The sequence below is a fragment of the Scyliorhinus canicula genome, unplaced genomic scaffold (assembly GCF_902713615.1).
Source record: "Scyliorhinus canicula unplaced genomic scaffold, sScyCan1.1, whole genome shotgun sequence".
Lineage (NCBI taxonomy): Eukaryota > Metazoa > Chordata > Chondrichthyes > Carcharhiniformes > Scyliorhinidae > Scyliorhinus > Scyliorhinus canicula.
The window spans coordinates 7,689-78,361 of record NW_024055947.1 but is presented as its reverse complement, the minus strand read 5'-3'; the positions used below and the strand labels follow the sequence as shown (position 1 = coordinate 78,361).

The window sequence follows — 70,673 nt, the reverse complement described above, 5'->3', positions numbered from 1 at the left end:
TTTTACCCAAAACTTACCCAAAAATCTGTATCCCGACTGCTTGTACGATCAGTGAATGGAAACAGAGTTTCTTTGTCCACCAGATGAAATCTGGCATAATCTTGTATCCCTGAATCAAATCTCCCCTCAACCTCCTTTGCTGGAACCATTCTGGTAAATCTCCTCTGCACCTTCTCCAAGAACCTTCCCATTCTTCCTGAAGAGTGGTGACCAGAGCTTTATAAAGATTCATAGAATAGAATTAGAACCATAGAATTCCTACAGTTCAGAAGGAGGCCATTCGGCCCATCAAGTCGGTACTGATTCTCTGAAAGGGCACCCTGCTCAGCCCACACTCCTACCCTGTCCCATAACCCCACCTAACCTGCACATCCCTGGACACTATGGGACAATTTATCAAGGCCAATTCACCTAACATTTCCTTCTTTAGACTGTGGGAGGAAACATCAGCACCGGGTGGAAACCCACGTAGACACGGGGAGAAAGTGCAAACTCCACATAGACAGTCACCAAGGCCGGAATTGAACCCGAGTCCCTGGCGCTGTGAGGCAGCAGTGCTAACTACCGTTCCACCAAAAGCATAGTTTTGGTATCAATATTACTGTTTATGAAGCTCAAGGTCGAATTTGCTTTGCCATCTATTCTCTTTAATATGACTCGTAGATATACAAAATCTCTCTTCACATCTTTCTGTCTCCTCCCAAAGAGCCCAGGTGGGTTTTTCTGCCAATCCAGCAGTTTCATGGTCACTTTTTCCCAGTGTCGACCCCACAAATGACCAGATTCATTCAGCTCAATTTCACAACCTGCTTTTTGAGTTTTTCTGGGTTCTGTCTCACTCCCTATTTTCTGTTTTAAATCAGTTTCACAGGGGGTTCGAAGAGGAGGCTTCAAAGTCCAGAAACTCAAACCAAACATCACATCAGGATCTGACAAAAGTCCTCAATTCATCATATCCTGAATATCAGCGGATTTTGAACATGGAAGGAAAAAGCATCGTTCTCAGTGGGGAGAAACCGTACACGTGTTGTGTGTGTGGACGAGGATTCAGTCAATCATCAGGCCTCACAAGCCACAAATGCAGTCACACTGAGGAGAAACCGTGGAAATGTGCGGACTGTGGGAAAGGATTCACTTCCCCATCAAAGCTGGAAACTCATCGACGCAGTCACACTGGGGAGACCATTCGCCTGCTCCAAGTGTGGGAAGGGATTCACTCAGTTATCGGCTCTGCGGAGTCACCAGCGAGTTCACACTGGGGAGAGACCATTTACCTGCTCCAAGTGTGGGAAGGGATTCACGCAGTCATCTGCTCTGTCTGCACACCAGCGAGTTCACACTGGGGAGAGACCATTCACCTGCTCAGAATGTGGGAAGGGATTCACTAAGTCATCCCACCTGCTGAGACACCAGCGAATTCACACTGGGGAGAGGCCATTCGCCTGCACCAAGTGTGGGAAGGGATTCACTCAGTCATCCAACTTACAGAAGCACCAGCGGGTTCACACTGATGAGAGACCATTTCAATGTCCAGACTGCGGGAATTGCTATAAAAGTTCTGGGGAACTGATGTGCCATCAACGTTTTCACATTGACGAGAGACCGTTTAGGTGCTCTCACTGCGGGACTGGGTTCAGACACTCATCTGCCCTCACTGTACATCAGCGAGTTCACACTGGGGAGAGACCATTCGTCTGCGCCAATTGTGGGAAGGGATTCACCACTTCATCCCACCTGCTGACACACCAACGAGGACACAAGTAACTACGGTGATTGGATTTTGCTGTTCTTCACGTTCAGGACTGAACCATCTTCATTTGGGTCTCTTTCTGCTGATAACAAACTCCAGCCCATTTACAGGGGCTAATATTCTGGCGAAAAGTCAAATAAATTAGATTTGTGTTAAACACGTAGTGTGCTGAAACTTTTTAATATCTCTGACACAAGTTTGTTCCTTTTGAAGTACTCTCGCTCTCCCCTGTCTCTTCCATCCTCACCTCCAACAAGAAGTGTGAGGAGCTTGTGGAGCTTCTTTGTGACATGAGATTGAGTCAATCCGATCAGCTGCCTCTGCTGCTTCCCTCCCTTCCACGAGCCCACCGGACCAAACTGTCTCTAAATTTCACCCTTGCCCGAGCCCAGAACCCACATCATTCTCTAGTTTCTCTTCCATCTCCCCTCATGCCCTCTCAGAGCTTATCTTGTCCATGAGACCCAGCTCCTGCTCCATCGACCCTATTCCCGCTGAGCTACTGATCAGCCAACTACGCTGTGTCCATGGATATTGTCAACATTTCTCTCTCTTCAGGTACTGTCTCTCTGTCCTTCAAATCTGCCATCATCACCCCCTCCTCAATAAAACAAACCCTTGACCCTGCCATCCTTACAAATTACTGCCACATCTTCAACCTCCCTCTCCTCTCCAAACTATTTGAACATGTCACCTCCCAAATCCTTACCCATCTTTCCCAGAACTCCCATGTTTGAATCCCTTGAATCAGGTCTCTGCCCTGTCACAGTTGTGAAATACAAGAGACAAACAGTGGTTAGCACAGTGAAGCAACATTGCTGATGTCAGGGAAATACCACCAGACAGACCCATCGGAGGAGACTGTGAGAGAGAAAATCCTACAGCATCATAGAATTTACAGTGCAGACGGAGGCCATTCGGCATTCGAGCCTGCACCGGCCGTTGGAAAGAGTTCCCTACTTAGGCTCATGCCTCCACCCTATCCCCGTAACCCAGTAACTCCACCTAAACATTTTTGGTAGCACAGTGGTTAGCACAATTGTTTCACAGCTCATGGGTCCCAGATTCGATTCCCAGCTTGGGTCATTGTTTGTGTTGGATCTGCACATTCTCCGTGTCTGCGTGTGTTTCCGCCGGGTGCTCCGGTTTCCTCCCAGAAGTCCCAAATGACATGCTGTTAGGTAATTTGGAAATTCTGAATTCTCCCTCTGTGTATCCGAACAGGTGCCGGTATGTGGCAACTCGGGGCTTTTCACAGTAACTTCATTGCAGTGTTCATGTAAGCCGACTTGTGACAATAAAGATTATATTATAAAGGACCAATTTAGCATGGTCAATCCACCTAACTTGCATATCTCTGGACGGTGGGAGAAAACTGGAGCACCCGATGGGAACTCACACAGAGGCGCGGAGAATGTGCAAACTCAAATAGCTGCAGTGATATTAGAGTGTGGGTGGAGCTGGGCTGTCTGTCTTCACTGCAGCTATTTGATAAACACCCAGTTCTTAAAGGTACTCTCACATGACAATTCTGAATTCTCCCTCTGTGTACCTGAACAGGCTCCGGGATGTGCTGACTGGGGGCTTTTCACTGTAAATTAATTGCAGTGTTAATGTAAGACTACTTGTGACAATAAAGATTAGTATTATTAATAAAAATGTTCTGGCAAATTTGCATTTAGCCCACAATGATTAGCACAGTCTGAAATATGACCCCAACAAATGGGATGAAGCCAAATCTTTAAAATTCAAAGTCTTTATTTCAAATCATTGCCGTGCTGTCAGGGGAAAGGGTTAATTTCTTTGCTTGTTTACAAAAGGGAAGAGGAAACATTCACAAAGATTCCCACAGCTTGTGATCTCTGAAACATAACTGCAAGGCTGAAGTTTATCTTCAGAGATTGAAACATTTTGGTGCCTTTTCCAATTGTCCCAGTAAATTGTGATTCACACTGAAAGGTTTACTTTCACTCAGTAATTAGAACATTTCACTTTCTCAGCACTGACACTTTAGATCAAATATCAATTGTTCTCTTCCCTTGTAGCTGGTGTGTGGAGAAGATCATGTTCACTGTAGATCTGTCAGCACAGAAACCGCACTGTGCTTCTGGATAAACTCAGTCTGCAACTAGATGAATCTTTTAAATATCACCCAAGTGAAGGTCTTCCCCTGACTCTAAGGAGTGAGATGTCCCTGTAGTTGATGCTGTCTCCTCTGTCACTGCTGTTTTTATTGCATCACACATGTTCCATGGACCAGTCTCACAGCCCAAAAGGGGAGGGCAGGAAGGTGTGACAGTCGATGGGACTTTCTGTGTGTGAGCAGGTCAGCTGGAATTCCATCCTTGCCGGGCACCTTTCTGCTTGCTCAGCAATCAATGGCCTTTTCCAGCTCAAATGATGAGAGTTTCTTGTCCAAATCAACCATGACAGGAATCTGCAGGAGAGTCAAACAGAGACTGGGAGATGCCCGTCTCACAGGGGTACAGCTCACTGTTGTGTTCAACCCAGCTCCTCCTCACTCTCTCACCATGACTGACACTGAGCATGCTCAGAGCACACACCCACACTGCACCTGCGCACTGGCCTCGTACACTCACTGACTGGGACTTCCTGCAGCGCGGGGGATTCTGGGTAACACAGCCGCCATAGAGCAATTAGTAAACAGGAAGATTTGTTTTCCCAGTCAGCAAAACAGAAGATCCAGAGTTAGTCAAGATGCTGGGCATGAAGCACAATGAGAGGTTTGGATACTTTATTTAATACAGAAGCACATTATTCTGATATCACTTAGACATGGACAGCAAGCAGGCTGATCTACAGTATGTACAGTATTTACAACACCTGGGACACGGTAAATCATCTCATCAAACCAGTGATAGGTTTGTTTACTGTTCATAATTGTGACTGGCTCACACTCACGATTCATGCAAAATGCAACTCCCCAGGTTCACTGACCCACTCCCTCCAGACCTGTTTTCGCTCTAAGGGTCTTGACATCTGCCTTAGTCTTTATCCAGCCATGTATGTTCAGCTCACACTGCCCAACAACCAGCCTCTCCTGCACTGGGCCACAGGGTTTCCATCACCAAAAATCTGTCCTGGTCCACGCACATCGACGCTACCACCTAGAAAGCACAACAGTGCCTATATTTCTTCAGGAAACTAAGGAAATTTGACATGTCCACACTGACTCTTACCAACTTTTACAGATGCACCACAGAAAGCATCCTATCTGGCTGCATCACAGCCTGGTATGGCAACTGCTCAGCCCAAGACCGCAAGAAACTTCAGAGAGTAGTGAACACAGCCTAGTCCATCACACAAAGCTACCTCTCATCCATTGACTCTATCCACACCTCCCGCTGCTTTGGGAAAGCGGGCAGCATAATCAAAGACCCCTCCCACCCAGCTTACTCACTCTTCCAACTGTTTCCATCAGGCAGGAGATACTACTCTGAGAACACGCACGATCTGATGCAAACAGCTTCTTCCCCGCTATTACCAGACTCCTAAACAACCCTCTTATGGACTGACCTGATTAATACTACGCTCCTGTATGCTTCACTCAATGCCTTTGTCTATATATTTACATTGTGTACCTTGTTGTACCTATTATGTATTTTCTTTTTAGTTTATTCTTTTCATGTAGGAAATGATCTGTTTGAGCGACTCGCAGAATAATACTTTTCACTGTACCTCGGTGCACGTGACAATAAACAAATCCAATCCCATTCGAGGGAGCAATCTGCCTCTCTTGCATTGATGCACTGCATTTCCCTCATAACACAGAGGCATAGAAAGGTGACAGCACAAAACAAAGGCACTCAACAAATTGTATCTGTGCCAACTTTCTGCAACAGTCACAATCCCCTGTCATTGGCCCTGAAATCTGTAGATATTTTTCTCCTCAAAAGATACGAACAGATGAGCAAGGAGCTGGAGTTGGCTATTCAGCCCAGTCTGCTCCACCATTTAATAAGCTCATGGCTGATCTGATAGTAACAGATAGTTGTCCAATTCTCTTTTCAAGGAATCAATTGAATCTGCCTCCACCACATTTTCGAGCAGTGCATTCATGATCCCACATGCAGCACAGAATGTTTTTCTTCACACCATAAGACATAGGAACAGAATTAGGCCACTCGGCCCATTGAATCTGCTCCGCCATTCAATCAAGGCTGATATTTTTATCATGTCCATTCTCCTGCCTTCTCTCCATAAACCCTGATCCCCTGATTAATCAAGAAGCTATCGATCTCTATCTTAAAGACACTCAGTGATTTGGCCTCCACGGCATTCTGTGGCAAAGACTTCCACAGATTCACCACCCTCCGGCTGAAGAAATTGCTCCTCATCTGTTTTTTAAAAAAAATAAATTTAGATTACCCAATTATTTTTTCCAATTAAGGGGCAATTTAGCGTGGCCAATCCACCTACTCTGCACATTTTTGGGTTGTAGGGGCGAAACCCACGCAGACACGGGGAGAATGTGCAAACTCCACACGGACAGTGACCCAGAGCCGGGATCGAACCTGGGACCTCAGCGCCGTGAGGCGGTTGTGCTAACCACTAGGCCACCGTGCTGCCCTCTCCTCATCTGTTTTAATTCCTCCTCATCATCTGAGGAAGGAACTGTGCCCCGAAAGCTAGTGAGTCGAAACAAACCTGTTGGACTTTAACTTGGTGTTGTAAGACTTCTTACTCTGTTTTGAAGGATCGCCCATCTAGTCTGAGATTGTGTCCTCTGCTTCTAGTTTTTCCTACAAGTGGAAACATCTTCTCCATGTCCACTCTACCCAGGCCTCGCTTTATCCTGTACGTTTTAATAAGATCCCCCCATATCCTTCTAAACTCCAACGAGAACAGACCCAGAGTCCTCAACCGTTCCTCATACGACAAGCTCTTCATTCCAGGGATCATTCTTGTAAACCTCCTCTGGACCCTTTCCAAGGCCAACACATCCTTCCTTAGATACGGGGCCCAAAACGGCTCATAATACTCCAAATGGGGTATGATCAGGGCCTTATGTAGCCTCAGATGTACATCCCTGGTCTTGTATTCTAGCCCTCAAGACATGAAGACATTGCATTTGCCTTCCTTTTTTTTTGTAATATTTTTTTTTAATTTAGCGTACCCAATTATTTTTTCCAATTAAGGGGCATTTAGTGTGGCCAATCCACCTATCCTGCACATCTTTTTGGGTTGTGGGGGCGAAACCCACGCAAACACGGGGAGAATGTGCGAACTCCACAGTGACCCAGAGCCGGGATCGAACCTGGGACCTCGGCGCCGTGAGGCTACAGTGCACCTGCACGTTAACCTGAAGAGAATCTTGAACAAGGTCTCCCAAGTCCCTTTGTGCTTGTGATTTCCTCAGCATTTTCCCATTTAGAAAATAGTCTAGCCTCCATTTCTCCTTCCAAAGTGCATAACTTCACACTTTTCCACATTGTATTCTTTGCCCACTCTCCTCACTTTGCTCAGCATTGCTTATTTTTCTAATCACTTGAAATGAATGCCCTCTGTTTATAACTTTGCCCTAAATATGACTTGCTAGATCAAATGTCGATCACAGATCCTTAGTTTCCGTGTGGTCAAGTGCCTTTCCATTTGAGAACTGTTCAATAAAGTTGTTTGAATTATTTGTAGCTCGTGCAGCACGTGGAGCAGTGGTTAGCAGTGGGACTACAGCGCTGAGGACCCGGGTTTGAATCCCGGCCCTGGGTCACTGTCCGTGTGGAGTTTGCACATTCTCCACGTGTCTGCATGGGTTTCACCCCCACAGCCCAAAGATGTGCAGGTTAGGTGGATTGGCCAGGCTAAATGGCCCCGTAATTGGAAAAATAAATAACAATAATTGGGTACTCTGAACATTTAAAAAAAAAAAGGATTATTTGTAGCTTCCTCACCAATCAGTTTTTTCCATTATCCTGAAGTGACCTTATTTCTATCGGGAGTTAACTGAAATGCGTTCCTAACCTCTAATTATCTAAATTTCCATTCACCACTTTTCTGTCCACCTGACCCAGTTCATGGCTTTCTCCCTCATTATCTAAAACACATCAGCAACTTTTGTATAATCCTGGTGCATACATTTCAGTCTAAATCATTGATATATACCGGCAAACTGTGGAGCCCCACTGGAAACAGACGTCCAGGCATCATTCAGTCCTGGATGTGACTAACAGCAGCAACAGCTGAATCCAAACCCTGCTGTTGCCTGTGAACTTGCTGATGTCTGTGCAGGTTGTTTGACTGAGTGAATCTCCTCCCACGCACGGAGCAGTTAAACAGCCTCTCCCCAGTACCACTCCCACGTGTGGGCCACACGGTATACAGTGGTTAGCACTGTTGCTTCAAATCTCCAGGGTCCCAGAATTCCCGGCTTGGCTCACTGTCTGTGTGGAGTTTGCACGTTCGCCCCATGTCTGCGTGGGTTTCCTCCGGGTGCTCCAGTTTCCTCCCACAGTCCAAAAATGTGTAGATTAGGTGGATTGGCCATGCTAAATTGCTCTTAGTGTCCAAAAAGGTGAGTTGGGGTTATGGGTTAGGTTGGAGATATGGGCTTAAGTAAGGTGCTCTTTACAAGGGCCGGTGCACTCGATGGGCCGAATGCCGTCCTTCTGCACTGTATATTCTATGATTCTGTTTCAGTGTGAACTCGCTGGTGTTTCTGCAAATTTGGTTTACTTTTAAAGCTCTTTTCTCAGTCAGAACATTTAAAAGGTTTCTGATCAATGTGAACAAGTTGGTGTGTCATCAGGTGGGATGACTGAGTAAATTTCTTGTCAAACACAGGGCAAGAGTACGTCCTCTGCCCAGTGTCAACTAGCTGGTGCTGCAGAAGCTGGGATTAACATGTGAATCTCTTCTCACACACGGAGCAGGTGAATGGCCTTTCCCAGTGTGAGTGCGTTGATGTGTCAGTAAATCCTTTCTGCGTTTAAAGCTCTTCTCACAGTCAGCACATTTAAACGGTCTCTCATCATTATGAACAAGTTGGTGTTCCAGGAGGTGGTTTGACTGAGTGAATCCCTTCCCACACACGGAGCAGGTGAATGGCCTCTCCCCAGTGTGATTGCGCTGGTGTCTCAGTAAATTCATTTTACTTTTAAAGCTCTTCTCACAGTCAGCACATTTAAACGGTCTCTGATCATTATGAACAAGTTGGTGTGCCAGGAGGATTGATGACTGAGTGAATCCCTTCCCACACATGGAGCAGATAAATGGCCTCTCCCCAGTGTGAGTACGTTGGTGTCTCAGTAAATCCATTTTACTTTTAAAGCTCTTCTCACAGTCAGCACATTTAAACGGTCTCTTATCATTATGAACAAGTTGGTGTGCCAGGAGGATTGATGACTTAGTGAATCCCTTCCCACACATGGAGCAGGTGAATGGCCTCTCCCCAGTGTGGGTGCGTTGGTGTCTCAGTAAATCCCTTTTAGTTTTAAAACTCTTCCCGCAGTCAGCACATTTAAACGGTCTCTGATCAGTATGAACAAGTTGGTGTGTCAGGAGGACTGATGACTGAGTGAATCCCTTCCCACACACGGAGCAGGTGAACGGCCTCTCCCCAGTGTGAGTGCGTTGGTGTCTCAGTAAATACTTTTTACTTTTAAAGCTCTTTTCACAGTCAGCACATTTAAACGGTCTCTGATCTGTATGAACAAGTTGGTGTTCCAGGAGGTGGGATGACAGAGTGAATCCCTTCCCACACACCGAGCAGGTGAATGGGGTTACCCCAGTGTGAATACGTTGATGAGTTTCCAATTCAGATGGGTAATTCAATCCCATCCCACAGTCCCCACATGTCCACAGTTTCTCCATGGTTATCGACAAGTTATCAGGTGTAGGTGGGATGCAGATTTGAGGTCACTATCAGATCAGCCGTGATGTTATTAAATGGTGGAACAGGTTCACGGGGCTGAATGTCCTATTGCTGCTTCTTGATTCCTTTGGTGCGAATGTCCTTATGTCTCTCCAACTTGGATCATCAGTTGAAGCCTGAGTACGGGGTCTCCCTGATGTAAATGCTGCAATTTAATTTCATGCTTTGTGATTGGTTAAAACTCAGTTCCAGCTAACTGTGGAAAATTACTTCGATGTCTGTGTCTCGGTGCTTTTCCAATCACAGTGATTTTTGACATTTTTTCCGAAAGACAAAACAGACAAACATTTCTCCTTCCACGTTGAAAGGTCGGTCCTGATGAATCAAGTGACTTTGTCAGATCTCGACATGATGTTTGCATCTGCAAATATTCTGTAAAAGGAGATTACATTGAAATACTGTGAATATATAAGACACAAACAGGCCATTCTGTCACAGATTCTGCTGCTGTCAATACTCGGCACACATCTCCGACTGTCACACCTATCAAATCTCAGCCTTTCAGCAGATTTTTGATTCCATTTTCGCTCATGTGCTTGTCCCGTTTCCTTTTGAAAACAGCTCAGCACTTTCCACAACTCCTTTCCATGGTAATGAGTTGCACATTCTGAACCCGTGATAAATAAAATTGTCCATATTGTCCCCTTGGATTTATTCATAACTATCTTGTATTTATGACTTGTTGTTTATTGATGGTCACTCTCTCACTTTGCCCCTCTACAAACTACTGATAATTTAAAAGCTTTATAGCAGGACACTGCTTAATTTATTGTTGTGGATAGAAAAAGGGCCCCACCTGGGCAGTACGGTGGCGCAGTGGTTAGCATTGGTGCCTCACGGCGCTGAGGTCCCGGGTTCGATCCCAGCACTGGGTCACTGTCCGTGTGGAGTTTGCACATTCTCCCCGTGTTTGCATGGGTTTCGCCCACACAACACAAAGATGTGCAGGGTAGGTGGATTGCCCATACTAAAATGCCCCTTAATTGGAAAAATGAATTGGGCACACAAAATTTATAAGAAAAAAAGAAAAAGTGCCCCACTTCATTGAATCTTTCCTGAGAGCTGTAATCTCTCATGTTACAAAAGTCATCACTGTCAACGCAGGATAGAATTCGCAAAGAGACAAACCTTTCTGTTGAGTTCAGTTCGTTGTGTGCAAATTCTCGAATTACAACCCCCTATAAAAGGAGTTTACAAAAGCCATCACTGTCAGTCCAGGATAGGAATTCTGAATAGGCAATTCTAGTTTTTCTGGAACATTGTTTCCTCTCTGGTTCCCCCAAAGCTGTAAATCCCCATCCCACACACTCTCCCTCCTCCCTGGGCTGAAATCCAAACCCATCTCACCATCTCTTTCCTCCACTCCCAGTTTTCTCCCTCCCTCTCCTCTGCCTGGGTCCAGTTCTCCAGATCATGTCTGCAGACTGACAATAAAATCAATGGGTCTTATTGGGGGTTTGGGGCCTCCAGCGGGTGTTTGTGAATCCTCCCCACCCACCTGCCAGGGTTTCCTTCCTTGCCAGAGATCAGAGTCCTCATTGATTTGAGTGCAAAGTGTCAGCTCTTATTTATTATCCCCCCCCCTCCCCCATCCTGTGATGTGAACCACCCTCCAGTGTGTGAAGCAGGATGGTGCCCGTTAACCTGGGCCTGTTCCCGGGAGGGAGGGAGAAGCTCCGCAGCTGCAAACCAGGGAGCTGACAATGATGGTGAGCACAGTAAGAAGTCTTACAACACCAGGTTAAAGTCCAACAGGTTTAATTCAAACGCGAGCTTTCGGAGCGCAGCTCCTTCCTCAGGATTCACTCGAGGAAGGAGCTGCGCTCCGAAAGCTCGTGTTTGAATCAAACCTATTGGACATTAACCTGGTGTCAGACTTCTTACTGAGCTCACCTCAGTCCAACGCCGGCATCTCCACATAATGATGGTGAAGGGTTTGTTCCAGCTCACAATGCCCAGGACTGATTGACGGCGGGTTCGGTCCAATAGGAAGAGGGGGCGGGGCTGGAGGACAGAACAAGAGCATCTGGTCCTCCAGCCAATCCGAGTGAATGGGAGGCGGAGCAAATCCGGGCCTCTCGTTCTCTCCGCATGCACCCGGCCCTGTCTCGAGGAAAAGCCTGAGCAGCTTTCGCTGGTTCAACTGCCGTATCCGAGCTTCGTATTCGGGGCTTGGGCTGCACGGAGTTTTTATGAAGCCGGCCGACCCATCCGCCGGCTCCCTCATGACTTACCCGGCGGTATCAGATCGACTGGCAATTTCCGAACAACCGCCTCAACAGGAGCTACTCCAGGCACTGCGCATGCTCCAGCCCGCCGTGTCCGGGGAGTGATTGGATTAGGGGGCGGGACTGCAGACCGAGCGGGAGTGGCTGGTCCTCCAACCAATCAGAGTGAATGAGGGGCGGGGCTGAGCCAGGATCTCTCTCATTGGCTGAAACTCTGTATCATTTTGAAGCTGATTTGTCTCAAACTCCAGGAGAAAACTGGACCTTTCTGTTTGTGGCTTTAAACAGATGAGAGGAAATGAAGGGATCTGGAAAGCAGCAGATTTTTCATGTTGTTCCAGGAAAATGGGGCCTGTGGAATGTTAGGTTTTACACAGCAAAAGGTCAGCCTGTGGTTTCACACTGGGTAATGAAACTGTAAACAAGGCAAGGGAATAAATCATCAATGGTAGGACCCGAGGAAGTGCAGAGGATCAGAGGGGCCTTGGTGTGCATGTCCATTGGTGGACAGGTAGATAGGGTGGTTAAAACTGATATAATACTTGAATAAAAGAGGCCTGGACAATTCCCATCCACCACCACTCTCCAGTTTCCACCCCTTCATCACTTTCACCTGGTCCATCTCAGACTCCTCCCCTCCCTTCCCTTCCTTGACCTTGCTGGCTCCATTTCCGGCAATAGACTATCTACTATTACAATCCCACTGACACCCACAGCTATCTTCGCACCCGACACCCTTTAAGGACTCCCTCACTTTCTCTCAGCTTCTCCGCCTCTGTCGCATTTGTTCCGATGATGCCACTTACCAAAGTGGTGCTTCAAATGTGTTTCTTCTTCCTCAACCATGATTCATCACCTACAGCTGCTGACAGCGCCCTCAACAGTACGCTGTCATTCTCCCACACCACTACCTTCGCCCCGTCCCTTCCCTCCAAGAGCAAGGATAGAATCCCTCTCATTCTCACATTTCACCCCAATAGCCTCCGTATGCAAAGCATATCCTCTGCCATTTTTGCCAACTTCAACGTGATGTCACCACCAAACACATTTTCCCTTCACTCCCTCTGTCAGCATTCCACAAAGACCGTTCTTCATAAACACCTGGTGCAGGCTGCAAGCCCCGACAGAAGCTTGCCAGTCCCCTGCTTTCTGCTCCAGGGCTTTTTCCCGGAAACAGGCCCGGGTTAACGGCCGCCATCTTGTTTGGGCAGGCAGCGGAGCGCATTTGCAGATTCGGCCAGACGTGTGGGCTGGGCCTCAGGGTCCCAGTGACCCGGATGGTGACAACAATCCAAACAAAACAGCTGGAGGACATTCCACTGAGCTGACTGGGTGGGAGGAGGTCTGAAGGTTCAAATTAGAGCAAAATACTGCGGATGCTGGAAATCGGAAGTAAAGACATAAAATGTGGATAAATGTTCAGGTCTGTCGGGTGACGGTGGGCGGGAGGCAGCTGCGCAATGGACGGCTCCCGTTCGGAACGGCATTTTCGGGGCTTTAAGCCCGGTGCCAGGGTCTACGGAGGCATCAAAGACACGGAGAAGGCGCAGAGGAGGCACAGCAGAAGAAGATGTCAAGGGTCAGTAATAAAACGGCCGTTAAAAAATCAGCTGAAGGCCCGTCGGGGAGTGGAGAGGTCACCAGGGAAAAAGGAGGATGGAGCAGCAGGGGAGGCCGCATTGCTTAAGGCTGAAGAAATAACCAAGGTGATCGCTGCAGAATTCAAAAGGCAGTTTACAAAACACTTGGAGGCGATGAGAAAGGAGATGAGGGAGTTTTTGAGTTGAGTGCTGGTGGAGGAGACGATTTCCCCGGTGACAACAGCGGTGGCGAGCGCAGTGACGGAGGTGCGGGCGCAAGGGGAGGCACTGAAGGAAGTGGAGGAGATGGTGTTTCAACAGGGTGATCAACTTACCTCGATGGGGAAGGAGATGCGGAAGGTGATGGAGGTGAACTGTGAGGAAAATTGGAAGACCTGGAAAACAGATCCAGGCGACAGAATTTGAGGATTGTGGTGCTGCCCGAAGGAGTTGAAGGGCCGAGGCCGACTGAGTATTTTGCCGGTGAAGCTATTGGGGCAGGGGAGGATCCCTCCCGATATGAACTGGATCAGGTTCATCGGTCGTGGAGGCCTGTACCTAAGGCGGGTGAGTTGCCAAGGGTAGTGACTCTGCTTCCGTAGGTACAGTGTGAAGGAGCAGGTCCTGTGCTGGGCCAAGCAGAAGCGGGTGGTGCAGTGGGCTGGAGCCGGTATATGTGTAACCAGGACTTTACGGTGGAGCTGGGGCGGAGGCGGGCTGCTTTCAACCGGGTGAAGAGGGCACTGTACATTAGCAAGGTGCAGTGCGGCATTGTATATCCAGCGAAGCTGAGGGTGACTTACAAGCTCAAGGACTTTTGTTTTGGAATGGCGGAAGCAGCGGAGGAGTTTGCGAAGGCAGAAGGACTGTGGCAGAATTGAGAAATGGCCATGTGCCGATGTAACCTCAGGACTGTATTTTCTTCTTTTTTGTCTCTTCTTTTTTGTTTCACTGCGTGCGGGTGTACAATCTAAAGAAGCCAATGGTGTGTATATTTGGACAAGGGAAGTGGTGGGACTTGCACTAGAAGTGAGGGCTCTTTGGGGTGTAGGTGGATATGTGGGGTATGTGTGCTAAAACGGGATTTCTGGGATTTCCTTGGGCCGGGCAAGGGGGAAAGGGACCCAGGCGGTTTAAATTGGCCAGTGAATGGGAGTGAGGTGTGGGGAGAGGCTGTGGCCATCGGAGCCAGGCAGAACAGGGTCCGAGTGGTCTAGCCGGGGTGGAAAGTTGGGGGGAAGGAACCGAGGTTGGGGGGGGAGGAGTTTTGCAAGAGGCAGCGGGCGGTAAGAGTTGGAGAGGGCGGATGTTTACAACTCTTGAGTATCACATACGGTACTCTTTCAGAGGTTGGACGGCGTTGAATGTGTTGGGGGGGGGAGTGGACTCGATGGTGACCATGGGCATTCCGACTCCTTTCTGTTTTTCTCTTTTTGTTTTTTGTTTCCACCGTGGGAGGGTTTGTTTTATTGGATGCATATATTGACAGGTGGGCTGTTGTTTGGGGTGGTGGGATGATGGGATTGTTGTTATTGTTAAGGGGATTGACTTTGTCTTTGTTACCATTTACTATTTGGGGGTGGGGTGTAAATTTTGGAGGAAAATGGCGAATAAAAACATTTGTAAAAAAATGTTCAGGTCTGTCAGCTGCTGTGGAGAGAAACAATTAATGTTTCGGATCTAAATGATCACAGCTGCAGGGAATGAGCATGGGGAGGGGAGGTTGGGGAAAGTAGATTGATCGTGAGCAGGGGTAGTTGGAGTGAGTGGGGAAGGAGGTCTGAAGAGAGGAACCTGAGTGAGATGGGGGAGATTGAGAGAAGGGCTTCTGACTGAGTTGGGGGAGGAGGTTTGATGAAAGTGACCTGAGTGGGCAATGGTAGTTAGGCTTCTGTCTGTCAAGGGATGGGATATTGACAACATTTTTGTGTTTATATGTTGAGGACCAGCATGGAGTGTCTGGGAGCAGCCTAAGGTCCAAGAGAGCTCTGTGCACACTGTTGGTGGGGGGAACAGGCAGAGTGTAAGTCAAATATTTTATATCTGGAATGTTACAAGGGCATATTTTTGGTTTTGGACAACTCTTGGGCCTCCTCCACCATGTAAATTGTCTGCACTTAATACCCCTGATAAACCCACATGTCTCCAGTTTCCACAATCTTCATGCTCAACATGTTTTACCCTTCCCCCATCAATGGTGTTGTCATCAACATCTCCCACCATACCCTCCCCCACCCACCATACCCTCCCCCACCATACCCTCCCCCCCACCATACCCTCCCCCCACCATACCCTCCCCCCACCATACCCTCCCCCCACCATACCCTCGCCCCACCATACCCTCCCCACTATACCCTCCCCCCACCATACCCAACCCCCACCATACCCTCCCCCCACCATACCCTCCCCCACCATACCTCCCCCCCACCATACCCTCCCCCCACCATACCCTCCCCCCACCATACCTCCCCACCATACCCTCTCCCCACCATACCCTCCCCCCACCATACCCTCCCCCCCACCATACCCTCCCCCCACCATTCCCCCCCGCCCACCATACCTTCCCCCACCATACCCTCCCCTCCCCCCACCATACCCTCCCCCACCATACCCTCCCCCCACCATACCCTCCCCTCCCCCCACCATACCCTCCCCCACCATACCCTCCCCTCCCCCCACCATACCCTCCCCCACCATACCCTCCCCCCACCATACCCTCACCCCCACCATACCCTCCCCCACCATACCCTCCCCCACCATACCCTCCCCCCCCCCACCATACCCTCTCCCCACCATACCCTCCCCCCACCAGACCCTCCCCCCACCATACCCTCCCCCCACCATTCCCCCCGCCCACCATACCTTCCCCACCATACCCTCCCCTCCCCCCCCATAACCCTCCCCCACCATACCCTCCCCCCACCATACCCTCCCCTCCCCCCACCATATACCCTCCCCACCGAGACCCTCCCTCCCCCACCATAACCCTCCCCCACCATAAACCCTCCCCCCACCATACCCTCACCCCCACCATAGGGACCCCTCCCCCACCATACCCTCCCCCCACCATAACCTCCCCCACCATAACCCGCCCCCACATACCCTCCCTCCCCACACCATACCCTCCCCACCATAATACCCTCACCCCACCATAAACCCGCCCCTAACATACCTCGCCCCCAAAGACTCCCATACCCCTCCCCCACACCAATACCTCCCCCCACCATACCCTCCCCCCACCATACCCGACCTCCCCCACCAGACTCCTCCCCCACCATACCCTCCCCCCACCATCCCCTCCCCCCCACCATACCCTCCCCCCACCATACCCCTCCCCCCACCATACCCCCTCCCCACCATACCCCTCCCCCCACCATACCCTCCCCCACCATTCCCTCCCCCCACCATACCCTTCCCCCCATACCCTCCCCCCCATACCCTCCCCCCCACCATACCCTCCCACCCACCATACCCCCCGCCCACCATACCCCCCGCCCACCATACCCCCCGCCCACCATACCCTCCCCCCACCATACCCCCCGCCCACCATACCCCCGCCCACCATACCCTCCCCCCCCACCATCCCCTCCCCCCCACCATACCATCCCCCCAGCATACCCTTCCCCACCATACCCTCCCCCCACCATACCCTTCCCCACCATACCCTTCCCCCACCATACCCTTCCCCCACCATACCCTCCCCCACCATACCCTCCCCCCACCATACCCTCCCCCCACCTTACCCTCCCCCCACCATACCCTCCCCCCACCATACCCTCCCCTGACCATACCCTCCCCCGACCATACCCTCCCCCATACCCCTCCCCCCACCATACCCTCCCCCACCATACCCTCCCCCCACCATACCCTCCCCCCACCATCCCTCCCGCCCACCATCCCCCCCGCCCACCATACCCCCCGCCCACCATACCCCCCGCCCACCATACCCCCCCGCCCACCATACCCCCCCCCGCCCACCATACCCCCCGCCCACCATACCCCCGCCCACCATACCCCCCGCCCACCATACCCCCCGCCCACCATACCCTCCCCCGCCCACCATACCCTCCCCGCCCACCATACCCTCCCCCGCCCACCATACCCTCCCCCCACCATACCCTCTCCCCCCACCATACCCTCCCCCCCCACCATACCCCCCCACCATACCCTCCCCCCCCCAACCATATCCTCCCCCCTCACAAGATGTCCCCTTTTCTCCAGTGGATTTGGTCACTCCTGGTGTTGGGTGAAGAGGTATTAGTGTGAATCTGCATACAAGCAGCAGATTTTGACATGACCTTGTGTGGAGTTGAATCTGAGAGGCCGGCAAGGGGATAATTCGAGTTGTTAAGGTTTGAGATGAGAAAGGACTGAATGAATTTCAGTAGCATATGAGATGAAGCAGCAGCAACTCTGGACAAGGTTACTGAGGTGGAAATAGACAGTCTTAGTGATGTGTCATCAAAAAAACAGTTTGGGATGAAATTTGACAACTAGATTATGAACTGATTGGGTTAGCCTCAAAGAGTTGCAATAGAGAGAGTAGCTAGGGAGTGGGATATGTAACAGAAACTGAAGATGATTGCTTTCCTCGTCCTGATATTTAAATGGAGGACATTTCTGCTTATCCAGTACTGAGTCAGACAATTCGGGACGTTTTCTGACTTGGAGGGACACTTGGAGATGAAAGTGGAGGTTAAGGGTTTTGGACGTCACATGAAAGCTCTGGTTGAGTTTTTGATAAAATCCTCTCCTTCGAGCCTTCCCACTCCCACCTCCCTCTTCCTCTCTCCCCCAGACCGGGAGTGTAGGCCCAGATCAGGTGGCAGCTTCCCTTCCTAGAAGGACATTGGTGAACCAGTTGTTTTTTATGACAATTCAGCAGTTTTCATGGTCACTTTTTTCTATTGTCAGTCCCACAAATGACCAGATTTATCCAACTCCATTTCACAAGCTGCCTTTGCGTTTATCACTCTCTTTTTCTCCTCTTTGAATTCATTTTTCAGGATATTGGAAAGGTGATTTGTAAATATCACATCAGGATGTAACAGTCACTCGACTCATCAGAGCCAAAACATTATCAGCTTTTGAACATGGAATCAAAAAAAAACGCTCACAAGAGGGAGAAAGTGTTTCCGTGTTCTGTGTTTGGACGAAGCTTCAGCCAATTATCAAACCTGTCAAAACACAAGTGCTGTCCCATGGGGGAGAAACCGTGGAAATGTGGAGATTGTGGGAAGGGATTCAATTATCCGTCTGAGCTGCATATTCATCAATAAGGTCACACCGGGAAGAAACCATTCCCCTGCTCTGTGTGTGGGAAAGGATTCACTAAATCATCTGACCTTCTGAGACACCAGCGAGTTCACACTGGGGAGAGACCGTTCACCTGCTCTGTGTGTCGGAAAGGCTTCACAACTTCGTACCACCTCCTGAAACACTATCGTTCCCACAGTGAGGGGAGAAATGGGGAGAACGTGTTTCCGTGTTCTGTGTGTGGACGATGCTTCAGCCGAAAATTAAGCCTGTCAAATCACAAGTGCTGTCCCAGCGAGGAGAAACCATGGAAATGTGGAGACTGTGGGAAGGGATTCAATTACCCGTCTGAGCTGCATATTCATCAACACAGTCACACCGGGAAGAAACCATTCCCCTGCTCTGTGTGTGGGAAAGGATTCACTAAACCATCTGACCTTCTGAGACACCAGCGGGTTCACACTGGGGAGAGACCGTTCACCTGCTCTGTGTGTGGGAAAGGCTTCACAACCTCATATGGCCTCCTGTCACACCATCGTATCCACAGTGAGGAGAGACCTTTCCAATGTTCTGACTGTGAGAAAAACTATAAAAGGAAAAGAGATCTGTTGAGCCATAAACTCACTCACACCGGGGAGAAACCGTTCACCTGCTCTGTTTGTGGGAAAGGATTTGCCCGTTCATCCGAGCTCCTGACACACCAACTTGTTCATACTGATCGGAGGCCGTTTAAATATCCTGACTGTGAGAAGAGCTTTAAAAGCCGAAAGGATCAGCTGACACATGAACACACTCACACCAGGGAGAGACCTTTCATCTGTTCTTTCTGTGGGAAAGGTTTTACTTGGAAGTCCAACCTACTTAAGCACCAGCGGATTCACACTGGGGAGAGGCCATTCATCTGCTCAGTGTGTGGGAAGGCATTCATTCAGTCATCCCACAGGCTGAGACACCAGCTATTTCACAAGTGACTGAAGGGATTGGATTTGGATTCTGCTGTTAATCACATCCAGACTGAACCATCTTCACTCTGACAGCTGGAGTTTGTTGCTGCTGATATTAATAAGCCTGAAAACTGGGGTGTGTATTGATGTTCTGTATAAATATTGATTAAATCAGCTTTGATTCAGACACTGTTTTGAATATTTGGTTTCCTCAATGATAAGAGGAGACTGATTGATCTGCTGACTGGGACATTATTTTGATCTTTTCGTACTCTGAATTATTTCTGTTCTCTGGTTCACCTTCTTCCAGATTAAACACTGAGCTTTCATCAATCCTATCAATCTGTTGGAGACATTGGGCGGTTGGTGAGTTTCACCTGATTTTGGTGTCAGTTGCCTTCGGAAGATTTCCCAGTTTTCTGAAATTCCAGTGTGGTTGTGTGTTAATGTAATGATCGGAGTTTCAGTTCCAATGCTGATGATGGAGGGCCTGTGCTGACAGAACCACAGAATTGTTACAGTTCAGGAGGAGGCCATTCAGCCCATCGAGCCTGCTCTGCTCACTGAAAGAACATTCTACCTAATCCCACTCCCCTGTCTTATCCCTTAACCTTGCACATTCTTTCTTTGCAGATAATAATCCAATTCCCTTTTAAATACATTGATTGAAGCTCCATCTCCATCTTAATATGTTCATTCCAGACTCCATCCACCCTCTGGGTGGAAACATTTGGCCTCGCATCACCTCTGCTCCTTTTGCTAATTATTTTGAATCTGTGCTCTCTCGTTCTTGATGTACTCCTGAGGGGAAATAGCTTTTCATTATTTACCCTGTCCAAACCCCTCAGGATCTTGATTACCTCTACAAGTCTCCAAACAGCCTTCTTTTCTCCAAGGAAAACAGACTCAACCTCTCCTCATAGCTCCAGTTATTTCTCCCTGGGATCATTCTTGGGAAGCTTCTCTGGACTCTGTACTCCAATTCCTTTACATCCTTCCTCAAGTTTAATAAAATAATTTCATGGGGATGTGGTGTCGCTGGCATTTACTGCCCATCATTAATTGCCCTTGAAACAGGCATGCGCGTGCGGACATGGCGGCGGCAGCGAGGGTTGTGTGGGGCCAGGCTTCAGGCCTGTTGCAGGGAGCTGGACGGCAGCTGTTGTCGTGGATCCCAGGAGGGAATGGGGGACCAACTCGAAATTACTACGTGGACTGGCGGATGCTTCGGGATGTGAAAAGGAGGAAATGGCCTTTGAGTTTGCCGATGAGAGGCGGCGACTTAACGCTATCCGGAAAAATACCATCTTGCCGAAGGAGCTGCAGGAAGTAGCTGACCAGGAGATTGCAAGCCTGCCGAGAGACAGCTGCCCTGTTCGGATTTGTAATCGCTGTGTCCTGACCTCTCGGCCGCGGGGTGTCAAACGTAGGTGGCGTCTCAGCCGGATTGTGTTCCGCCACCTTGCTGACCACAACCAGATGTCTGGGATCCAGCGTGCCTTGTGGTAGCACCACACCTGTTTGTGGGAAAGTGGATTTTAGGCTTGAGTGACCCACTCCCACTGTGGGACTAGTGTGAAGGGACATTTGCAACAAGTACTGGATCACATAGAACATAGAACAGTACAGCACAGAACAGGCCCTTCGGCCCTCAATGTTGTGCCGAGCCATGATCACCCTACTCAAACCCACGTATCCACCCTATACCCGTAACCCAACAACCCCCCCCCCTTAACCTTACTTTTATTAGAACACTACGGGCAATTTAGCATGGCCAATCCACCTAACCCGCACATCTTTGGACTGTGGGAGGAAACCGGAGCACCCGGAGGAAACCCACGCACACAGGGGGAGGACGTGCAGACTCCACACAGACAGTGACCCAGCCGGGAATCGAACCTGGGACCCTGGAGCTGTGAAGCATTTATGCTAACCACCATGCTACCCTAAAGCATGGTGCTACCCACATCTGAAATAAAATGAGAAAATGCTAAATAGCGGGTAGCAGGATATTCCCTGTATTTCCTGGATTTAATTCAGTTACAAGTGTCCATCTACAGCACGGGCAACGAAGCACCTTCTGTAATGAAGCACCAGGAGTCTATTGCCACAGGAGGCTGCCCACAGAGCAACCTTTCTCGATATGAATGTTTTCTTTCGGGGGGGCAGGGGGTTGGGAATACATTACTACAGCACCTACACATCAGAAGTAGTTCATTGACTGAAGAGTGGTTTGAGATACACTAAGGTTGTGAAAAAGACTATTTAAATGCTGCAATGAGGGAGATGCTTGCCCCCGTTTATTCTGCCTAACCTCCCTTCTCTTTAAGAAACTGACTCTCACAAAGGTGCAGTTCCATGGGCATGGACAGTACCAGCTTACCTTCCTGGCTACTCTCTATGAGTCTGGGCAGTGAGCACTGGCAAAGGGAGCTAGCAGCAGGCACAGTAAGATGGGCTGTGTGAAACCAACAGCATTGGGAAGCTGTTTCTCTGAGGGGCATTGCAGTTGTGCCTCTACCCGAGTTAGTTCTGATGCTTCATTCCAGCTTGCCCGTGCTGTAGATGGACACTTGTAACTGAATTAAATCCAGGAAATACAGGGAATATCCTGCTACCCGCTATTTAGCATTTTCTCATTTTATTTCAGATATCCGCAACAGTATGTTTGGTGTGAGCTTCTTTTATTTTTAATTTCCCCATTTTCAAAGAAGTTTTGCTCTGTAACGAAGCACCAGGAGTCTATTGCCACAATCAGATGTGTTTTATGGTGACACAGTGGTTAGCACTTCTGCCCCACAGCGGCAGGGACCCCGGATCAATTCCGGCCTTGTGTGGCTGAATATCTGTGGAGTTTGCACGTTCTCCCCGTGTCTGCATGGGTTTCCTGTGGGTGCTCCGGGGTTCCTCCCTCAGCCCAAATATGTGCACGTTAGGTGCAATGGCCATGCCTAAATTGCCCCTTGGTGTCCAAAGATGTGCATGTTAGGCGGGATTATGGGATTACAGGACGCCCTGGGTAGGGATGCTCTTTCAGCAGCTGGGTGCAGACTTAATGCCAAATGGCCTCCTTCTGCACTGTAGGAATCTATGATTCTATGTGTGTCAATACATGAATGTGGCTGTAATGAGGTTTCAAGGAGCTGAGTTCAAATGATCAAAGGGCAATATGCAGTCTGCTGTACAGCATTAAAATCTGCAAAACTACGAGTTAAAAGGCAAGCTATTTGGTACAGTTTTTGGGGGAGTGTGGGAAGGCGAGATGAGCAGTATTGTTAACCAGAACATCATGTGCGTTTGATGCAATATGTTTGAGTGTACTCTAAATCATGTTTGGTAGGTAATATTTTGTTTGTACAAGAACACTTCCAACCTTCTTAAAATAAAATTAACCTGGTGTGCCCATTTAATGATCTACCTTGAATATCCTGGGGTTGGCTGGGGTGCATTGTACTCAACCATCTCCCTTGGCTGCATGGTGAAGTGTGTAACAGGGCGAGTTGCTACATTTAAATTGCAAATATTTGCTCTTTGCCTTTGTCCAAAGATCAATTTTGTGTAATGCTCTGAAGAATAGTAATGATGTGACTTTGAAACCACTTGTCTCAATTGCACTCAATAAAGCTCATTTGAAGGACAAAAAAAAAAATTAATTGCCCTTGAACTGAGCGGTTTGCTCAGCCATTTCAGAGGGCATTTTAAGAGTCGACCACTTTGCTGTGGGTCTGGTGTCACATGTCGGCCACACCAGGTAAGGGCAGGAGATTTCCTTCCCTAAAGGACATGAGAGATCCAGATGGGGTTTTATGACAAACAACGATGGTTTCATGGTCATCATTAGACTTTTAATTCCAGATTTTTAAAAATTGAATTCACATTCCACCATTTCATATACTAACTAAGAAGTTAATTTCTGGACTAAAGAATTGTGAGTTCTTCAAAGATGCAACAAGCAAAGTGGATAAAGGGGACCCTGTAGATGTAATGTATTTGGACTTCTGGAAGGTGTTTGATAAATTGCCACACAGGTTAATTGACAAGGCGAATTCACATGGGATTAGGAGTAATTTATTAGTTTAGATAGAAGACTGGCTGACAGACAGGAAACAGAGAGTCAGGATAAATGGTTCTTTTTTGGATGGCAAGATGTAACTAATGGGCTGCCACAGAGTTCAGTCCTTCGGCCCCAGCTATTTATAATCTATATTAACAACTTGGATACAGGGATAGAAGGTTCCATAGCCAAATTAGTAGATGACACAAAAATAGTTGGGACAGGAAGCTGCAATGAGAAAATAAGAACCTTACAAATGGATATAGTAGGTTCGGAGAGTGGTCCAAAATGTGGCTGATGGAGCTTATTGTGGATAAGTGTGAGGTCATGCATTTTGGTCAAGTAGGCTGCAAATGAAGTTACTGTGAAAAGCCCCACATTCCGGCGCCTGTTCAGGGAGGCTGGTCCGGGAATTGAACCGTGCTGCTGGCCTGCCTCGGTATGCTTTAAAAACCAGCGATTTAGCCCAGTGTGCTAAACCAGCCCCTCTGAGTTGCTGATGATACAAAGTCCGGTGGCATCATAGACAGCATAGATGATTGCATTAAATTGCAAGGAGATATTGACTGACAGACAAGGTGAATGGGCAAGATTGTGGCATTATAAACAAGTGTGAGGTTATCTGTTTTGAACCAAAAAAGGATAGAACTGAGTACTTTCTAAATGGAAAGAGGTTCAGTACAGTGGGTGTCCAAAGAGACTTGGGGTTCATAGAATCTATGGTATGGAGACAGGCCCTTCGGCCCAAACTGGTCCATGCCAACCAAAAAGCTCATCTAAGCCAATTCCATTGGCCTGTATTTGGCCCATATCCCTCTGAACCTTTCCTATCCATGTATCTGTCCAAATGCCTTTTCAGTGTTGTCAATGTCCCTGCCGCAACTCCTTCCTCCGGCAGTTCATTCCGTACCATCCTCTATGGAAAACCATTGCTCCTTAGGTTCCCATTAATTCTTTCCCGTCTCAACCTAAACCTATGCCCTTTAGTTCTCGATTCCCCAACCCTGAGAAAAAGACTGAGTGCATTCACCCTATCCATGCCTCCCATGATCTTATACACCTCTATAAGATCACCCCTCAGTCCCCTACGCTCCAAAGATAAAGGTCCTGGCCTGTCCAATCTTTCCCTTTCACTCAGTCTCTTGAGTCCCGGCAACATACTTGTAAATCTCTTTTGCGCTCTCTCCAGTTTAATAACATCTTTCCTTTAGCAAGGCGACCAAAACTGAACACAATACTCCAAGTGCGACTTCACCAACGTCCTGTACAACTGTAACATAACTTTCCAACTTGTATACTAAATGCCCTGACTGATGAAGGCCAGCATGCCAAAAGCCTTCTTCATCAGAGAATTTGCAGTGCAGAAGGAGGTTATTCGGCCCATCGAGTCTTCCAGAGCTGGATAGCCCTCAGAAAGAGCACCCCACCCACTTATCTACTCTATCCCAGTAACCCCCACTTAACCTTTTTTTTGGACACTAAGGGCAATTTAGCATGCCCAGTCCACCTATCCCGCACATCTTTAGACTGTGGGAGGAAACCAGAGAACACACGCAGTCACGGGGCGAATGTGCAGACTCCACACAGACAGTGACCCAGCTGGGAATCGAACCTGGGACCCTGGAGCTGTGAAGCAACTGTGGTAACCACTATTCTACCGTGCTGCCCTATCTATCTGTGACTCCACCTTTAAAGAACCGTGCACATGAACTCCAAGATCCCTCTGTTCCATGATACACCCTAAGGCCCTACCATTCATTGTGAAAGTCCGACCCTGGATTTGACTTTCTGAAATGCAACTCCTCACACTTATCTGTATTATCATAGAGTATCATAGAATGTACAGTGCAGAAGGAGGCCATTCAGCCCATCGAGTCTGCACCGGCTCTTGGAAAGAGCACCCTACCCAAGGTCAACACCTCCACCCTATCCCCATAACACAGTAACCCCACCCAACACTAAGGGCAATTTTGGACACTAAGGGCAATTTATCATGGCCAATCCACCTAACCTGCACATCTTTGGACTGTGGGAGGAAACCGAAGCACCCGGAGGAAACCCACGCAGACACGGGGAGGATGTACAGACTCCGCACAGACAGTGACCCAAGCCGGAATCGAACCTGGGACCTTGGAGCTGTGAAGCAATTGTGCTATCCACAATGCTACCGTGCTGCCCATGATGGTATTGAACAACATTTGCCATTTCTCAGCCTACTTCCCCAGCTGACAAGATCCTGCTGCAATTTTTGACAACCTTCCTCACTGTCTACAATACCACCTATTTTACTGTCATCTGCAAACTTACTGATCATGCCTTGTACATTCTCATCCAAATCGTTGATATAGATACAAATAGCAATCTCCGTGTTACTAATCTCCTAGTTACTGATCTCCGAGTTACTCCCTACTTAGTTAATTACTCCAGTTTCTCAAATTTAGAACAGATTTCCAACCAGCCAATCAGCTTTACTCTGAGGTACGTTATTTATATTTATTGTGGGGCAGCATGGTGGCACAGTGGATAGCATTGCTGCCTGTGGTGCTGAGGACCCGGGTTCAAATCCTGGCTCTGGGTCACTGTCCATGAGGAGTTTGCACATTTTCCCTGTGTCTGCGTGGGTTTCGCCCCCACAACCCAAAGATGTCCATGCTAAATTGCCCCTTAATTGGAAAAATAATTGGGTGCCAATATTTATTGTTCCGAATTTGCACCAACTCCTCTCCCTGCTGTCTAGACCATGAATCCCCGAGGTACGTTATTTATATTCACTGTTCCGAAGCTCCTCCTGCCTGGGTTCACACCAACCCCTCTCCCTACTGTCTAGGCCGTGAATCCCCGAGGTGCATTATTTATATTTACTGTTCCGAAGCTCCTCCTGCCTGGATTTGCGCAAACTCCGCTCCCTGCTATCTAGGCCGTGAATCCCCGAGGTACATTATTTATATTTACTGTGTTGACCGATTAATGGCTGGAGGATAGGGGCAGGTCATGTGATCAAACCTCCAGGAATACATTTAATCAAAGTTGGCGAAGAGAGAATGTTGTGAATTTCTATCCTAAACTGACAGTGAGGTTTCTGTAAATTTACAGGATACTGGAAGTGGAGGTTTAACAGACGGGAAACACAAACCAAACGTCACATCGCGATCTGACAGATCACTCGGTTCATCAGAACCTGAATTTCAGCAGCATCTGGGTGTGGAAGGTAAAAGGTTTGTCTGTTCTGTCTGTGAGGGAAGATTTGCCATGCTAAATTGCCCGTAGTGTAAGGTTAATGGGGGGATTGTTGGGTTACGGGTTACGTGGGGTTTAAGTGGGGTGATCATTGCTCGGCACAACATCGAGGGCCGAAGGGACTGTTCTGTGCTGTACTATTCTATTTCAGATCTCAGTGTGACTGGAAAAGCCCCGAGATTCACAAACCCTGGTTAGACCAAACCAGGAGAACTGTGTTCAGTTCTGGGCATCAAACCTGAGGAAGGATAGAATGGCCTCGGAGGGAGTGTAGCACAGATTTACCTGAGTGATATCTGAACCCCCCCCCCAGGGTTAAATTACAAAACTAGATTATACAAGAGAGTCAGAGATATGATGACACAGAGAATGGCATTCGGCCCATTGAGTCCATGCTATCTCTCTGGAGCAATCCAGTCAGTGCCATTCTCCTGCTCTATCCCTGTATCTTCGCAGGTTTATTTCCCTCAAATCCAATTTCCTTTTGAAATCAAATGATTCATTGTGTCCATTTCCAAACTCCCTCCTCGGCAGCAAGTTTCAGGTCATTGCCGCTCGCTGTGTAAAAACATATATCTCATATCACCTCATATCTCCTGTACCTTTTACATACAAACTTGGATCAGGCCACTCGGCCCCTCGAGCCTGCTCAGCATTCAATTAGACTGCTGCTGATCTCATTCTAACCTCAACTCCACATTCTTGCCTACCCCGATGACCTTTCACCCCCTTGCCCATCAAGAATGTATCCAGCTCTGCGTTAAAAATATTCAATGACTCTGCTTCCACTGCCTTTTAACGACGTGAGTTCCAAAGTCTTACAACCCTCAAGAGAATAAAAAATCCTCATCTCCATCTGAAATGGGTGACCCCTTATTTTGCAACAGTGACCCCTTGTTCCAGATTCTCCCACAAGAGGAAACATCCTCTCTGCATCCACCCTGTCAAGACCCCTCAGGATCTGATATAGTTCAATCCAGGTTTTACCCAAAACTTTCAATCTGTGTCCTGACAGATTAACTTAATTCCACCCTATCTACGTATCTGCTTGTACGATCAGTGAATGGAAAGAGTTTCTTTGTCTACCCGATGGAAATCTGGCAAAATCTTTTGGACCAGAATCAAATCTCCCCTCAACCTCCTTTGCTGGAACCATACTGGTAAATCTCCTCAGCACCTTCTCAAGAACCTTCACATCCTCCCTGAAGAGTGGTGACCAGAGCTTTATAAAGATGCATAGAATAGAAATAGAATCATAGAATTCCGAAGGTGCAGAATGAGGCCAATCGGCCCATCAAGTCTGCACTGATCCTCTGAAAGGGCACTTGTTTGGGCCCACATTCCTACCCTGTCCCTGTGACCCCCATAGCCCCACATAACCTGCACATCCCAGGACACTAATGGGTAATTTATCAAGGCCAATCCACCTAACGTTCCCTTTAGACTGTTGGAGGAAACCTGAGCACTGGCTGGAAATCCACACAGACACGGGGAGAAAGTGCAAACTCCACACAGTCACCAAGGCCGGAATTGAACCCGAGTCCCTGGCGCCGTGAGGCAGCAGTGCTAATCACCGTGCCACCAGAAGCATAGTTTTGGGATCAATATTACTGTTTATGAATAAAAGCAAATTACTGCGGATGCTGGAATCTGAAGCCAAAGAGAAAATGCTGGAACATCTCAGCAGGTCTGGCAGCATCTGTAGGGAAGGAAAAGAGTTAACAAAGGACCATGAAATGAAAATGAAATGAAAATGGCTTATTGTCACGAGTAGGCTTCAATGAAGTTACTGTGAAAAGCCCCTAGTCGCCACATTCCGGCGCCTGTTCGGGGAGGCTGGTACGGGAATCGAACCGTGCTGCTGGCCTGCTTGGTCTGCTAAAAGCCAGCGATTTAGCTGAGTGAGCTAAACCAGCCCCTCTGGACTCAACATGAGATCTTTTCTCTCCCTACAGATGCTGCCAGACCTGCTGAGATGTTCCAGCATTTTCTCTTTGGTTACTGTTTATGAAGCTCAAGATTGAATTTGCTTTGCCAACTATTCTCTTTAATATGACTTGTAGATATACAAAATCCCTCTTCACCTCTTTCTCACTCCTCCCAAAGAGGCCAGTTGGGTTTTTGTGACAATCCAGCAGTTTTTATGGTCACTTTTTCCCAGTGCCAGCCCCACAAATGACCAGAATCATTCAGCTCAATTTCACAACCTGCCTTTGTGTTTTTGTGGGTTCTCTCTCACTCCCTATTTTCTGTTTTAAATCACTTTCACAGGGTGTTCGAAGGGGAGGCTTCAAAGTCCGGAAACTCAAACCAAGCATCACATTAGGATCTGACAAGAGCCCTCAATTTATCATATCCTGAATATCAGCGGATATTGAACATGGAAGGAAAAAGCATCGTTCACAGTGGGGAGAAACCGTACACGTCATCGGGCCCCATGAGACAGAAATGCAGTCACACTGAGGAGAAACTGTGGAAATGTGCGGACTGTGGGAAAGGATTCACTTCCCCATCCAAGCTGGAAACTCATCGACGTAGTCACACTGGGGAGAGACCGTTCACCTGCTCCACGTGTGGGAAGGGATTCACTGATTCATCCACACTGCGGCAACACCAGCGAATTCACACTGGGGAGAGACCATTCACCTGCTCCAAGTGCGGGAAGGGATTCACTAACTCATCAACACTGCAGAAACACCAGCGAGTTCACACTGGGGAGAGACCATTCACCTGCTCCACGTGTGGGAAGGGATTCACTCAGTCATCCCACCTGTTGCGTCACCAGCGAATTCACACTGGGGAGAGACCGTTCACCTGCTCCACGTGTGGGAAGGGATTCACTAATTCATCCAACCTGCTGAGTCACCAGCGAGTTCACACAGGGGAGAGACCATTCAGCTGCACCAAGTGTGGGAAGGGATTCACTCAGTCATCCAACCTGCTGAGTCACCAGCGTGTTCACACAGGGGAGAGACCGTTCACCTGCTCCAAGTGCGGGAAGGGATTCACTGATTCATCCCACCTGTTGCGTCACCAGCAAGTTCACACTCGGGAGAGACCGTTCACCTGCTCCACGTGTGGGAAGGGATTCACTGATTCATCCACACTGCGGGAACACCAGCGAGTTCACACTGGGGAGAGACCGTTCACCTGCTCCACGTGTGGGAAGGGATTCACTCTGTCAGCCAACCTGCTGAGTCACCAGCGAGTTCACACTGGGGAGAGACCGTTCACCTGCTCCACGTGTGGGAAGGGATTCACTCTGTCAGCCAACCTGCTGAGTCACCAGCGAGTTCACACTGGGGAGAGACCGTTCACCTGCTCCACGTGTGGGAAGGGATTCACTCAGTCATCCCACCTGTTGCGTCACCAGCGAGTTCACACTGGGGAGAGACCGTTCACCTGCTCCACGTGTGGGAAGGGATTCACTCAGTCATCCGACCTGCTGAGTCACCAGCGTGTTCACACTGGGGAGAGACCGTTCACCTGCTCCACGTGTGGGAAGGGATTCACTGAATCATCCACACTGCGGAAACACCAGCGAATTCACACTGGGGAGAGACCGTTCACCTGCTCCACGTGTGGGAAGGAATTCACTGAATCATCCACACTGCGGAAACACCAGCGAATTCACACTGGGGAGAGACCATTCACCTGCTCCGCCTGTGGGAAGGGATTCACTCGGTCATCCCACCTGCTGATTCACCAGCGAGTTCACACTGGGGAGAGACCGTTCACCTGCTCCACGTGTGGGAAGGGATTCACTCAGTCAGCCAACCTGCTGAGTCACCAACGAGTTCACACTGGGGAGAGACCATTCACCTGCTCCACGTGTGGGAAGGGATTCACTGAATCATCCACACTGCGGAAACACCAGCGAGTTCATACTGGGGAGAGACCGTTCACCTGCTCCACGTGTGGGAAGGGATTCACTCTGTCATCCCACCTGCTGAGACACCAGCGAGTTCACACTGATTAGAGACCGTTTCAATGTCCAGACTGTGGGAAGAGCTATAAAAGTTCTGGGGAATTGATGTGTCATCAACGTGTTCACACTGATGAGAGACCGTTCAGGTGCTCTCACTGTGGGACTGGGTTCAGACAATCCTCTTGCCTCACTGTACATCAGCGAATTCACAATGGGGAGAGGCCATTGACCTGCTCCGAGTGTGGGAAGGGATTCACTCAGTCATCCCACCTGCTGAGACACCAGCGAGGCCACAAGTAACCACAGTGATTGGATTTTCCTGTTCCTCACATTCAGGACTGAACCATGTTCATTTGGGTCTCTTTCTCCTAATAATAAACTCCAGCCCATTTACAGGGGCTAATATTCTGGCTGAAAGTTAAATAAATTAGAATTATGTTAAATATGCAGTGTTGAAATTTTTTAATATCTCTGACACAAGTTAGTTCCTTTTTTTTTATAAATTTAGATTATCCAATTATTTTTTCCAATTAAGGGGGCAATTTAGCTTGGCCAATCCACCTACTCTGCACATTTTTGGGTTGTGGGGGCGAAACCCACGCAGACACGGGGAGAATGTGCAAACTCCACACGGACAGTGACCCAGAGCCGGGATCAAACCTGGGACCTCAGCGCTGTGAGGCGGTTGTGCTAACCACTAGGCCACCGTGCTGCCCTAGTTAGTTCCTTTTGAAGTACTCTCGCTCTCCCCTGTCTCTTCCATCCTCACCTCCAACAAGAGTCTGAGGAGCTTGTGAAGCTTCTTTGTGACATGAGATTGAGTCAATCCGATCAGCTGCCTCGGCTGCTTCCCTCCCTTCCACGAGCCCACCGGACCAAACTGTCTGTAAATTTCATCCTTTTGACTTCTGGTGGCGGCCATGGAGTAGGAGGTCGAGCTCCCACTCGTGACGGACCGTTTGAACCTATTCTCCCGATTTGTTTCGGAATTCTATTAGAAACATTGGCGGAGAGTGAGACAGTGAGGAGAAATCCCCCACCAGTATGTGGTGCCGTGGACCAGAAATGGTCGTCCAAGAAGAATTAGTTGAGCAGCGAAGCTGACTGTAGAACCTGCAGGAGAGCTTCGCCAAGCAAATGAAGGCAACCTAATTAATTTTCTTTTTTTCTCCCATGTGCACAAAGCGTACTGCCGGATCGACTTCTTTATTGTGAGCATGGTTCTACTGGTGGGGGTGGTTGATACTGAATATTCGGCAATTGCTGTGTTGGACCATGCCCCACATTGGGTGGATTTACGGGCGAATAAGGAGAGAGGGCAGCGCCCGCAATGGAGGTTGGGTGTGGGAATGTTAGCGGATGAGGGGGTGTGCGGGTGGGTGAGGGAATCTATCCAGAACTATTTGGAAATAAATGACACGGGGGATGTCTCGGCAGCAACGGTTTGGGAAGCGCTGAAGGCAGTGGTTAGGGGGGAGTTAATGTCGATACAGACCCATAGGGAAAAGGTGGAGCGAGCAGAGAGGGATAGGGTAGTTGGGGAAATACTCCAGGTGGACAGGACATAGTCGGAGGCCACGGAGGTGGGGTTATTGAAGGAGTGGCAGGGGCTACAAATGGAGTTTGAGCTGTTATCTGGAGGGAAGGCGGAGGAGTAACTGAGGAAGGCGAGGGGGGAGCGGTATACGAGTATGGTGAGGCCAGTACGATGCGAGCGCACGAGCTGAGGAAAAGGGAGGGTGGCCAGGGAGCTTGGAAGAGTGAAGGACAGAGGTGGGAACCCGGTCTTGGACCCTGCAGGGGTGAACGGGGTGTTTAAGGAGTTTTATAGCAAGTTATATGAGTCAGAACCCCAGCTGGGGTAGAGGGGATGAGGCAGCTTCTGGGTGAGTTGAAGTCCGAAGGAAGGGCAGGTGGAGGGGTCGGGTGCCCCGACTGGAATTGAAGAAATAGTAGAGGGGCTGGAGGCCAGACATTGGGTAAGGCCCTGGGACCAGACAGCTACCCAGTGGAATTTTATAAGTTCTCGGAGATGCTGGGCCCGCTGCTGGTGAGGGTATTTAATGAGGCAAGGGAGCAGGGTGCCCTTCCCCCAACAATGTCACAGGCCTTGATCCTGAAGGAGGACCCTGAGCTATGCGGGTCATATAGGCCAATCTCCCTATTGAATGTGGATGCCAAACTGTTGGCCTCAAGGCTAGAGGGCTGTGTCCCTGAGGTGATAAGGGAAGACCAGACGGGGTTTGTGAAGGGCAGGCAACTTACCAATGTCAGAAGGCTCTTAAACGTTATGAGAGGTGGGAGAGGGAAAGGTATCGATATCTACAAAGAACTCATGGAGTCGGGGGAAACTCAGATAGAGGAGCTAAAGGGCAAATGGGAAGAGGAGCTCTGGGGAGGGATAGAGGCCGGTCTGTGGGCGGATGCCTTGAGCAGAGTCAATACGTCCTCATCATGTGCCAGACTCAGCCTGATACAATTTTTAGTCGTTCACAGGGCAGACATTTTTAAAAAGATTTAGAGTATCCAATTTATTTTTCCAATTAAAGGGCAATTTAGCATGGCCAATCCACCTTGGGGTTGTGGGGGTGAAACCCACGCAAGCACAGGCAGAATGTGCAAACTCCACATGGACAGTGACCCAGAGCCGGGATCGAACCTGGGACTTTGGTGCCGTGAGGCAGCGATTCTAACCACTGTGCCATCGTGCTGCCCCGTTCACCGGGCACACATGCCGGTGGCCCGGATGAGCAGGTTTTTTGGGGTAGAGGAGAGGTGTGTGGTGGGGGACAGCAAGTCATGTCCGTATGCTCTGGGCCTGCCTGAAGCTTGGGGGATTCTGGCAGGGTTTTGCAGATGTCATGTCCACGGACCTAAAAACACGGGTGGTGCCGAGCCCAGAGGTGCAGGATTTTGGAGTGCCGGCAGTCCAGGGGGCGAGAGAGGCTGATGTCTTGGCCTTTGCCTCCCTGGTAGCCCGGAGACGGATATTGCTAGCGTGGAGGGACTCGAAGCCCCGGAATCAGAGATCTGGGTTAGCGACATGGCTGGATTTGTCAAGAGTTGAAAAATCAAGTTTGCCCTCAGAGGGTCAACGCTCGGGTTCATCAGGAGGTGGCACTTTGTTGACTTCTTTAGAGAAAATTAACTGTCAGCAGAGGCAAAAAAGGGGGGTAGTTAGGCCATTCTCTGTTGAGGGTAGGAGGGACTGGTTAGGGATGGAGATGATTTATGCACAATGTTTTATGTGGATTTGCATTGTTTACTGTTGTCACTTATTATGATAAAATTACAAAACCGTAACAAAATGTATTTTTTTTTAAATCAACATCACCAAAATCAGATCATCTGCACATTGCCACATTGCTGTTTGTGCCATGTTGCTTTGTGGAAATTGGCTGCTGCATTTCCTATAACAGTGACGACACTTCAGAAGCTCTTTGGGACATGCTGTGATTGTGAAAGGCGCTACAGAAGTGCAAGTTTTAAATTGAAGATTGATGCTTTCTGATATTAATTGATTTCAGACATCCCCAATTAATAAATTTGCTTTGGTTCGGACAAGACTTTAACCAATTAAATCAAAGGCAGAATTCTGGACAGTAAATTTAAAAAGTTTTTTTAAAGAAAAGCTTTACTGACTGACTTGAAGACATTGACGTTTACTTCAAGGTGGTGACCAGTCTGTGGAAGAGTATTCCTACCTGGCTCCTTCTTTGACACTAATTTCCTTGGAACTCGGCTTCAAGAGTCTTCAGTACTTGGCCAACAAGGAAGACCTTCGGAACCTTGACTTTTACCCCCAAAGTGACCATTACCTCATGTCAGAGTTGGGCCTGTGGTAACATGACCATTGGTTAATTGGGCACCAGTTTAATTTAATTGGATCTTTAATTACTGACACCACCTTCTCTCATTTCCTTTGACAGGAATACAATTGAACTGTTTCATACTATCCCTTTATCTGATTCTGTACAACCGCTTATTCAAACAGTTTCAAATGTTGAGGCTCATCAGAGTTGGAAGGTCTCCCTTGCCAGTACATTTATCCTCATCGCACATTCTTTATATACACAGCGATTAAGCTTTTATATTTTTACAACAAATAAAACTCAGACTTTTACTAGAACTACTGATTCATTATTGTTTAATTAATTGTAACTCAATTAAGGATCACTACTTATTTAATCATGTTACAGACTTGTAGCTAATTAATACATTAATATGTAATTTATACATTTGGTTTATACATACACAGGTTATCGACTGAGTAGTACTACACTCAGTATGCTTCACACGGTGTCTGTGTCCATGTATTTACATTGTGTATTTATCGGCTGTCCTAGATTGTTTCACGTATGGAATGATCTGTCTGGACTGTACGCAGAACAATACTTTTCACTGTACCTCGGAGGTGGGCGTCACTGGCTGGACCAGCATTTACTGCTCATTCCAATTGCCCTTGAACTGCGTGTCTTGTGAGGCTATTTCAGAGGGCACTTACAAATCAACCACAACATTGCTGCGGATCTGGAGTCACGTGTCGGCCAGGCCACATAGAATGGCCATAAATTAGGAGAGGGGAATGTGCAACAGGACCTGGGTATCCTCGTACACCAGACACTGAAGGTAAACATGTAGCTACACCAGGCGGTAAAGAAGGCAAATGCTATGCTAGCCTTCATTGTGAGCGGATTTGAGGACAGGAGCAGGGATATCATGCAGCAATTGTGCAGGGCCTTGGCGAGGCCGTACCTGGAATATTGTGAGCAGTTTTGGTCTCTTTATCAAAGGAAGGATCTTCTTGCTTGAGAGGGAGTGCAGCGAAGGTTTACCAGACAGATTCTTGGGATGGTGGGACTGACGTATGAGAAATGGAATCAGTTAGGATTGTATTCTCTGGCTTTCAGAAGAATGAGGGGGGCTCTCATAGAAACCTATAATACATATAGATACATAGAAGACATGAGGCCTTTTGAACCTGCTCCGCCTTTTATCATGATCATGGCTGATCATCCAACTCAATATCCTAATCCTGCTTTCTCCCCAAAGCCTTCGATCCCATTCTCCCCAAGTGCTATATCCAGCCGCCTCTTAAATATATTCAATGTTTTAGCATCAACTAGTTCCTGTGGTAATGAATTCCACAGGCGCACCACTCTTTGGGTGAAGAAATGTCTCCTCATCTCTGTCCGAAATGGTTTACCCTGAATCCTCAGGACCCTGAATTGGAAAAAATGAATCTCAGAACCCCTGGTTCTGGACACACCCATCATTGGTAACATCTTCCCTGCATCTCCTCTGTCTAGTCCTGTTAGAATTTTAAAGTCTCTATGAGATTCCCCCCTCATTCTTCTGAACTCCAGCGAGAACAATCCCAACCTCATCGATCTCTCCTCATATGACAGTCCTGCCATCCCTGGAATCGGCCTGGTAAACATTCGCTGCACTCCCTCGAAAGCAAGAACACCCTTCCTCAGAGAAGGAGACCAACACTGCACACAATATTCTCAGTGTGGCCTCATCAAGGCCCTGTACAATTGCAGCAACCCATCCCTGCTTCTGTACTCGAAACCTCTTGCAATGAAGGCCAACATACCATTAGCCGGGGTGGCATGTGGCGCAGTGGTTAGCACTGGGACTGCGACGCAAAGGACCCAGGTTTGAATCCCGGCCCTGGGTCACTGTGGCGTTTGCACATTCTCCCCATGTCTGCTTGGGTTTCAGCCCCACAACTCAAAGATGTGCAGGTTAGGTGGATTGGCCATGCTAAATTGCCCTGTAATTGGAGAAAAAAATAATTGAGTACTCTATTTATCTTGAACAAAACATACCATTAGCATTCTTTACCGCCTGCTGCACCTGCATGCTTACCTTCAGCAACTGGTGCACAAGGACACCCAGGTCCTGCTGCACACTTCCCTCTCCCAATTTACAACCATCCAGGTAGTAATCTGTCTTCCTGTTTTTGCTTCCAAAGTGAATAACCTCACACTTATCCAAATTATACTGCATCTGCCATTGATTTGCCCACTCGCCCAACCTGTCCAGATCATGCTGCAGGATCCCTGCATCCTCGTCACAGTTCACCGTCCCACCCAACTTGGTATCATCTGCAAACTTTGAGATGTTACATTTTGTTCCCTCATCCAAATTATTAATATATATTGTGAATAGCTGGGGTCCCAGCACCAATCCCTGTGGTATCCCACTAGTTATTGCCTGCCAATTTGAAAAGGACCAATTAATTCCTACTCTTTGTTTCCTCTCTGTCAACCAGTTTTCTATCCACCTCAATACACTTCTCCCAATCCCATGCGCTTTAATTCTGCACAATAATCTCTTAGGCAGGACTTTGTCAAACGCCTTCTGAAAGTCCAAATATACCACATCGACTGGCTCCCCCATGTCAACTGTACTGGTTACATCTTCAAAGAATTCCAACAGATTTGTCAAGCACGATTTCCCCTTCATAAATCCATGCTGACTCTGACTGATCCTGCCACTACTTTCCAAATGTTCCGCTATAAAGCCCTTGATAATGGATTCAAGAATTTTCCCCATTACCGATGTTAGGCTTACTGGTCCATAATTCCCTGCTTTCTCTCTACAGAAGCAAAGTATGTATTCAATTGCTCAGCCATTTCTTTGCCCCTTATTTTGCATTCCCCTGTTTCTGTCTGTAGGGGGCCTACATTTCTCTTTACCAATCTCTTTCTCTTCACATATAGAAACTCTGAGTGTCAGTCTTTATGTTCCTTGCAAGCTTACTTTCATACTGTACTTTCCCCTTCTGAATCAATCCCGTTGTCCTACTTTGCTGAATTCTAAACTGCACCCAATCCTCAGACCTATTATTTTTCTTGGCCAATCTGTATGCTTATTCCTTGGATCGCATACTATTTCTAATTTCCTTTGTAAGCCATGGATTGGCCCTCTTACCCATTTTGCTTTTGTGCCAGACAGGAATGAACAGTTGCTGTAGTTCCGCCATACGGTCCTTCAATGTTTGCCGTTGCCTATCCACTGTCATCCCTTTAAGTAACTCTCCATAATCTATCACGGCCAACTCATGCCTCATATCTTCATAGTTCCCTTTATTAAGATTCAGCACCCAAGTCTCCGAATCAACAACTTCACTCTCCATCGTGATAAAAATGATCATGTTATGATCGCTCATAATATTCTTTTTTTTTCTAAATAATTTTTATTGGAATTTTTTACAGAAAATATAACAACAAGTATAGCCAAAAGCAGTAATATGCAACTAACAGCCCCATAACACCCACAATTCCCCCCATACCGTAACATCACATGTATCACATTCCCCACCCCCCCCCCCCCCCCAACAAGAGAACTTAACCATAAATTAAAATTAGATAAATCAAATTTAAATAAAATAAGCCAACATAATCAACGTCCCCCCCCCACCCCCCCGGGTTGCTGCTGCTACTGTCCCAGTACCCTATCGTTGAGCCAGAAAGTTGAGGAAAGGTTGCCACCGTTTAAAGAACCCTTGCACCGATCCTCTCAGGGCGAATTTAACCTTCTCAAGCTTAATGAAGCCCGCCATGTCATTGATCCAGGTCTCCACGCTTGGGGGCCTCCCGTCCTTCCAAGGTAGCAAAATCCTTCGCCGGGCTACTAGGGACGCAAAGGCCAGCACACCGGCCTCTTTCGCCTCCTGCACTCCCGGCTCTACCCCAACCCCAAAGATTGCGAGTCCCCATCCTGGCTTGACCCTGGATCCCACCACCCTTGACACCATCCTCGCCACCCCCTTCCAGAACTCCTCCATGCCGGGCATGCCCAGAACATATGGGCATGGTTCGCTGGACTCCCCGAGCACCTGACACGCCTGTCTTCACCCCCAAAGAACCTACTCATCCTTGTCCCAGTCATGTGGGCCCGGTGCAGCACCTTGAATTGGATGAGGCTAAGCCGCGCACACGAGGAGGAAGAATTTACCCTCTCCAGGGCATCAGCCCATGTCCCGTCTTCGATCTGTTCCCCCAGTTCCCCCTCCCACTTCGTTTTCAGCTCCTCTACTGACGCCTCTTCCACCTCCTGCATAAGCTTGTAGATATCGGATATCTTCCCCTCCCCGACCCAGACCCCCGAGAGCACCCTGTCACTCACCCCCTTCGCGGGGAACGCAGGGAATCCCTCCACCTGCCGTCTAGCAATGCCTTTACCTGCAGATATCTAAACATGTTTCCCGGCGGGAGCCCAAATTTCTCCTCCAACTCCCCCAGGCTCGCAAACCTTCCGTCAATAAACAGGTCCTTCAGCTGTCTAATGCCCGCTCTATACCATCCCCGAAATCCCCCATCCATGTTCCCCGGGACGAACCTATGGTTCCCCCTCAATGGAGCCTCCATCGAGCCCCCCACTTCTCCCCTATGTCGCCTCCACTGCCCCCAAATCTTGAGGATAGCCGCCACCACCGGGCTCGTGGTATACCTCGTGGGAGGGAGCGGCCACGGCGCCGTTACCAGGGCCCCCAGGCTTGTATCCCCACAGGACGCTCTCTCCATCCGTTTCCATGCTGCCCCCTCCCTCTCCATCACCCACTTACGCACCATCGACACGTTGGCCGCCCAGTACGCTCATAATATTCTAACAGGACTTGATTTTCCCGATGGTGGGAGTGTACAGAATAAGAGGTCGCAATCTGAGGATACGGGGAGACCATTTAGACACAGATGAGGAGAAATTTCTTCAACGTGAGAGTGGTGACCTTGTGGAATTTTTTAACACGGGAAATAGTTGAGGCCAATACATTGTATGTTTTCAAGAAGCAGTTAGATTTAGTGCTGAGGGCGAAGGGGATCAAAGGATATGGAGGGGAAAGCGGGATTAAGCTATTGAGTGGGATGATAAACTACGCTCATAATGAATGGCAGAGCAGGCGCAAAGGGCCAAATGATCTGTTTCTGCGCCTATTTTCTATGTAATCCCTTCCCACACTAAGAGCAGGTGAATGGTCTCTCCCCAGTGTGAACTTGCTGGTGTGTCTGCAGACTGGATAACTGTGTGAATCCATTACCACAGAGGGAGCAGGTGAACGGCTTCTCCCCAGTGTGAACTCGCTGATGTTTCCGCAGGATGGATGAATCAATGAATCCCTTCCCACACTGAGAGCAGTTGAACGGCCTCACCCCCGAGTGAATTCGCTGATGTTTCCATAGGCTGGATGAATCAATGAATCCCTTTCCACACTGAGAGCAGGTGAATGGCCTCTCCCCAGTGTGACTGTGTCGATGAATCTCCAGCTTAGACGGGACTCTGAATCCCTTCCCACAGTCCCCACATTTCCATGGTTTCTCCATATTTTGGGTCTCCTCGTGTCTCTCCAGATTGGACAATCAGCGGAAGCCTTGTCTATACAGTCTATACACAGAACATGTGCACTGTCTCTCCTCACTGTGAACAGTGTGATGTTTTTTCAGGCTGTGTAACCAATTGAAGCTCTTTCCACAGTCAGTTCACTGGAACTCTCTCACTCGGGTATGTGTTGTGTGGGTCTCGGTGCTTTTCCAGTCACACTGATGTTTCCACAGTCAGTTCACTGGAACACTCTCACTCGGGTGTGTGTTGTGTGGGTCTCGGTGCTTTTCCAGTCACACTGATGTTTCCACAATCAGTTCACTGGAACACTCTCACTCGGGTGTGTGATGTGTGGGTCTCGGTGCTTTTCCAGTCACACTCAGGTTTAAAATCTTTTGAAGCCGACAGATAGGACAAACATTTCTCCTTCTCACCAATGATATTCAGAGCCCGTTGTTTTCAGATCAGAAGGAATCGAGTGAGTTTGTCACATCGAGACGTGATGTTTGAGATTTCTGTCTATAATTCCTCCTCTTCCAATATCCTTTAAAAACAATTTACGAAAGTCTTCATTGTTAGTTCAGGATAGAAATTCAGAACAGACAACTCTAGTTCCTCTCTCATTCTCCAAAAGCTGTAAATCTGTAAATTCCCATACCAGCCTCCCCGGACAGGTGCCGGAATGTGGCGACTAGGGGCTTTTCACAGTAACTTCATTGAAGCCTACTTGTGACAATAAGCGATTTTCATTTCATTTTTTCAAATGTCCATCCCACACAATCTCCCTCCATTCTCACTCTGCTGTATGTACTGTTTACTCTCCCAATTCTCCTGAAGATGCTGATTCATGCTGATTGACAGATTCAAGGTCAGCTCACTGCTTCCTGAACAGGACACAGATTATAATACAAGCAAAAGTAGGCCATTCAGCCCATCGAGTCTGCTCAACGAGACAATAAGACCCTTGGCCGATCTACCTCAGCACCATTTTCCCCACACAATCCCCATATCCGTCAATATCTTGAATATCTGGAAACCTATCAATATTTGTCTTGAACATACTTGGTGACTGAGGCTCCATATTCCTATGGGGTAGGGAACTTAGAAGCTTCACCACATCCTCAAGTGAAGAAATCTCGCTTATTCTCAGCTTTTACGCTATTTTCCTATCTGTTCCCCATAACCCTTAATTCCATTGTCAATAAAATATCTGTCAAACTTGTGCTTCAATATATTCAATGACCCCCAGATACAACTGGTCCCTGTGGAAGGGAAATCCAAAGACTAACAACCCTCTGAGGGAAGAGATGACTGGAAATCTATAATGTAGCTAGTTTGATATTATAAGACGAGAAATAATTATATGTTTACTTTATTACAGAACCGTAAATAATATATCAAATCTGTTCCATATAGGAACACGAGACATATCTCTGTCCATTATAATGTCCCTTGAAATATCAGCCAACTCCTGGGGAACTCACCCCTTTAATTGAGAACATTAGGAAAGAGACAATTCTTTTTTAAAATAAATTTAGAGTAAGCAATTTTTTTTTCCAATTAAGGTGCAATTTAGCGTGGTCAAACCACTTACCCTGCACATCTTTGGGTTGTGGAGGTGAAATCACGCAGACACGGGGAGTATATGCAAACTCCACATGGACAATGACCTGGGCAGGAATCGAACCTGGGTCCTCGGTGCCATGAGGCAGCAGTGCTAACCACTGCGCCACCATGCCGCCGACAGGAAAATATTTTCACCAGATAGGCTGGTGAATGGGAGTGAGAAGGGGGTGAAGCTGCAGCGGTTGAACCAGTTTTGGCTGGTTCGACAAGCTGAGCTTCTCGATCGGAATCTGGAAGGTTGGGTTTGGATTCAATTTGTGTGTCTCGGTTGGGCGCTGATGGGAAATGGGAGGGGGCGGGTGGTTGGATGGGTTTGCTAGCTGATGACTATCAAACTGTTTTTGTTTTACTCTGAGGGTATAGGTGTGTGTGGCTGTCACCTTGGTGGACCCTTGGCCCGTACTTTTTGAAGATTTACTGGATAGTCCCTTATGGCTGATTCCGTGATGGGGAGGGGGGGTGGGAGACCTCTGATTCGGGGCTGGTCCCCTGGAACGTAAGGGGTTTGGGTGGACCAGTGAAGAGGTTGAGGCCTTGCTAAATTGCGCTTAGTGTGCAAAATTGCCCTTAGTGTTGGGTGGGGTTATGGGGATAGGGTGGGGGTATGGGCTTGGGTAGGGCGCTCTTTCCAAGAGCCGGTGGAGACTCGATGGGCCGAATGGCCTCCTTCTGCACTGTAAATTCTATGATTCTAGACCAGACTGCGGAAGGGTGAGCCAAGTGTTTCACTCGATCTTTGACAAAGGGCTCAAGGCTCTGCAATTCTAATCAATACACTTGTCCCTCTTTCATTCATTAGGATTGGCTTCCTTTTCTTTCCATCTCTGCCACCGCTTTGCATCATCAATAAGACATTGGGACTGAAAGATTAATCCAGTTTGATGGACAAGTTGTCTCCATTCTGAACAATGGGGAACAAGCTCCTCCCACTCATTGAAACATCGGCCCGACAAAGATGAGAAACGCGCATGCGCCCTGATGCATATCCAATAAAGATGGCGGCCGTTAACCTGAGCCGGATATGAGCTGCAGCTCCACTCGGTACAAACTGGGACCCGGAAACTCTTTTCCGAGGCTCGTGCCTCACACAAGGTGCTTAGGCAACGTTTCCGTCCATCCCCGCGATCTTTCGCTCCCTCCATATCGTTAATCGTTTGTTACTAATTTCGGATCTGAAGACACAGTCCTTGTCCATTGCCATTACCCACACTGCGCATGCTTCAATCACAGCGGGCCTCGCCCCTCATTCACTCCGATTGGTTGGAGGACCAGCCGCTCCCAGTCGGTCCTCCAGCCCGCCCCTCCTCTTCCGATTGGTCTGGAGCTGCCGTCAATCACCCGGGCATTTTGACGGCGACAGATGGACGGTCGCGAAGGCTTCATTTCCCGACGGATTCACTTCCTGGAAATGGGCTAGTAGCGCGGCCGCGTCAATTACGTGCGTGATGACGACGGAACACGACGACGACACGAACACGCCCACGTGACGCCGCCCGACGCCGTAAAAAGGCGCGGGCGACCACAGAATCTGTCGGGCAGGATGTCGGAGCCGAGGAGAGCTGCTCCTCGCTTTGTTGATGCTGACGTCGAGGCGCTGCTCGATGCCGTGGAGCAGAGGAGGGGCATCATCCGCCCGCGGAGAGGGCATCGCCAACCTGCCAGCGCGGTATGCCAGGCCTGGCGTGACGTGGCTGCTGCCGTCAGTGCTGTGGGGCAGACCCCTCGCTCAGCAGAGCAATGTAGGAAGAAGCTACACGACCTCACCAGGTCTGCCAGGGTAAGTGCCATGAGGGTGCCCCCTAGTCACAACCATCCCTCCCCCTTAACTTAAGCACCCCCCCCCCCCCCCCCCCCCGGGCACGGGAGGGGGGGGGAGAGGGATTGGGGCAGAGTTATTTGAGGGTGGTTCACAAAGTTGTCGCAGACCCAGCACTCTGGCCCCGAGGAGAGATGCAATCGTCTTATGACAACTTGCCCCCCCCAAACTGTGCCAGTATCTGAACGGACTGCTGATACCTACCGTTTTGTAATGATCTACCTATGTTCCCTCCCCCAACAGGCCAAGGCCGCTCATAACCACCGTGAGCGGCACAAGACTGGAGGGGGTTCGCCCAACCTGCACCCCCTCAGCACCTTTGAACAGAGGGCACTGGACCTTGTTGGGGGGTCTGCCACCCGCGATATCGCGCAATGCGAGGTTGGCGGAACTGCAGCAAGTGAGACAACCCTCCCTGACAAACACTCACCCCTCACCCATCCTCTGTCCCTTCACACACCCTGCCCACTGGGACACCTCCCCATCCTCTGTCCCTTCACACACCCTGCCCACTGGGACACCTCCCCCATCCTCTGTCCCTTCACACACCCTGCCCACTGGGACACCTCCCCCATCCTCTGTCCCTTCACAAACCCTGCCCACTGGGACACCTCCCCCATCCTCTGTCCCTTCACACACCCTGCCCACTGGGACACCTCCCCCATCCTCTGTCCCTTCACAAACCCTGCCTACTGGGACACCTCCCACATCCTCTGTCCCTTCACAAACCCTGCCCACTGGGACCGTCCAGTGGCCTGCCGAGCAAATCGAAATAACCCGTCTCATTCTCTTCCCTAGGACGTGATGCCGAACGACCAGGGCCGTCTGCCTCCAGACGGAGACAGGAATCTGCCGCCACCTCACCCGGGGCCTCACAACAGAGGGTGCCCGATCAGCGGGCAGCCCTATCCGCCCCAACCCAATCTGCGGACCAGGACGCACAGAGGGTTCGAAGTCCACCACCACCACCAGAAATGGCCAGGGACAACCCTCCTGTCGCTGAGCAGCCCCACACCATGGACGAGGCCCTAAACATTGAGAGCGTCGGGCTTGCGGCACTGCTTTCTCCCACCACATCCATCATCCCAGAGACACACACCCCGGCGGGCCTATTTAGTGATGAGTCTCCTGGGGCACAGTCTGGTTGGCACATCACAGCTGAGCAGGTACAGCAGGTGGAGGTCGGAGCAACAGAGGGCCCGGACTCGCGGAGGCCAGACCAGGCCCAGGATGCAGCTGGCTCCCAGACGTTTTCTGAGTTCCTGGAGTTTATCAACCCACCCGCACAGCCGATGCCTCAGGAAACCCAGGGAAACAATGGCGGGAGGAGGGCAGCCTTCCTGGCTCTGCAGACGCTGTTAGAGGAGTCGAACCGCGTCCAAGAGCAGGGAGTGGTGCCGCTCATGGCAGAGACCCAGTCCGACACCGCACGGGTGGCATCCGCGGTGGAGGCAATGGGTCAGGTTATGCAAGACGTTGGGGTTAATGTGCACGCATCATCCTCGGCCCTGGACAGGGTTGCCCTCTCACAGGCAGCAATGTGCCAGAGCCAAAACGACATTGCCGGCGCCCTGCGGGCCATGGCACAGTCCCAGCAGTCGATAGCACAGTCGCAGCAGTCGGTCGCGGAGACCATCAACCGCCTGACACATGTGCTGGATGGCGTCGTGCACACACAGGTTGAGATCGCACAGTCCCTGGCGGGAATGTCTAACTCCCTGGACTCCGTCTCTGCAAACCTTCGGATCCTGGTGGATACCGTTGCAGGCCTCCAGGACTGGCAGCGCTAGGTGTCGGTGGTGCGACGGGGAACCTCCCCGCTCGCACCTCTGTCCCAAAGTGAGGCCCGGGGGCCACCGGGCTCCCCGAGGGAGGAGGAGGTTTCGGGGCCCGTCCCATTAACTCCATCACGGGACGTCCCGGAATTCTCGGCCTCCCCCCGTCCCATCCCTGGTGCATCGGGTGGGCAGCAGGCAGAGCAGGGTGGCACAATGTCACCCGAGACGCCCGCAGAGCAGCCTGGCCCATCAAGGCCGGGTCGCCCCAGGAAACGCATAGCCAAGGAGAAACGAGTCGAGGGGGGCGATTCGCAGCAATCCTCCTCCACTCCTGCTGTATCATCTGGGGATTCACTTAGACGTAGTGGTAGGGCCCGTAAGGCAACTAAGATAGACACTGAGTAAGTTGGCACGGGTGAAGGGCACAGTTTAGTTGTAGGGGCTAGGGCACCTGTAAATAATTGTTAATATTAAACGCACTGTTCCACCTTACTTGTAATACCGTGTGATTGTTCCACAGCCACAGGAATCGTGATGGTGACCGAGTGTCGCTGGGGGTGACGGGTGGTGAAACCTCGGTGCCGGGTGTGCAGTCCCTGCCCCTACCCCCTCCCACAGCTAGCCCACGCGGGCACGTGATGGAGTGTCAGTGACGAACTCAGCGGCCACCAAGGTGGATGGTTCAGCTATTGCCATGGGTCAGACTCTCTCTAACGATTCTGAGCTCACAGCTCTTCGCAGAGCGGGCTGTCATCATTCCACATGGCACTGATCACACCCGCTGACACAGCCATCAATGTTGTGCCATTCCGTCTGTACCCAGTGATAGGCGTCATGTCGAAGTGGAGCAGTGTACACTGAGGGGGGGGGGGGGGGGTTGTGGTGGTGGCAGTTGTGTGGTGACCCTCTGCATGACTAGCGATGCAGGTGGTGGTTTGGTGTTCATCGGGGACGTCACATGCGATGCGTGAACCGTGCTGCCACCAGGACGTCGCGTGCCCGCCGTCCTTGCCGGGTCCGTCGTGCCGCCTCCTGGACATCACCAGCACCTGGGTCGTGTCTGCGTTCTGCGCCCGCCACTCCGCCAGCCTCCTCCTCCTCCTCCTCCTCCTCCTCCTCCTCTGTGCTGGCACCACTGCCACTAGCTTCTCCCTCCGCCTCCTGCAACAGGTCATCTCCCCTCTGCATCGCGATGTTGTGCAGCGCACAGCAGACCACTACAATGCGAGCGACCCTGTCGGCCTGGTACTGCAGGGCCCCTCCGGAGCGGTCCAGGCACCTGAATCTCATCTTCAGGAGGCCAAGGCAGCGCTCCACCACACCCCTGGTTGCTGCATGGGCCTCGTTGTATCGTGTTTCCGCATTGGTCTGAGGCCTCCGTATAGGCGTCATCAGCCAAGACCTCAGCGGATAACCCCTGTCACCTAGCAACCAGCCCCTCAGCCGGGGGGGGACGTCCCTTAAACATCGCAGGGATGAACGACTGCGCTAGTATGTAGGAGTCATGCACACTCCCTGGGAACCTTGCACAGACGTTCATGAACCTCATGTGGGGGTCACATACCACCTGGACATTAATGGAGTATGTCCCCCTCCTGTTTGTGAACACTTCCTTGTCCACAGCAGGCGGGCGCATGGGGACGTGAACACAGTTGATTGACCCCTGAACCCTCGGTATCCCGGCCACACTGGCAAATCCACGGGCTCGTGAGTCTTGACTTGCTTGGTCCTCGGGAAAGGTGATGTAGCGGTCCGCGATGGCATAGAGGGCGTCGGTCACATCCCGGATGCACCTGTGCACCGATGACTGGGAGATCCCGGAGACGTCCCCGCTCGGAGACTGGAAGGAGCCGGTAGCATAGAAGTTCAGAGCGACCGTCACCTTGATGGCAACCGGGATTGCGTGTCCTCCCCCCGTTCCACGTGGGGCGAGGTGCGACAGGAGTTGGCAGATATGTATCACCGTCTGCCTACTCAGCCGGAGTCTTCTCCTGCAGGTGATGTCCGGCATTGTTAGGAAAGAGACCCGGACACGGTACACCCTCGGCTTTGGTCGTCGCCTCTGGCGCCGTGGCTGCACCCTCACTCTCTCCTCTTCCTCTTCCTCCTCCCCCCCCCCCCCCCCCCCCCCCCCATGCTGCTCGACGACTGGCAACTCCTCGGCCCTTCCCTCTGCTGCTGCAGCTGGCCCTGCAGCCACTGCGGGTTGTGGGTGTGGATGCTGCTGCATCTCCAAATCCAGTAGAGCGGCCCCAACCACTGCGCAGAACATAGCCGTTCTGTTCCCATACATCGTGCTAACCTACAGAAGGGTGGTGGGGGGCAGAGAATCGGGACATGTTAGACGGAGGTTAGTCGACACCTCAGCAGCCGCCAGCCATGGGATACCAGTGTGTCCCGGTGGCCTGGTCGCGCTGCTGACACGCGGTCAGCCTAACCCCTGGTCACTTTCTGCATCCAACGGCCAGTAAACTATGGCCTCCTCACGGGTGCGTCAGTGGCCTGTGTCCGGAAGCCACAGGGGAACCAGCGGCCGTGTCCTCGTCACCGGCACACCATGGCATGCTGGCAGACATTTTGTTACGGGGTTGGACGGCTCACTCTCTACCTAACCCCCCCCCCGTCCGTCGCCCCCCACTGCCTCCCCCGTCGCCCCCCACTGCCTCCCCCATCTCCCCCACTGCCTCCCCCGTCTCCCCCACTGCCTCCCCCGTCTCCCCCACTGCCTCCCCCTTCGCCCCCACTGCCTCCCCCGTCTCCCCACTGGCCTCCCCCGTCTCCCCCACTGCCTCCCCTGTCTCCCCCACTGCCTCCCCCGTCTCCCCCACTGCCTCCCCCTTCGCCCCCACTGCCTCCCCCGTCGCCCCCACTGCCTCCCCCGTCCCCCACTGCCTCCCCCGTCTCCCCCACTGCCTCCCCCTTCGCCCCCCACTGCCTCCCCCGTCGCCCCCCACTGCCTCCCCGTCTCCCCCACTGCCTCCCCCGTCTCCCCCACTGCCTCCCCCTTCGCCCCCACTGCCTCCCCCGTCGCCCCCCACTGCCTCCCCCGTCTCCCCCACTGCCTCCCCCGTCTCCCCCACTTGCCTCCCCCGTCTCCCCCACTGCCTCCCCCGTCTCCCCCACTGCCTCCCCCGTCTCCCCCACTGCCTCCCCCGTCTCCCCCACTACCTCCTCCGTCTCCCCCACTGCCTCCCCCGTCGCCCCCACTGCCTCCCCCGTCTCCCCCACTGCCTCCCCCTTCGCCCCCCACTGCCTCCCCCGTCGCCCCCCACTGCCTCCCCCGTCTCCCACTGCCTCCCCCGTCTCCCCCACTGCCTCCCCCGTCTCCCCCCACTGCCTCCCCCGTCTCCCCCACTGCCTCCCCCGTCTCCCCCCTGCCTCCCCCGTCTCCCCCACTGCCTCCCCCTTCGCCCCCCACTGCCTCCCCCGTCTCCCCACTGCCTCCCCCGTCTCCCCCACTGCCTCCCCTGTCCTCCCCCACTGCCTCCCCCGTCTCCCCCCTGCCTCCCCCTTCGCCCCCCCCCGCCTCCCCCGTCGCCCCCCACTGCCTCCCCCGTCTCCCCCACTGCCTCCCCCGTCTCCCCCACTGCCTCCCCCTTCGCCCCCCACTGCCTCCCCCGTCGCCCCCCACTGCCTCCCCCGTCTCCCCCACTGCCTCCCCCGTCTCCCCCACTGCCTCCCCCTTCGCCCCCCACTGCCTCCCCCGTCGCCCCCCACTGCCTCCCCCGTCTCCCCACTGCCTCCCCCATCTCCCCCACTGCCTCCCCCGTCTCCCCCACTGCCTCCCCCGTCTCCCCCACTGCCTCCCCCGTCTCCCCCACTGCCTCCGCCGTCTCCCCCACTACCTCCTCCGTCTCCCCCACTGCCTCCCCCGTCGCCCCCACTGCCTCCCCCGTCGCCCCACACTCCCCCCGCTCTGGACCCCCTCCCGTTCTCAGGGATGCCTTCCCCGTTGTGGCCAGACTCGAGTGGTGCGCTGAGCGGTGGGCTGAGCGGTGCGCTGAGCGGTGGGCTGAGCGGTGCGCTGAGCGGTGCGCTGAGCGGTGGGCTGAGCGGTGCGCTGAGCGGTGGGCTGAGCGGTGGGCTGAGCGGTGGGCTGAGCGGTGGGCTGAGCGGTGCGCTGAGCGGTGCGCTGACCTCCTCCAAGCAGTCGTCAGCCAGGCCGACTGGTTGACAAATTTAAAAAGCAGGTGTGTTTCACGACGTGCAAACAGGGCGCCATGACGTCGGGACTTCGGCCCATCCGGGCCGGTGAATAGCGGGGGGGGGCTATCAGTGGCGATTCTGGTTGTGTCAGGGGCGGGAAGGAGGCGTTTGTCGGGAATGGCGACTCCGACATTTTGCGGCGTTCGGAGAATAGCGGGAGGGCGTCGGAACAGCGTCGCCGTAAAAATTTCCGACGCCCGCTATTCTCCGAACCGTCGTGAGTCCGGAGAATCTCGCCCACAGTGTCTGTTCCAGTAATGAATCAAGCTGCAGTGGCAGTGAACACATCATTGGATCCAATGTAGAATCATAGATCCCAGACACTGCAGAAGGAGGCCATTCGGCCCCTCAAGTCGGCGCCCTCTGAAAGATCACTCTCCCTCGACCAATCCTTCATCCGATCCCCGTAACCCCACCCAGGGACAATTTAGTCCATCTAACATCTTTGGATTGTGGGAGGAAACCAGAACAACTGGAGGAAATCTACGCAGAGACAGGAAGAGTGTGTAAACCACACAGACAGTGACCCAGGGTCGGAATTGAACCCAAGTACCTGGCACTATGAGAAAACAGTGCTAACCACTGTGCCGCCCAATACTCTGTCAATGTTACTATTAGACAATAACCTGCGTGTTATTGCAACCCTGGTGTGTGTTTCTCTAACTTATTATTAGACATTATATCTGCAGTGTCAAAATTGGAACACGTTTTGCTTCTCATTGCAACTTGAAAATTCAGTACTTCTGGCTTTGTTGGATGAATATTTCAGGCCGAGGGGAAATCAAATATAATAGCCGGGTAATGTAGGAGATTCGGGGGATAGTCGCCAGAGTCCTTATTGGCCACTGGCTGCTCTCCCTTTTGAGGGGGAGAGCTGTGGGTGGCGATTTAACCTGAGGATCACTACACCTCAGGCGAGGGGTTAAATTGAGAAGACAGGCCCTTCGTGAATAACCTCAGCTGATGCGAGAATTGATCACGCCCTGTTGACCTTGCTCCCCATCAAGAACCAGGTGTCAAGCCAACTGAGCTAAACCGGATGCCGAAATGTTGAACTGAGAGCCAGCCAGGAGTCAAACCTGGATTCTCCTGATTCGTAGTCAGCCGCGTTATCCATTGCGCCACTGGCCCACAGTGGTGCATGGCTTTTGATATTTTTTGTTGATGAAGACCAGTTACGAGATTGAGGTAGTATTCAGCACAGACTAAACCTGAAGCATGTGATGTTTCTGCCCTGTTTCGAACTGGGGACCTTTCAAATGTGAGGCGAATGTGATAGCCACTATACTACAGACACAGCTGCCAGCCAATGGACCAGTGACACATTCATCTGAACTGTCTTGTTGCAGCAGGGGCTCATTTAGCACAGTGGGCTAAATAGCTGGCTTGCAATACAGAACAATGCCAGCAGTGCAGGTTCAATTACCGTACCGGCCTCACCGAACAGGCCCCGGAATGTGGCGACTAGGTGCTTTTCAGAGTAACTTCATTGAAGCCTACTTGTGACAATAAGCGATTATTATTCTCATGGTTCAGCTGAGAGGCGGTGTCACTTCTGACAAAAAGACGTCTGTTTCTTGAAAGCCGATGTCTCAACTTAGAAGACCAGAAGAAATAGAACTTATATTTGTTCAGCAAATATCTAATGGAACCAAGCTTTCTCTTCAATTATTAATGCATCATTCTTATCTTCCTACAGAAAAAATCATCCACCTTTACTCAATATTTGTTTCATTATTCAATGCGTAACATCAGTATTTTTATTTATTATATATGTCTTCATTTTGAATTGAATAACTCTGAAATATACACCATTGAATTGCAAACACAACTGAGCAAAAGAAGAAAGTTAACTGGGTAATACAAATCACATGGTGCTTTGCTGAGTTTGACCACAGTTAGCTTTTAAACAAAGTTAAATATCGTTAAATGGAAGAGAATTGAGAATTATGTGTTGCTTATATTTGACCCCTCTGTGTTTTGGTGTGAAACATTCTGCAGCCTAAATACCGTTCATGTATAAGAAAGGAGGGTTGACAGCAAATCCGCACTGATCTTGGATTTCCTCATCTCCCTGAGCGGCTTTTCCTGTTTCTACATCAAAAAGACTTTTTTTCAACAATATGGTTCAATTAATTATCTGGATAGCATCTAATTCAGTTATTGATTAGTTTGTGTTATCAGACTTTTAATTTGACTTTTATTCAATTTCAAATCTGTCGGAGCCAGATTCGATCCCAGACCCCCAGAGCATTAACCTGGGTCTCTGGATTACTAGCCCAGTAACAATACCATTACTCCACTGCCCAGCCCACATAGTCTTGGCAGAATATGGGACGGAATTCTCCGACCCCATGGCGATGCGGAGAATAGCGGGACGCGCCGTTTTTTCCCGCGACGCCGGTCCGACACGCTCCCACTATTCTCCCCAACGGCGAATTTTTCCAACCGCCTTTCCCGCGAATAACCCCGTCAAATTGCCCAAAATGGCCAAAACCGGCCTCCTGCTATTCTCCGGCATAGATGGGCCGAAGCCCCGACGTCGGCACGCAAGTTGAGTACGCCGGCTGACACACCTGCTTTTCAAATTCGTCAGCCAGGGAGGAGGTGAGTGGACCGCCGGACTGTGAGCAAACCGGGGCTGGCATCCCGGAGAAATGGCTGCAGGAAGCCACATGTTAGAGGTATAAAAGGGCTTCCTTGACCTTGTTACTAATGACAGTGAATGCACTATGAAAATAACAATTTTAAAACTAAATGTGATTACACATGCGTACTTACAGCTTCCTACATTACAACAGTGAATACATTTCAAAAGTACTCCATTGGCTTTAAAACACTTTAAGAGGTCCAGTGGTCATGAGAGGTTTTATAGAAATGTACATTTGTTCTAATTGTCCACAAACTCGGATATATTACACTCGGTGTCCTCACCAAAACCATTGATAAAGATTGAGTCTTAATTTTGTGGAATAAGCACATTGTTGACACCATTTTGAATACTGTGAGAAACTCCAGACACACCATATGCACAATTATTTGTTGTAAAACATATCGAGTTGTTGTGATTTGGAATGCACTGTCTATAAATGGTGCTGGAATCTCATTGGACTGTAACTTCCAAAAGGGAATTTCGTACATTCTGAAAAAGAAAACAAAATAGTCGAACTATGGGATTAAATGGGTCACTGTACAGAGAGCTGGCATGGGAAAAATGGGCCAAATAGACTCCTCTGTGCTCTGGGACTCTCGTGTACATGTAAAGCGAGTGGAAATGACCTGGAACCTACTGCCTACAAGGATAAGGAGATGCAGAGACGACGAGAGGATCTCAATAGAAAGTTGGACAGGCACTGAGAGAAATGAATTCAGGGATAGAACGGGGCAATGGACAGACTGGCTTGCTCCACAGAGAGCCGACATGGTCTCAAAGGGCTGAATGGCCCCATTCCCCACCCTCCAGATTCTATGATCTCAGGAGAGTTCAGCTGCTCCAGTCACTCCAACTTACTGGAGACCCTCATCTCTAGTACCATTCTTGGAAATGTCCTCTACACCCTCTAAGAATTTCACATATTTCCTAAAGTGTGGGCCCCATATATAGGGTTCCATTCTGGAGGGACAGAATTGAAAAGCACGGAGGAAATGTTCAATTTGTTTAGACCCAGGGTGAGACAACACTGGGAGCACTGACAACATTGGTGATCTCCATTTCGATAAAGGAAATAGAGGCACTGGATAAGGTGCAACAAAGATTCATAATATACAGAACTGAGAGCATTTAACACTCAGGAAGGCTGGGGCTGTTTTTTTTCTAGATATGAGAAGACTGATGGGTGACCTGATGAAAGTCTTTGAGATTATGAAAGGATTCAATAATCCAATAGGAATTTCAGTAGAAACCTCTTTACCGAGCGAGTGGTGAGAATGTGGAACTCACTCCCACAGCGAGTGGTTGAGGTGAACAGCAGGAATACATAGAACGTAAAGCTAGAGACATACATGAGGGAAAAAGAATAGAACGAGATGCTGATGGGGGAGGTGGGGAGATGTAGAGGGGTGGGTGGAGGATCATGTGGAGCATAAATACTGACAGACCATGGCTAACCTCAGCCAGTATGGGAATTTAACCTGTGCTGTTGGTGTCACTCAGCACGAATCAGCCATCCAACCAACTGAGCTAACCGATCCCCGTGTAAATCTGTAATAATTCCTTCAATATTAGCGATTTCCTGTCTCCCACCATACTATCTAATGTAGTTTCCCAGTGCACCTCAGACAACTTCCCCCTCATACCCTGATAGTTTTCTTCTGTGAGAAGCACCAAGATAAATTAAACAAATGAACCATGTAACCACCATGGCATCTTCATGGCAATGAGGCATGACTTGAAAATGAAAAATGAAAATCGCTTATTGTCACGAGTAGGCTTCAATGAAGTTACTGTGAAAAGCCCCTAGTCGCCACATTCCGGCGCCTGTACGGGGTGGCTGGTACGGGAATCGAACCGTGCTGCTGGTCTGCTTGGTAAGCCAGCGATTTAGCCTAGTGAGCTAAACCAACCCCTTTTTAATGAAATGAAAATCGCTTATTGTCACGAGTAGGCTTCAAATGAAGTTACTGTGAAAAGCCCCTAGTCGCCACATTCCGGCGCCTGTTCGGGGAGGCTGTTACGGGAACTGAACCGTGCTACTGGCCTGCTTGGTCTGCTTTCAAAGCCAGCAATTTCGCCCTGTGCTAAACAGCCCCTGACTTTGGGGTTTCCAAACAGAAAAGGATATTCTGATATGTGAAATGTGCAACCAGATATTCACAAGAAGGCTCAGAGAGAATCAGCCCACTGGGGGAGAAGTCGTGAGACCGGCCAGTCCAGCAGAAAGAAACCCTCTGACCATCCCCATTGACCAACAGAATGAACAAAATGCAGTCTTGGATGTAATTGAGAACAGAAACAATAACAGCAGAATCCAATCCCTGTAATCAGTTGTGAACTTGTTGGTGTCTCAGGAAATGCGATGAATTACAAAATCCCTTCGCACATTGAGAGCAGGTGAACGGCCTCTCCCCAGTATAAACACCCTGGTGTGACTGCAGACGGCATAACCAAGTGAATCACGCAAATACACGTAAACGGGTGTGGGATAATCGGGATTATGGAGACATGGCTGCAGGATAACCAGGGATGGGAACTGAATATATTCAGTATTTAGGACGGACAGACAAAAAGGAAAAGGAAGTGAAGAGCTGGTTAAAGAGGAAATTAATGCAATAGTGAGGAAGGATATTCGCTCTGACAATGTGGAATCTGTGTGGGTAGAGCTCAGAAACACCATGGGGCAAAAAAATTAGTGAGCATCGTATATAGACGCCCAAGCTGCAGTGATGATTTTGGGAATGGCATAAAACAGGAAATTAGGCTGATTGTATAAGTTTCTGTCGGTATGTGAAGAGAAAAAGATTGGTGAAGACAAATGTAGCTTCCTTCCAGTCAGAAACAGGGGAATGTATAATAGGGAACAAAGAAATGGCTGAGCAAATAAATACATACTTTGGTTCTGTCTTCACAAATGGGGGCTTCAACTCTGAAGTTCCTGCAGATTGGAGGGTGGCTTATGTACCTCCACTATTTAAAAAGGAAGATCGAGAGAAAACAGGGAATAATAGACCAGTAAACCAGACATTGGCAGTGGGGAACATTCTAGAATCCATTATCATCATGGATTTATGAAGGGGAAATCATGCTTCACAGATCTACTGGAATTCTTCGAGGGTGTAACTGGTCGGGTTGACGAGGGGGAGCCAGTGGATGTGGTATATTTGGAGTTTCAGGTGGCTTTTGACCAAAGTCCCGCACAAGAGATTAGTGTGTAAAATTAAAGCACGTGGGTTAGGGGTAGTGTGTTGAGATGGATAAAATACTGGGTGGCAGACAGGAAACAAAGAGAAGGAATTAATGGGTGTTTTTTCAAATTGGCAGGCAGTGACTATTGGGGTACTGCAGGGGTCGGTGCTCGGTCCCAGATATTCACAAGATATATTAATGATTTTTCTTTTTAAATTTATAGTACCCAATTTGTTTTCTAATTAAGGGGCAATTTAGTGTGGTCAATTCACCTACCCTGCACACCTTTGTGATCTGGGGGTGAGACCCACGCAGCGAAGGTTTACCAGACTGATTCCTGGGATGGTGGAACTGACATATAACAGAGTGAATCAGTTAGGATTGTATTCGCTGGAGTTCAGAAGAATGAGAGATCTCAAGAGAAACCTATAATATTCTGACAGGGCTCGACCGGGGAGATGCAGGAAAGATTTTCCCGATGGTGGGAATGTACAGAACCAGAGGTCGCAGTCTGAGAATACGGGGTAGACCATTTAAACAGAGATGAGGAGAAATGTCTTCATCCAGAGAGTGGTGATGCTGTGGAACTTGTTACCACAGGAAATAGTTGAGGCCAATACATTGTATGTTTTCAAGAAACATTTAGATATAGCACTTTGGGCGAAGGGGATCAAAGGATATGGAGAGGAAAGCGGGATTGGGCTATGGAGTTAGATGGTAAACCATGATCATAATGAATGGTGGAGCAGATCGAGGGGCCAAATGGCCTCATCCTGCTCCTATTTTCTATGTAATCCCTTCCCACACTAAGAGCAGGTGAATGGTCTCTCCCCAGTGTGAACTTGCTGGTGTGTCTGCAGACTGGATAACTGTGTGAATCCATTCCCACAGAGGGAGCAGGTGAATGGCTTCTCCCCAGCGTGAATTCGCTGATGTTTCCGCAGGATGGATGAATCAAGAAATCCCTTCCCACACTGAGAGCAGGTGAATGGCTTCTCCCCAGTGTGAACACGTTGGTGTGTCTGCAGGCTGGATAAATCCCCAAATCTCTCCCCACACTGAGAGCAAGTGAATGACGTCTCCCCAGTGTGAAATCGCTCATGGTTCCGCAGGCTGGATAACCTGGTGAATCCATTCCCACGCTGAGAGCAGGTGAACGGCCTCTCCCCAGTGTGAACTCGCTGGTGTGTCTGCAGACTGGATAACTGTGTGAATCCCTTCCCACAGACGGAGCAGGTGAATGGCCTCTCCCCAGTGTGAACCTGCTGGTGTGTCTGCAGGTGAGATAACCAAGTGAATCCCTTCCCACACTGAGGGCAGGTGAATGGCCTCTCCCCAGTGTGAACTCGCTGATGTTTCCGCAGGGTGGATGAAGTAATGAATCTCTCCCCACACTGAGCGCAGATGAATGATGTCTCCCCAGTGTGAACTGGCTGGTGTGTTTGCAGACTGGATAAATCACTGAATCTTTCCCCTCACTGAGAGCAGGTGAATGGCCTCTCCCGAGTGTGAAATTGCTGATGTTTCCGCAGGTTGGATAAAGCACGGAATCTCTGCCCACACTGAGAGCAGGTGAATGGCCTCTCCTCAGTGTGAACTCGCTGATGTTTCCGCAGGGTGGATGAAGAAATGAATCCCTTCCCACACTGAGAGCAGGTGAACGGCCTCTCCCCAGTGTGAACTCGCTGATGCTGCCACAGTGCGGATGAATCAATGCATCCCTTCCCACATTGAGAGCAGGTGAACGGCCTCTCCCCAGTGTGAATTCGCTGATGTTTCCGCAGGGTGGATGAATCAATGAATCCCTCTCCACACTGAGAGCAGGTGAAAGGCATCTCCCCAGTGTGAACCTACTCATGTCTCTGCAGGTTACCTAATCGAGTGAATCACTTCCCACACTGAGAGCAGGTGAACGGCCTCTCCCCTGTGTGACTGCGTCGATGAATCTCCAGCTCAGATGGGCACCTGTATCCCTTCCCACAGTCCGCACATTTCCACGGTTTCTCCATGTTGTTGGTATCTCGTGTCTTTCCAGATTGGACAATCAGTGGAAGCCTTGTCTTCACACATGTGCACTGTCTCTCCTCACGATGGTGTGATGTTTTTTCAGGCTGTGCGACTGGTTAAAGCTCTTTGCACAGTCAGTTCAATGGAACACTCTCACTCGGGTGTGTTTTGTGTGGGTCTCGGTGCTTTTCTAGTCACATTAACATTTAAAATCTTTTGAAGCCGACAGATTGGACAAACATTTCTCCTTCTCGCCGATGATATTCAGAGCTCGATGATATCTAGTTCAGAAGGAATCGAGTGAGTTTGTCACATCGAGACATGATGTTTGAGATTTCTGTCTGTAATTCCTCCTCTTCCAATATCCTTTGAAAACAATTTACAAAAGTCATCCTTGTTAGTACAGGATAGAAATTCAGAACAGACAATCCTAGTTCCGAAGAAATATTATTTCCTCTCTCGTTCTCCAGAAGCTGTAAATCTCCATTACACACAATCTCCCTCCATTCTCACTCTGCTGTATCTAATATTCACCCTCCCAATTCTCCTGAAGGTGCTGAGTCATGTTGATTGACAGATTCAACCTCCGCTCACTGCTTCCTGACCAGGACATAGAAATTATAATAGTAGCAAGAGTAGGCCATTTGGCCCACCAACTCTGCTCAACCACTCAATGAGATCCTTGGCCAATCTACCTGAGCACCAGTTTCCCACACAATCCCGATATCCCTCGATATCTTCAATATCTAGGAACCTATCAATATTTGTCTTGAACATACTTGGCGACTGAGGCTGCACATTCCCTGGGGTAGAGAATTCCAAAGCTTCACCACATCCTCAAGTGAAGAAATCCCTCCTCATCTCAGCTTTCACTCTATTTTTCCCATAACCCTTCACTCCATTGTCAACAAAATATCTGTCAAACTTGTACTTCAATATATTCAATGACCCCCAGATACAACTGGTCCCAGAGAAACAGAAATCCAAAGACTAACAACCCTCTGAGGGAAGTGATGACTAGAAATCTACAACAGAGCTACAATTTTATATTACAAGACAAGAAATAATAATACATTTGCTTTATTACAAACTTTAAATAATATAACTAATCTGTTGCAACTGTCCTGGCTTGAGACAATTCACACCTCTTTAAGATGTGATTAACCCTCTCTCCAGTTGCACCGTCTGGACCCGTAAAGACTTAATTACCTGCAAAGTCTAGCATTCGAAGTGTCATCTTTCATCATTCGCTGTGCTTGTGTAACCTTCCTCTTCATTTGCCTGATTAACAAGCTACACTCTGAAAACTCGTGATACCAAATAAACCTGTTGTTGTCAGACTTCTGCCTGAGCCCAGCCCAACGCATGCGCCCTGATGCACATCCAATAAAGATGGCGGCCGTTAACCCGAGCCGAATATGAGAACCTGCAGCCCCGCTCGGTCCCTTAAACTATTTCGAGGTTTCCGATTGTAACAGCTTTACGCAACATTTCCGCCCACTTCCGCGATCTCTCGCTCCCTCCATATTGTTAAAGACTCATTACCGATTTCGAAAATGAAAAAGACTCCCTTCTCCTGAGCCTTACCCACACTGCGCATGCTTCAATCACAGCGGGCCCCGCCTCTCATTCACTCCGATTGGTTGGAGGAGCAGCCGCTCCCGGTCGGTCCTCCAGTCCCACCCCTCCTCGTCCTATTGGTCGGGAGCTGCCGTCAATCACCCGGGCATTGTGACGGTTACAGATGGTGAGAGCGGCCACAGGCTCAGGCTGAGTCGCTGATTGATCAATAATAACATTCTTTCACATTCGGCTCTGGAGCGCACTCGGGATTTGTAAAACCCGCCCCCCCGACACTGACCTCTCACCTGACACCTCACAATGCCCAGGCAATGATTGACGGCAGCTCTGGAACAATAGGAGAAGGGGATTGGTTGGAGGATCAAAGGGAGCGGCTGGTCCTCCAACCAATCAGTGAATGAGGGGCGGGGCTCGGGGAGCCGGATCTTCACAGAATCACCCGCGCAGGCTCAAAGAAAGGTTCGTCCCATTAATTTCTAACCTGGATGCAGTGATGATTTTTGCAAACAGAGATTACAGCTATCGGGCAAAAAATAAACAGATTGGGACTTACTTTCTTGAGAAAACAAGTCACTTAGTCGTGACCTCACACAAAGCTTTAAAGTGATCTGTGGGTTGGAGAGGGGAGAGGTGGGGGATGCTGCCACTTGAAAAAGTTGAAAACTAGGAGCCAGGAATAAACATAGGTGGCACAGAAGCCCGGTGCTTAGCCGTTACTTTAAACAAGGAGTCAGGAGGGCTAAAAGGGGTCACGAAAAATCATTGGCAAATAGGGTTAAGGAAAATCCCAAGGCTTTTTACACATACATAAAAAGCAAGAGGGTAGCCAGGGAAAGAGTTGGCCCACTGAAGGACAGGCAAGGGAATCTATGTGTGGAGCCAGAGGAAATGGGCGAGGTACTAAATGAATACTTTGCATCAGTATTCACCAAAGATAAGGAATTGGTGGATGTTGAGTGTGGAGAAGGGTGTGTAGATAGCCTGGGTCACATTGAGATCCAAAATGACGAGATGTTGGATGTCTTGAAAAATATTAAGGTGGATAAGTCCCCAGGGCCTGATGGATCTACCGCAGAATACTGAAGGAGGTTCCGGAGGAAATTGCTGAGGCCTTGACAGAAATCTTTGGATCCTCACTGTCATCAGGTGTCGTCCCGGAGGACTGGAGAATAGCCAATGTTGTTCCTTTGTTTAGGAAGGGTAGCAAGGATAATCCAGGGAACTACAGGCCAGTGAGCCTTACGTCAGTGGTAGGGAAATTACTGGAGAGAATTCTTCGAGACAGGATCTACTCCCATTTGGAAACAAATGGATGTATTAGCACGAGGCAGCAGAAAAGATTTACTGTTGCACCAACGCACTCACACTGGGGAGAGGCCATTCACCTGCTCCATGTGTGGGAAGGGATTCATTCAGTCATCCCACGTCCTGACGCACGAATGTGTTCATACTTATCAGAGACTATTTAATTGTTCTGACTGTGAGAAAACATTTAAACAAATGGGAACTTCTGAAACACCAACACACTCACACTGGGGGAGGCTATTCACCTGCTCGATCTGTGGGAAGGGATTCACTCAGTTAGTCTGAAACACCATCAAGTTTACACTGGGGAGAGACCGTTCACCTGCTGTGTGTGTGGACAGGAATTCATTGATTCATCAAATCTTCTGATACACCAACTTGTTCACACTGATCAGAGACCATTTAAATATTCGCACTGTGAGATGGGATTTGAAAGTAAACAGAATCTGCTGAAACACCTGCAAGTTCAGACTGGGGAGAGGCCATTCAACTGCCCCGCATGTGGGAAGACATTTGCTCAGTCAAACAACCTGCTCAGACACCAGCAGGTTCACAGGCGAAATCAGTGTTTGGATTCTGCTGTTATTGTCGCTGTTAATCACATTCAGAACTGAAATTTATTTGGATGCCTATTTCATGTGGGGTTCCACAGTTTTGTGGTATAAATCAATGATTTCGAGTTAAACATAGGAGCTATGATTAACAAGTTGGCAGAAGGTACAGAAGTTATTCATGTGTTTGACAATGCGTGGGTTTCCTCCGGGTGCTCCGGTTTCCTCTTACAAGTCCCGAAAGACGTACTTGTTAAAGGTGACATTCTGGATTCTCCCTCAGTGTGGCTTCACAGTGCCAGGATCCCAGGTTCGATTCCCTGCTGGGTCACTGTCTGTGCGGAGTCTGCACGTTCTCCCCGCGTCTGCGTGGGTTTCCTCCGGGTGCTCCGGTTTCTTCCCACAGTCAAAAGACGTGCAGGTTAGGTGGATTGGCCATGATAAAAACTTGCCCTCAGTGACCAAAAAGGTTAGGAGGGGTTATTGTGTTTCGGGGATAGGGTTAAGTGAGGGCTTCAGTGGGTCGGTGCAGACTCTATGGGCCGAATGGCCTCCTTCTGCACTGTATGTTCTATGTAAAAGAGACTCTTGTTCACACAACCTACTGAGATTCCACATCTGACTTTAGTTTTTTTTCTACTTTTAATCAAGTCCGGGGCAGAACTATGGAGCAGATCCATTGGATGATGTATCAGTTGACTTTGTATACATGGTTTAAATCTTAATCGGACCAGAAAAGATATTAGAGCATTGGAGAGTGTAACTTACCCATGGCGATGAGGTTACCCAGCATTCACCGAGAGGGAGAATATGCCCTATCTTCAGTACAGGAGACCATCGCGCAGGCGCACTGCCGCTCATGCTGGGGCATGCGCAGTGCGGGTGTTGGATAGTCGGTGGACGGGGTGGTGCCGGAGCCGCAGAAAGAGCAGAAACTGATTGGAGACAGCGGGTGAGTGAGGTTGAATGGAGCCGGTGGGTGAGAGAGGATGTATAATAAATACCCGGTGCAAGAAGAGAAGATTTCATAAAAATCGGTCGTTGGCTTCAAACCTCAAATTAGAAGCTCGAGGCCCTGCGCTGGGACCGGTTTTGCAGCCGGAATCTCGAACGAACAATGGGCAGCGAGGCCGCCATCTTTATAGGGGGCAATATGCAGGAGGGCGCATGTGCAGCGTCATTTTGTACAGGGCACGGTGCTGAGAGCCGCATGTACGGTCGCCATCTTTATTGGGGGCAATTGACATTAAAGGATCATGGATCCTCGACAATGCAGAATAGGCCATTCGGCCCATCGAGTCTATACCGACTCTCTGAAAGACCATCCAACCTAGGCCAATCCCAGACTCTACCCCTTAACCCCAGCTAACCTATGGCAATTTAGCATGGCCAATCCCGGAGGAAACCGGAGCACCACTTACTGGTTTTCATGGTCATTCTTTCCTCGTGTCGGCCCCACAAATGACCAGATTAATTCAGCTAAATTTCACAAACTGCCTTTCTGTTTTTGTGGGTTCTCTCTCACTCTGTTTTAAATCAAATTTAAGGTTTTTCAGTGGGAAACAAAAGCCAAGCAGCACATCAAGATCCGACGGAATCTCCCAATTAATTGGAACCTGAATATTGGTGCATTTTGAACATGGAAGAAAAAAGCACCATTCTCAGTGGGGAGAAAACATGGAAATCTGGGGACTGTGAGGAAGGATTCAGATCCCCGTCTGAGCTGGAAACTCTTCGGCGAGTTCACAGTGGGGAGCGACCAGTTACCTGCCCCAAATGTGGGAAGGGATTCACTCGATCATCAGGGCTGCTGACACACCAGCGAATTCACTCTGGGGAGAGGCTGTTCACTTGCTCCCAGTGTGGGAAGGGATTCACTCGGTCTTCAGGGTTGCTGCAACACCAGTCCGTTCACACTGATCAGAGACCATTTAAATGCCTGGATTGCGGGAAAGGCTTTAAAATTTCTGCAAAACTTGTGCGCCATCAACGAGTTCACACTGATGAGAAACCGTTCAGATGTTTCCACTGTGGGATTGGGTTCAGGGGGTCAGAACAACTCACTGAACACCAGCGAATTCACACTGGGGAGAGGCCGTTCACCTGCCCTGTGTGTGGGAAGGGATTCACTCAGTCATCCACACTGCGGACACACCAGCTAATTCACACTGGGGAGAGGCCATTCATCTGCTCTGAGTGCGGGAAGGGATTCAGTGATTCATCCACCCTGCTCAAACACCAGAGAGTTCACACTGGGAAGAGACCTTTCAAATGCCCAGACTGCAAGAAGTGCTATAAAAGTTCTGCAGAACTGATGCGCCATCAACGAGTTCACACTGATGAGAGACCGTTCAGATGTTCTCAGTGTGGGACTGGGTTCAGGGGATCAGAACAACTCACTGCACATCAGCGAATTCACACTGGGGAGAGGCCATTCACCTGCTCTGTGTGTGGGAAGAGATTCACTCAATTATCCACACTGCGGACACACCAGCGAGTTCATACTGAGGAGAGACCTTTCACCTGCACCGACTGTGGGAAGGGATTTAGTCAGTCATCCACACTGCGGACGCACCAGCGAGTTCACACCGGGGAGAGACCATTTACCTGCACCGAATGTGGGAAGGCATTCATTACTTCATCCAACCTGCGGACACACCAGCGAATGCACAAGTAATGACCATGGTTGGCTTTTTCTGAGAATCACAGCCACAACTGCTCCATGTTGGTTGGGAACTTGTTTGTAGTTTCAAAATTTAGTGTACCCAATTCTTTTTTTCTAATTAATGTGCAATTTAGCGTGGCCAATCTATCTATCCTGCACATCTTTCGGTTTGTGAGGGTGAGACCCACGCAACAATGAGAGAGAATGTGCAAACTCAACACGGACAGTGACCCAGGGTCGGGATCGTGACACAGCAGTGCTAACCACTGCGCCATCATGCCGCCCCAAAATCAATAATTTTATATTCGACTATAATTTAGTAGTCCAAATTTGTATCTTACTTCGCATTTTGTGCTAAATTGGCAGAAACCATTTAAAAAACTAAACCTATTCCAGCAATATCGGAAATCAGCCAGATAAGTTTTTTTTAGAATTTTTAGAATTAGAATTGTACAGCACAGAATGTCCATAACTAAGTTAAATGGGCATCCTTAATTGTGAAACAATTTTTTAAAAAAGTAATTATTTAATCGATGTATTGTAAGGCTGATGTAAATTGGAACACAAATTTATAACTTTTATAATTATAAATACTTTGTGTGATTTTTATACAATTATTGTGAGCCATGAGAATCGTTAAATGCTGCCTTTTCAGACAGGCTGGAAAGATAACATCAACTTTAACCTTGACCAAATCCTTGAAAAGGCTATTATTCAGGATGTCTTAGTTGTAAATGGGAAACATTCGTGGGCAGCACGCTGGTGCAGTGGTTAGCACTGCTGCCTCACAGCGCCGAGGACCCAGGTTCAACCCGGACCCTGGGTCACTGTCCATTTGGAGTTTGCACATTCTCCCCGTGTTTACGTGGGTTTCGCCCCCATAACCCAAAGATGTGCCGGCTAGGTGGATTGGCCAGGATAAATTGCCCGTTAATTGGAAAAAGAAGAATTGGGTACTCTAAATTTTAATAAATAAATAAGTGGCAGACATTTATGTTAACCACTGATTATTGGACAGTAGTTTAAGAGAAGCCAGTGTCTTTTCTTTTCCCAATTAAGGGGCAATTTAGTGTGGCCAATCCACCTACCCTGCACATCTTTCGGTTGTGGGAGTGAGACCCATGCAGACACGGGGGCAAACTCCACACGGACAGTGACCCAGGGCCGGGATCGATCCCGGGTCCTCAGTGCCGTCAAGCAGCAGTGCTAACCACTGCATCACCGTTCTGCGCTAAAGCCATTGAATCAAAGTTCAGACAATGTGTGTAATTAGTTAAAAAAAAGCACAATGGGTTAGCTCCTATTTCATTATTGACAAATTGCAGATCAGTTGGCTATTTTCCAACAATTGACTAAGACGAGCTTTTGACATTTTTAATGAGTAAAAGTAGAGTCTTGAGAGGCTATGTTTGGTGGGCGGGACAGTGGGGGTTAATGTGTTAACCATTCTGTCGAAGCCTTCGCTTCATGTCCTGGACTGAAAGCGAGGTGAGAAGTCTGTTCAATTATTAAAAGCTCAGCTTTCTCTTCTTCTGTTAATTACTGCGAACTACGGGGGCGGCAAGGTCCCAGGTTCAATCCCGGCTCTGGGTCACTGTCCGTGTGGAGTTTGCACATTCTCCCCGTGTTTGCATGGATTTCGCCCCCACAACCCAAAGATGTGCAGGGTAGGTGGATTGGCCACACTAAATTGCCCCTTAATTGGAAAAAATGAATTGGGTACTCTAAATTTAAAAAACAAATTACTGTTAATTGACATTTATCTTTCTGACTTATTAGTTCATTAACCTGAATTCGCTGTTTAAAGTGTTCATTCTTGCCAACTGGTCAAGTCTGTAGACCCTGATGTGATTGACAATTGGGGAGTTTTTGCAAACAAGTATAAGATTTTTGGTTCATCTGAACAAAGATTTATGGGGTTCACTAATTTGCCCCAATTGCAAATCACATCAAGTTCTACAGACTTGACCATTTGACAAGAAATATCACTTTAAATAGTGAATTCAGAAAGTTTATTAACCATTAAATAATTCACAGGTCAGAAAGGACAAAAAGTGTCAATTTGCAGCAGCGGCACGGTGGTTAGCACTGCTGCCTCACAACGCTAAGGATCGGGGTTCTTAGCACTGCTGCCTCACAACGCTAAGGATCGGGGTTCTTAGCACTGCTGCCTCACAACGCTAAGGATCGGGGTTCTTAGCACTGCTGCCTCACAGCGCTGAGGATCAGAGTTCTTAGCACTGCTGCCTCACAACGCTAAGGATCGGGGTTCTTAGCACTGCTGCCTCACAACGCTAAGGATCAGGGTTCTTAGCACTGCTGCCTCACAACGCTAAGGATCGGGGTTCTTAGCACTGCTGCCTCACAACGCTAAGGATCGGGGTTCTTAGCACTGCTGCCTCACAACGCTAAGGATCGGGGTTCTTAGCACTGCTGCCTCACAACGCTAAGGATCGGGGTTCTTAGCACTGCTGCCTCACAGCGCTGAGGATCAGAGTTCTTAGAACTGCTGCCTCACAGCGCTAAGGATCGGGGTTCTTAGCACTGCTGCCTCACAACGCTAAGGATCGGGGTTCTTAGCACTGCTGCCTCAGCGCTGAGGAACAGAGTTCTTAGCACTGTTGCCTCACAGCGCTGAGGATCGGGGTTCTTAGCACTGCTGCCCATCAGCGCTGAGGATCTGGGTTCTTAGCACTGCTGCCTCACAGCGCTGAGGATCTGGGTTCTTAGCACTGCTGCCTCACAACGCTAAGGATCGGGGATCTTAGCACTGCTGCCTCATAGTGCTGAGGATCAGGGTTCTTAGCACTGTTGCCTCACAGCGCTGTGGATCGGGGTTCTTAGCACTGCTGCCTCACAGTGCTGAGGATCTGGGTTCTTAGCACTGCTGCCTCACAGCACTCAGGATCTGGGTTCGATTCCAGCCCAGGGTCACTGTCCTTGTGTAGTTTCCACATTGTCCCCATGTTCGTGTGGGTCTCACCCCCACAACCTAAAGATGTGTAGGTTGGGAAAATTGGCCGTGCTAAATTGCTCCTTAATTTGAAAAAAAATTGGATATTCTAAATTTTAAAAAACCCAGCAATTAGCTGGAATTAACATAAGAGTAAAGAGTTTATCTTTAACAATGAAGCAGACTTCTCACCATCCTTCTCAGACCAAGTCAAGAAGTGACAACTCCCAAACAAACATTGAAAACACTCACAAGGACCTAAATGAAGGTCTGAGACCCAACTCCACCCATGGCCCAAACCCCAACAATGGCCCAAACCCCAACAATGGCCCAAACCCCAACAATGACCCAAACCCCAACAATGACCCAAACCCCAACAATGACCTAAACCCCAACAATGGCCCAAACCACAACAATGACCCAAACCCCAACAATGGCCCAAACCCCAACAATGACCCAAACCCCAACAATGGCCCAAACCCCAACAATGGCCCAAAACCCAACAATGGCCCAAACCCCAACAATGACCCAAACCCCAACAATGACCCAAACCCCAACAATGACCCAAACCCCAACAATGACCCAAACCCCAACAATGACCCAAACCCCAACAATGACCCAAACCCCAACAATGACCCAAACCCCAACAATGGCCCAAACCCCAACAATGACCCAAACCCCAACAATGACCCAAACCCCAACAATGATCCAAACCCCAACAATGGCCCAACCCCCAACAATGACCCAAACCCCAACAATGACCCAAACCCCAACAATGATCCAAACCCCAACAATGACCCAAACCCCAACAATGACCCAAACCCCAACAATGACCCAAACCCCAACAATGACCCAAACCCAAATGTTCTAAATATTCTAAATGACCCAAACCCCAACAATGACCCAAACCCCAATGTTCTAAATATTCTAAATGACCCAAACCCCAACAATGACCCAAACCCCAATGTTCTAAATGTTCTAAATATTCTAAATGACCCAAACCCCAACAATGGCCCAAACCCCAACAATAACCCAAACCACAACAATGACCCAAACCCCAACAATGACCCAAACCCCAACAATGGCCCAAACCCCAACAATAACCCAAACCACAACAATGACCCAAACCCCAACAATGACCCAAACCCCAACAATGGCCCAAACCCCAACAATGACCCAAACCCCAACAATGACCCAAACCCCAACAATGGCCCAAACCCCAACAATGACCCAAACCCCAACAATGACCCAAACCCCAACAATGACCCAAACCCCAACAATGACCCAAACCCCAACAATGGCCCAAACCCCAACAATGACCCAAACCCCAATGTTCTAAATATTCTAAATGACCCAAACCCCAACAATGGCCCAAACCCCAACAATAACCCAAACCCCAACAATGGCCCAACCCCCAACAATGACCCAAACCCCAATGTTCTAAATGTTCTAAATATTCTAAATGACCCAAACCCCAACAATGGCCCAAACCCCAACAATAACCCAAACCACAACAATGACCCAAACCCCAACAATGACCCAAACCACAACAATGACCCAAACCCCAACAATGACCCAAACCCCAACAATGGCCCAAACCCCAACAATAACCCAAACCACAACAATGACCCAAACCCCAACAATGACCCAAACCCCACCACGACCCAAACCCCAACAATGACCCAAACCCCAACAATGGCCCAAACCCCAACAATGACCCAAACCCCAACAATGACCCAAACCCCAACAATGGCCCAAACCCCAACAATGACCCAAACCCCAACAATGACCCAAACCCCAACAATGACCCAAACCCCAACAATGGCCCAAACCCCAACAATAACCCAAACCCCAATGTTCTAAATGTTCTAAATATTCTAAATGACCCAAACCCCAACAATGGCCCAAACCCCAACAATAACCCAAACCCCAACAATGGCCCAACCCCCAACAATGACCCAAACCCCAATGTTCTAAATGTTCTAAATATTCTAAATGACCCAAACCCCAACAATGGCCCAAACCCCAACAATAACCCAAATCCCAACAATGGCCCAAACCCCAACAATGACCCAAACCCCAATGTTCTAAATATTCTAAATGACCCAAACCCCAACAATGACCCAAACCCCAATGTTCTAAATGTTCTAAATATTCTAAATGACCCAAACCCCAACAATGGCCCAAACCCCAACAATAACCCAAACCACAACAATGACCCAAACCCCAACAATGACCCAAACCCCAACAATGACCCAAACCCCAACAATGGCCCAACCCCCAACAATGGCCCAACCCCCAACAATGACCTAAACCCCAACAATGACCCAAACCCCAACAATCCAATCCCCAACAATGACCCAAACCCCAACAATGGCCCAAACCCCAACAATAACCCAAACCCCAACAATGACCCAAACCCCAACAATGGCCCAAACCCCAACAATGACCCAAACCCCAACAATGGCCCTAACCCCAACAATAACCCAAACCCCAACAATAACCCAAACCCCAACAATAACCCAAACCCCAACAATGGCCCAAACCCCAACAATGGCCCCAACCCCCACAATGATCCAAACCCCCACAATGACCTAAACCCCAACAATGGCCCAAACCCCAATATTTTAGTTTATTTGTAACACTACAGAACAATGGTTCGCCCCAGGAGTGAAGAAATAGGGTTTGGTTATTTTTAAAACAAAACTTTATTATGAATGCAATAATAATCTTTATTGTCCCAATTAGGCTTACGTTAACACTGCAATGAAGTGACTGTGAAAATACCCTCGTCGCCATATTTCGGAGCCTGTTCAGGTACACAGAGGGAGAATTCAGAATATCCACTTCACCTAACAGCAAATATTTCGGGACTTGTGGGAAGAAACCGGAGTACCTGGAGGAAACCCACGCAGACATGGGAAAGAAGGTGTTGACTCCGCACAGACAGTGATCAAGCTGGGAATCAAACCTGGGACCCTGGCGCTGTGAAGCAGCAGTGCTAACCACTGTGCTTCCCTGCCACCCGTATATTAAACCTCTAACTTCACACCCAAAAAAAAGAGTTTCCAATTACCCCTTAACACAACTATACAATTTCCTATTAAACAACAAGAAAAGAAACATACAGCTCTTAATCCATCTAAAAATTAGCAGGGCAGAGAGTAATACTTGCTTTGTAAACAGATTTGGCTCCAGTTGACACCCCTTTGGACTGTGGCTGAATATCTTCAAATAGCTGCTTCAACCAGGTGGTTTCAGCCTCTTCCTTGTCATCAGAAAAGTCTGCTCTGCTCTTTAAAATAAAACTATCCACCATGGAAAGAATTGTGGACACAGAATCAGGCAGATCAGGATTCAACTCCTCTCTCTCAAACTTCTCCACGTTTGCCTCTCTGCCTTTCCTGGCCTCACGCAGCAATGACCTCATCTCCCCAAACTGAAAAAAGAATGACCTCTGCAGGCTGAAAAAGTACATTAACTCCCCAGGGACCTCCCCAGTCAATCCACATTATTCTGGCCAATCTCACACGCTTTTTCCAAGAAGCAAAACAAAATCCTTTTTGAAACCATGAGCACTGCAGCAAAACATACTGTATTCCAGGCTTTGAACTTCTAACTTGACCCAATATTTAGAAGCCAATATTCCTGAAATCCTCAAATCATTGCACATTAAAATGTTGAAAGTCCACTGTAGCCAATTGTTTGGAAAATAGCCAGTTGGTCTATAGCTTGTCTATAATGAAATAAAAGAGTCCTTTGGTTTTAGCTAATTCCGCATGTTGTCTCAGCTTTAAGACAATGCTTCTTCTCAGCTTTATCTCTTATCTTGAGGGAGGCTGAGTGACAACCAATGATTATTTAACATAGCTGTCTGTCATTTACATTTAAGACATGTTCCTTCAACTAAGTTATGTTATCACTTTTTAAGTACACAAGAATCTTAAGTCCCACAGCACTTTAAGAGTCTGTATTAATGAAGTGTTAATAACATGTTCATAATTGTAAAAGTTATAAACTTGTGTTCCAAATTACCGTTCCAACATATCTGTTCATGAATTACTTATTGTTTAATTGTTTCACGATTAAGGCTGTCTGTTTCATTGATCTGGTTAGTTTCCAATTATACTGGTTTAGTTTTTGTT

General features: G+C 49.2%; 1 protein-coding gene and 2 pseudogenes across 1 annotated transcript; all 3 read left to right on the top strand.

The window, feature by feature from the left end:
- The first annotated feature begins 11,742 nt into the window (after positions 1-11,742).
- Positions 11,743-20,383, top strand: LOC119961358 (annotated as a pseudogene).
- Positions 20,384-20,733: 350 nt separating this feature from the next.
- LOC119961359 lies at positions 20,734-21,180 on the top strand (annotated as a pseudogene).
- An 8,506-nt stretch (positions 21,181-29,686) lies between these two features.
- LOC119961360 (zinc finger protein 235-like) lies at positions 29,687-30,907 on the top strand (the record flags this gene model as incomplete). The annotated part of the gene is made up of 1 exon (XM_038788747.1): positions 29,687-30,907. A coding segment is annotated over one exon (1,221 nt), but the record flags the coding sequence as incomplete, so codon positions are not given.
- Between the last annotated feature and the right edge of the window lie 39,766 nt (positions 30,908-70,673).